The 64,182-nt window shown below is 57.1% G+C and overlaps 2 protein-coding genes across 2 annotated transcripts in view; both read right to left on the reverse strand.

Moving 5' to 3' along the window:
* The window catches only part of EIF4G3 (eukaryotic translation initiation factor 4 gamma 3), a gene marked incomplete in the record, with an annotated part of 86,864 nt that extends 65,914 nt beyond the window's left edge, over positions 1-20,950 (reverse strand). The window contains 1 exon segment of the mRNA XM_073601479.1: positions 20,666-20,950. Within this exon segment, the coding sequence (XP_073457580.1) occupies positions 20,666-20,808 (143 nt within the window).
* Positions 20,951-27,121: 6,171 nt separating this feature from the next.
* ECE1 (endothelin converting enzyme 1) lies at positions 27,122-58,635 on the reverse strand (the record flags this gene model as incomplete). The annotated part of the gene is given in 17 exon segments (XM_073601480.1): positions 27,122-28,136; positions 31,193-31,288; positions 35,487-35,677; positions 36,195-36,262; positions 36,415-36,525; positions 38,957-39,060; positions 40,673-40,750; positions 40,860-40,958; positions 42,846-42,956; positions 45,355-45,469; positions 45,729-45,871; positions 46,012-46,200; positions 46,298-46,363; positions 46,480-46,626; positions 48,015-48,139; positions 49,767-49,976; positions 58,494-58,635. Coding segments are annotated over 17 exon segments (2,172 nt in total), but the record flags the coding sequence as incomplete, so codon positions are not given.
* Between the last annotated feature and the right edge of the window lie 5,547 nt (positions 58,636-64,182).

Consider the following 64,182-nt stretch of genomic DNA (forward strand, 5'->3'; position numbering starts at 1 on the left):
CATCAAGCCCTCCATCATCTCCGCCCCCCCCCAACTGCCGTCACCTCCGCCCCCCACCCAATTTTACCACATCAAGCCCTCCATCATCTCCGCCCCCCCAACAGCTGTCACCTCTATCATTTCCACCCCCTCAATCGCTGTCACCCCCCCCCCCCAATTTACCACATCAAGCCCTCTCCATCATCTGCGGCCCCCCCAACCGCCGTCACCTCCGCCCCCCCAATTTACCACATCAAGCCCTCCATCATCTCCGCCCCCCCCAACCGCCGTCACCTCCGCCCCCCCCCCAATTTACCACATCAAGCTCTCCATGATCTCCGCCCCCCCATCCGCCGTCACCTCGTCCCCCAACCACCTTCACCATCTCAGCCCCCCAACCGCCTTCACCTCCATCATCTCCGGCCCCAACCGCCTTCACCATCTCCGGCCCCCCAACCGCCTTCACCATCTCCGGCCCCCAACCGCCTTCACCATCTCCCGGCCCCCAACCGCCTTCACCATCTCCGGCCCCCAACCGCCTTCACCATCTCCGGCCCCCAACCGCCTTCACCATCTCCGGCCCCCAACCGCCTTCACCATCTCCGGCCCCCAACCGCCTTCACCATCTCCGGCCCCGGCCCCCAACCGCCTTCACCTCCATCATCTCCGGCCCCCAACCGCCTTCACCTCCATCATCTCTGCCCCCCAACTGCCTTCACCATCTCCGCCCCCCAACCGCCTTCACCTCCATCATCTCCGGCCCCCAACCGCCGTCACCTCGGCCCCCAACCACCTTCACCATCTCCGCCCCCCAACCGCCTTCACCTCCATCATCTCGGCCCCCAACCGCATTCACCATCTCTGCCCCCCAACCGCCTTCACCTCCATCATCTCCGGCCCCCAACCGCATTCACCATCTCCGCCCCCCAACCGCCTTCACCTCCATCATCTCTGCCCCCCAACTGCCTTCACCATCTCCGCCCCCCCAACCGCCTTCACCTCCATCATCTCCGGCCCCCAACCGCCGTCACCTCGGCCCCCAACCACCTTCACCATCTCTGCCCCCCAACCGCCTTCACCTCCATCATCTCCGGCCCCCAACCGCATTCACCATCTCTGCCCCCCAACCGCCTTCACCTCCATCATCTCCGGCCCCCAACCGCCGTCACCTCCATCATCTCCGCCCCCCCCCCAACCGCCGTCACCTCCATCATCTCCGCCCCCCCCCCAACCGCCGTCACCTCCATCATCTCCGCCCCCCCAACCGCCGTCACCTCCATCATCTCCGCCGCCCCCCCCAACCGCCGTCACCTCCATCATCTCCGCCCCTCCAACCGCCGTCACCTCCATCATCTCCGCCCCCCTCCAACCGCCGTCACCTCCATCATCTCCGCCCCCCCAACCGCCGTCACCTCCATCATCTCCGCCCCCCCAACCGCCGTCACCTCCATCATCTCCGCCCCCCCAACCGCCGTCACCTCCATCATCTCCGCCCCCCCAACCGCCGTCACCTCCATCATCTCCGCCCCCCCAACCGCCGTCACCTCCATCATCTCCGCCCCCCCAACCGCCGTCACCTCCATCATCTCCGCCCCCCCAACCGCCGTCACCTCCATCATCTCCGCCCCCCCAACTGCCGTCACCTCCATCATCTCCGCCCCCCCAACTGCCGTCACCTCCATCATCAACGCACCACCCTACTGCCGTCACCTCCATCATCTCCGCACCACCCTACCGCCGTCACCTCCATCATCTCCGCCCCTCCAACCGCCGTCACCTCCATCATCTCCGCCCCTCCAACCGCCGTCACCTCCATCATCTCCGCCCCTCCAACCGCCGTCACCTCCATCTTCTCCGCCCCCCCCCCCCAACCGCCGTCACCTCCATTATCTCCGCCCCCAACCGCCGTCACCTCCATCATCTCCGCCCCCCCCCAACCGCCGTCACCTCCATCATCTCCGGCCCCCCAACCGCTGTCACCTCCATCATCTCTGCCCCCAACCGCAGTCACCTCCATCATCTCCGCCCCCAACCGCCTTCACCTCCATCATCTCGCCCCCTCAAACGCCGTCACCCCCCCCCTCCCAATTTACCACATCAACCTCTCCATCATCTCCGCCCCCAACCGCTGTCACCTCCATCATCTCGTCCCCTCAATCGCCGTCACACCCCCCCCCCCCCCAATTTACCACATCAAGCTCTCCATCATCTTCGCCCCAAACCGCCGTCACCTCCATCATCTCTGCCCCCCCAACCGCCTTCACCTCCATCATCTCCGCCCCCCCAACCGCCTTCACCTCCATCATCTCGTCCCCTTAATCGCCGTCACCCCCCCCCCCCAATTTACCACATCAAGCTCTCCATCATCTTCGCCGTCACCTCTGCACCAAACCGCTGTCACCTCCATCATCTCCGCCCCCCAACCGCCTTCACCTCCATCAGCTCTGCCCCAAACCGCCTTCACCTCCATCATCTCCGCCTCCCAAACCGCCTTCACCTCCATCATCTCCGCCCCCCCCAACCGCCTTCACCTCCATCAGCTCCGCCCCCCCAACCGCCTTCACCTCCACCACCTCCGCCCCCAAACCGCTGTCACCTCCGCCCCCAAACCGCCGTCACCTCCGCCCCCAAACCGCCGTCACCTCCACCACCTCCGCCCCCAAACCGCCGTCACCTCCACCACCCCCGCCCCCAAACCGCCGTCACCTCCACCACCTCTGCCCCCAAACTGCCGTCACCTCCACCACCTCCACCCCCAAACTGCCGTCACCTCCAACATTTCCGCCCCTCGACCGCCGCCACCTCCATCATCTCCACCCCATACCGCCGCCACCTCCATCTTCGGCCCCCCAACCGCCGTCACCTCCATCATCTCCGCCCCCCAAACCGCCGTCACCTCCATCATCTCTGCCCCCCCAACCGCCTTCACCTCCATCATCTCCGCCCCCCCAACCGCCTTCACCTCCATCATCTCGTCCCCTTAATCGCCGTCACCCCCCCCCCCCCAATTTACCACATCAAGCTCTCCATCATCTTCGCCGTCACCTCTGCACCAAACCGCTGTCACCTCCATCATCTCCGCCCCCCAACCGCCTTCACCTCCATCAGCTCTGCCCCAAACCGCCTTCACCTCCATCATCTCCGCCTCCCAAACCGCCTTCACCTCCATCATCTCCGCCCCCCCAACCGCCTTCACCTCCATCAGCTCCGCCCCCCCAACCGCCTTCACCTCCACCACCTCCGCCCCCAAACCGCTGTCACCTCCGCCCCCAAACCGCCGTCACCTCCGCCCCCAAACCGCCGTCACCTCCGCCCCCAAACCGCCGTCACCTCCGCCCCCAAACCGCCGTCACCTCCGCCCCCAAACCGCCGTCACCTCCGCCCCCAAACCGCCGTCACCTCCACCACCCCCGCCCCCAAACCGCCGTCACCTCCACCACCTCTGCCCCCAAACTGCCGTCACCTCCACCACCTCCACCCCCAAACTGCCGTCACCTCCAACATTTCCGCCCCTCGACCGCCGCCACCTCCATCATCTCCACCCCATACCGCCGCCACCTCCATCTTCGGCCCCCCAACCGCCGTCACCTCCATCATCTCCGCCCCCCAACCGCCCGCACCGCCATCATCTCCACCCCATACCGCCGCCACCTCCATCTCCAGCCCCCAACTGCCGTCATCTCCGCCCCCCCAACCGCCGTCACCTCCATCATCTCCGCCCCCCCAACCGCCGTCACCTCCATCATCTCCGCCCCCCCAACCGCCGTCACCTCCATCATCTCCGCCCCCCCAACCGCCGTCACCTCCATCATCTCCGCCCCCCCAACCGCCGTCACCTCCATCATCTCCGCCCCCCCAACCGCCGTCACCTCCATCATCTCCGCCCCCCCAACTGCCGTCACCTCCATCATCTCCGCCCCCCCAACTGCCGTCACCTCCATCATCAACGCACCACCCTACTGCCGTCACCTCCATCATCTCCGCACCACCCTACCGCCGTCACCTCCATCATCTCCGCCCCTCCAACCGCCGTCACCTCCATCATCTCCGCCCCTCCAACCGCCGTCACCTCCATCATCTCCGCCCCTCCAACCGCCGTCACCTCCATCTTCTCCGCCCCCCCCCCCAACCGCCGTCACCTCCATTATCTCCGCCCCCAACCGCCGTCACCTCCATCATCTCCGCCCCCCCCAACCGCCGTCACCTCCATCATCTCCGGCCCCCCAACCGCTGTCACCTCCATCATCTCTGCCCCCAACCGCAGTCACCTCCATCATCTCCGCCCCCAACCGCCTTCACCTCCATCATCTCGCCCCCTCAAACGCCGTCACCCCCCCCCCTCCCAATTTACCACATCAACCTCTCCATCATCTCCGCCCCCAACCGCTGTCACCTCCATCATCTCGTCCCCTCAATCGCCGTCACACCCCCCCCCCCCCCCCAATTTACCACATCAAGCTCTCCATCATCTTCGCCCCAAACCGCCGTCACCTCCATCATCTCTGCCCCCCCAACCGCCTTCACCTCCATCATCTCCGCCCCCCCAACCGCCTTCACCTCCATCATCTCGTCCCCTTAATCGCCGTCACCCCCCCCCCCCAATTTACCACATCAAGCTCTCCATCATCTTCGCCGTCACCTCTGCACCAAACCGCTGTCACCTCCATCATCTCCGCCCCCCAACCGCCTTCACCTCCATCAGCTCTGCCCCAAACCGCCTTCACCTCCATCATCTCCGCCTCCCAAACCGCCTTCACCTCCATCATCTCCGCCCCCCCAACCGCCTTCACCTCCATCAGCTCCGCCCCCCCAACCGCCTTCACCTCCACCACCTCCGCCCCCAAACCGCTGTCACCTCCGCCCCCAAACCGCCGTCACCTCCGCCCCCAAACCGCCGTCACCTCCACCACCTCCGCCCCCAAACCGCCGTCACCTCCACCACCCCCGCCCCCAAACCGCCGTCACCTCCACCACCTCTGCCCCCAAACTGCCGTCACCTCCACCACCTCCACCCCCAAACTGCCGTCACCTCCAACATTTCCGCCCCTCGACCGCCGCCACCTCCATCATCTCCACCCCATACCGCCGCCACCTCCATCTTCGGCCCCCCAACCGCCGTCACCTCCATCATCTCCGCCCCCCAAACCGCCGTCACCTCCATCATCTCTGCCCCCCCAACCGCCTTCACCTCCATCATCTCCGCCCCCCCAACCGCCTTCACCTCCATCATCTCGTCCCCTTAATCGCCGTCACCCCCCCCCCCCCAATTTACCACATCAAGCTCTCCATCATCTTCGCCGTCACCTCTGCACCAAACCGCTGTCACCTCCATCATCTCCGCCCCCCAACCGCCTTCACCTCCATCAGCTCTGCCCCAAACCGCCTTCACCTCCATCATCTCCGCCTCCCAAACCGCCTTCACCTCCATCATCTCCGCCCCCCCAACCGCCTTCACCTCCATCAGCTCCGCCCCCCCAACCGCCTTCACCTCCACCACCTCCGCCCCCAAACCGCTGTCACCTCCGCCCCCAAACCGCCGTCACCTCCGCCCCCAAACCGCCGTCACCTCCGCCCCCAAACCGCCGTCACCTCCACCACCCCCGCCCCCAAACCGCCGTCACCTCCACCACCTCTGCCCCCAAACTGCCGTCACCTCCACCACCTCCACCCCCAAACTGCCGTCACCTCCAACATTTCCGCCCCTCGACCGCCGCCACCTCCATCATCTCCACCCCATACCGCCGCCACCTCCATCTTCGGCCCCCCAACCGCCGTCACCTCCATCATCTCCGCCCCCCAACCGCCCGCACCGCCATCATCTCCACCCCATACCGCCGCCACCTCCATCTCCAGCCCCCAACTGCCGTCACCTCCGTCCCCCAACTGCCGTCACCTCCAACTCCGTCCCCCAACCGCCCTCACCTCCATCATCTCCACCCCAAACCGCCCTCACCTCCATCATCTCCACCCCAAACCGCCGTCACCTCCATCATCTCAACCCCAAATGCCATCATTTCCGCCCCCCAACCGCCGTCACCGCCGTCACCTCCACCATCTCCGCCCCCCAACCGCCATCGCCTCCACCCCTCAATCCCCTCCATCATCTCCGCCCCCCAAACACTGTCACCTCCACCCCTCAATCGCTGTCACCTCCATCATCTCCGCACCCAATCGCCGTCACCTCCATCATCTGCGCCCCCCCCCCAGCCACCTCCCCTCCGCCCCAAACCGCCGTCACCTCCAACATTTCCGCCCCCCAACCGCCATCATCTCCGCCCCTCAACCGCCGTCACCTCCATCATCTCCACCCCAAACCACCGTCACCTCCATCATCTCCACCGTCACCTCCATCATCTCCACCCCAAACCGCCCTCACCTCCGTCATCTCCACCCCAAACCGCCGTCACCTCCATCATCTCAACCCCAAATGCCATCATTTCCGCCCCCCAACCGCCGTCACCGCAGTCACCTCCACCATCTCCGCCCCCCAACCGCCATCGCCTCCACCCCTCAATCCCCTCCATCATCTCCGCCCCCCAAACGCTGTCACCTCCACCCCTCAATCGCCGTCACCTCCATCATCTCCGCACCCAATCGCCGTCACCTCCATCATCTGCGCCCCCCCCCCAGCCACCTCCCCTCCGCCCCAAACCGCCGTCACCTCCAACATTTCCGCCCCCCAAACGCCATCATCTCCGCCCCTCAACCGCCGTCACCTCCATCATCTCCACCCCAAACCACCGTCACCTCCATCATCTCCACCGTCACCTCCATCATCTCCGCCCCTCAACCGCCTTCACCTCCATCATCTCGTCCCCTTAATCGCCGTCACCCCCCCCCTCCCCCAATTTACCACATCAAGCTCTCCATCATCTTCGCCGTCACCTCTGCACCAAACCGCTGTCACCTCCATCATCTCCGCCCCCCAACCGCCTTCACCTCCATCATCTCCGCCTCCCAAACCGCCTTCACCTCCATCATCTCCGCCCCCCCAACCGCCTTCACCTCCATCAGCTCCGCCCCCCCAACCGCCTTCACCTCCATCAGCTCCGCCCCCCCAACCGCCTTCACCTCCACCACCTCCGCCCCCAAACCGCTGTCACCTCCGCCCCCAAACCGCCGTCACCTCCACCACCTCCGCCCCCAAACCGCCGTCACCTCCACCACCCCCAAACCGCCGTCACCTCCACCACCTCTGCCCCCAAACTGCCGTCACCTCCACCACCTCCACCCCCAAACTGCCGTCACCTCCAACATTTCCGCCCCTCGACCGCCGCCACCTCCATCATCTCCACCCCATACCGCCGCCACCTCCATCTTCGGCCCCCCAACCGCCGTCACCTCCATCATCTCCGCCCCCCAACCGCCCGCACCGCCATCATCTCCACCCCATACCGCCGCCACCTCCATCTCCAGCCCCCAACTGCCGTCACCTCCATCTCCGTCCCCCAACTGCCGTCACCTCCATCTCCGTCCCCCAACTGCCGTCACCTCCATCTCCGTCCCCCAACCGCCCTCACCTCCATCATCTCCACCCCAAACCGCCCTCACCTCCGTCATCTCCACCCCAAACCGCCGTCACCTCCGTCATCTCAACCCCAAATGCCATCATTTCCGCCCCCCAACCGCCGTCACCGCAGTCACCTCCACCATCTCCGCCCCCCAACCGCCATCGCCTCCACCCCTCAATCCCCTCCATCATCTCCGCCCCCCAAACGCTGTCACCTCCACCCCTCAATCGCCGTCACCTCCATCATCTCCGCACCCAATCGCCGTCACCTCCATCATCTGCGCCCCCCCCCCAGCCACCTCCCCTCTGCCCCAAACCGCCGTCACCTCCAACATTTCCGCCCCCCAACCGCCATCATCTCCGCCCCTCAACCGCCGTCACCTCCATCATCTCCACCCCAAACCACCGTCACCTCCATCATCTCCACCGTCACCTCCATCATCTCCGCCCCTCAACCGCCGTCACCTCCATCATCTCCACCCCAAACCACCGTCACCTCCATCATCTCCACCGTCACCTCCATTATCTCCGCCCCCCAACCACCGCCACCTCCATCATCTCCGCCCCCCCAACCGCCGTCACCTCTACCCCTCAGCCGCCATCACCTCCTTTATCTCCGCCCCCACTCGCCATCACCTCCACCATCTCCGCTCCTCAACCGTCGTCACCTTCATTTTATTTTATTTATTTTATTTATTTATTTCAGGTACTTATATAGCGCCGTCAATTTACGCAGCGCTTTACATATATTTACACATATATTATACATTCACATCAGTCCCTATACCCTCAAGGAGCTTACAATCTAAGGTCCCTAACTCACATTCATACGTACTAGGGACAATTTAGACAGGATCCAATTAACCTTCCAGCATGTCTTTGTAGTGTGGGAGGAAACCGGAGAACCCGGAGGAAACCCAACACAGGGAGAACATGCAAACTCCATGCAGATAGTGTCATGGTTGGGATTCGAACCAGCGACCCTTCTTACTGCTAGGCGAGAGTGCTACCCACTACACCACTGTGCCCCCCACTACACCACTGTGCTACCCACTGCACCACTGTGCCGCCCTTCATCATCTCCATCATTTCCGCCCCTCAACCACCGTCACCTCCATCATCTCCACCCCAAACCGCCGTCACCTCCATCATCTCAGCCCCCCCAAACCCTTGTCACCTCCATCATCTCCACCCCAAACGCCATCATCTCTGCCCTTCAACCACCATTACCTCCATCATCTCCGCCCCCCAACCGCCATTTCCACCCCTCAACCGCCGTCACCTCCACATTGTGTACACTGAACACTCAGGGAAATTCCAATGACGATACAAAGATTAAAGGGAATGCAGAAATACATTGTAACAAAACATTGCCCCGCCCCCAACACATTCCATGACTCGGGATCCGCCTCTTCCTGTTCCTGCACAGCACAGCTCAGACTGGGAGAGGGAGAAGCAGCACAAGGAGCCAATTAGCTGTGCTAGAGTGAAAAAAGCATGCTGAAAGGAGGAAAGTGATAGAGAGAGGAGTTCATTGCTCCGTTGCTTCTCCTTTCACTATCCAATCACAGGCTGGGGGAGGGACAAGATCTGTCCGCCGTGTTACTGAACTGCAGCAGAGGAAAATGCAGTCTCCTGCCTCAGGGTGCATCTCAGGACAGATCATGTGACAGCAGACATCCCCCAAAGATGGATCTCATTGGCGGTTCTCCTGGAGATCAGGAGCGATGGTGATTGGCTGACACGATGCCGCAACATCTATAACAGCCGAATCCCTGAAAACAAATCACCATTACAGCTCCAATCAATGACTCCGCCTAGGCTGTGATGTCATCAGTCTGCTGCAGGCAGGAGGAGTCATTTCCTCAGTCTCCCCTCCCCCAGTGATCAGACTGTACCAATCATTACCGAAACTTTCATTCCTTGGATTCACTTCTTCCAATCACAGAGCTCAGCATCACATGTGGGCGTTACCTATGCAAATACAGCCTGCCTAGGAACGCCCACTCCTCCAGACTGACACCTCCCATCAAGGCATTTTGATATATTCATAACTCCTCCCACTGCTTACATCAGAGTACTGAGGCTGGGGATGTTCTCAGGAAGCCCCTCCCACCAGCCATGATCTGCCTGCTATAGAGAAGCACAGAGAACCGGTGATGACAAGGGGAGGGGGAGGGGATCAGTCTGTGTTCCGAGTGCCCCTCCCCCCTCTGTAGATCCTCATACTGGACTTCATGACATCATCGATCACCTTACCCTCAGATAAGCTCCACCCACAATCACTTCTTAAAGGGGAACTCTGACTTGTTCAGGGAGCTCCCGGTCAGATCTCACCACAATAGGGACACTTACCTGCTTCTGCGCTGGAGATCTTTACTTTGTCCGGATCTCGAAGGATCAGCGACCCGCCGCCCTCCGGCATCAGACGGGACCCCCCCGGGGTCACAGATCCGGGGGGCAATTCCAGGGTACTGTTGCCAAGGTTGCCAGAGGACTCCCACACACCTTACTGGAGGTGTCCTCTGATGACAGAACACGGCACAGGAGCTGACAATCGAATCCTGTGTGCTGGGAAGGCGGGACCCGCTCCAACATTCAGCCAATCACAGAGCTACAATGCATTAAAGGGGAGGGGTCATCATGAAAACCAACTTCTTCCTCCTACTGTAGCCTATAGAATGAAAAGGGAGGAGAAAGATGGTTGCTACGAGCAACAAAAACACGATGTACATGGGGCCCCGAGTGAGGTAGGTACATGGGGTGTGTACACAGAGCGTGGTAGGTACATGGGGTGTGTACACAGAGCGTGGTAGGTACATGGGGTGTGTACACAGAGCGAGGCAGGTACATGGGGTGTGTACACAGAGCGAGGCAGGTACATGGGGTGTGTACACAGAGCGAGGCAGGTACATGGGGTGTGTACACAGAGCGAGGCAGGTACATGGGGTGTGTATACAGAGTGTGGTAGGTACATGGGGTGTGTACACAGAGCGAGGCAGGTACATGGGGTGTGTACACAGAGCGAGGCAGGTACATGGGGTGTGTATACAGAGTGTGGTAGGTACATGGGGTGTGTACACAGAGCGAGGCAGGTACATGGGGTGTGTACACAGAGCGAGGCAGGTACATGGGGTGTGTACACAGAGCGAGGTAGGTACATGGGGTGTGTACACAGAGCGAGGTAGGTACATGGGGTGTGTGTATACAGAGCGAGGTAGGTACATGGGGTGTGTGTATACAGAGTGAGGTAGGTACATGGGGTGTGTGTATACAGAGCGAGGTAGGTACATGGGGTGTGTGTATACAGAGCGAGGTAGGTACATGGGGTGTGTGTATACAGAGCGAGGTAGGTACATGGGGTGTGTGTATACAGAGCGAGGCAGGTACATGGGGTGTGTATACAGAGTGTGGTAGGTACATGGGGTGTGTATACAGAGTGTGGTAGGTACATGGGGTGTGTGTATACAGAGCGAGGCAGGTACATGGGGTGTGTGTATACAGAGCGAGGCAGGTACATGGGGTGTGTGTATACAGAGCGAGGCAGGTACATGGGGTGTGTATACAGAGTGTGGTAGGTACATGGGGTGTGTGTATACAGAGCGAGGCAGGTACATGGGGTGTGTATACAGAGTGTGGTAGGTACATGGGGTGTGTGTATACAGAGTGAGGCAGGTACATGGGGTGTGTATACAGAGTGTGGTAGGTACATGGGGTGTGTATACAGAGTGAGGTAGGTACATGGGGGGTGTATACAGAGTGAGGTACATGGGGCGTGTACACAGGAGTGTGGTAGGTACATGGGGTGTGTATACAGAGTGAGGTAGGTACATGGGGCGTGTACACAGGAGCGAGGTAGGTAGGCACAGGAGGTGTACACATACTATAGGGGGGGAGGGGACAGTAGATAAATGTATAATGTGTAAGGGGTGGGTAAGTAGGTGCATAATAAATATACCCATACATAGGAGGTAGGTACCCCTAGGGAGGTAGGCATGTGCTGTGTGTATATAGTGGGATGAATGTATATGTGCACAGGAGAGGTAGGTACCCATTGGGTGAGCAGTTAGATATGTACTGGGGGGGAGGGGGAGAGATATATATAGGGGGTAGGTATATATAAGGTGGGTGTAAATAGGAAGGTAGGTGTCCACAGGCTGAAGAAGGTGTATCTAGGTAGGTGTGTCTATAGCAGGTAAGTATAATTGGAGTGGGTAGGTATATATAGAGTTATATATGAGGTAGGTACACATTAGAGCTGCACGATCGTTAAGAATCGGTATGACGATTTTTTTCCCCCTTGTGATATTAAAGTATTTCCCGATTCTTTCTATGCAGAGAGTTCTCTCTACTCTGACAGCCGTCTGCCAAGAATCACAACATTCTTTATCACAGGAAGTGAAGTGGAAACATTGTAACAATTTGTCCTTTTAGATGAATGGAAAAGACTTCAGAGTGTAAATCGGGAAGTTTAACCTCTGAACCTTTTTCTGACATTTGTTGTTTTCAAGTTTTAAAAGTTTTTTTTTTTTCCCCTCGCTAAAAAATTACTTCAAACCCCCAAACATTATATATACATATATTTTAGTAGAGACCCTAGAGAATAAAATGGTGGTTGTCACACGGTATTTGTGCAGCGATCGCTCAAATCGCAATTTTTTGGGAGGAAAATTACTTTAATAAAAAAAAACAACTAACATTCACCTAATTCTTTTTTTTTTTATGTAGAATGTGAAAGATTTTACACCGAGAGAATCGTGATCTTTATTCTAAGAAAAAAAACAAAAAACCCAGATTCTCGTTCTGGCCGGAATCATGCAGCTCTAATATATATATATATGAGGTAGGTACACATAATGTATACATATATATTTCTAACTAGGTATATATATACCCCCCCTCCGTATATGTAGGTAGGTGGATGTACAAGGTATGTAGAGGAAGATCCCCCCATAGAAGGACCCCTGGTGGTCGATGTACAGAGAGGTTGGTAGGTATATGAAGGTAAGTTGTGGTTATGTTCCCCCCCCCCATGTCTATAGGTAGGTACCCCCCCCCCCCCTCCCCCCATGTCTATAGGTAGGTACCCCCCCCCCCTCCCCCCATGTCTATAGGTAGGTACCCCCCCTCCCCCCATGTCTATAGGTAGGTACCCCCCCCCTCCCCCCATGTCTATAGGTAGGTACCCCCCCCTCCCCCCATGTCTATAGGTAGGTACCCCCCCCTCCCCCCATGTCTATAGGTAGGTACCCCCCCCTCCCCCCATGTCTATAGGTAGGTACCCCCCCCTCCCCCCCTGTCTATAGGTAGGTACCCCCCCCTCCCCCCCTGTCTATAGGTAGATACCGCCCTCCCGGGAGATAATAGAAGGAAGAGCCCCGATATGTAGGTAGGTGTATATCCACTCACAGGCCGTACATAGAAGGACCCCCGGTGGGTGGTAGGTCGGCCTCCTTCATCTCCATAGGTAGGGGTCTGTAGAGGTAGGTGGCTCCCGGTAGATAAGAGGAAGGGTCTGGATAGGTAGGTGTCCGGCGTACATACAAGGTGTTGGAAAAGTTCCTCAGAGATTCTCCTCCATAGAGATCTGATAACATCACACAGTTCCTGCAGATTTATCGGCTTCACATCCATGATGCCAAATCTCCCGTCCCACCACATCCCAAAAGTGCTCTATTGGATGAGATGTGGTGAGTGTGGAGACCATTGGAGTACAGAGACCTCATTGTCCAGTGATACCCCATCCCCCACCACCAGCCTGAACCGGAGACATCCCATCCCCCACACCATTACACCCCCACCACCAGCCTGAACCGGAGACATCCCATCCCCCACACCATTACACCCCCACCACCAGCCTGAACCGGTGATATCCCATCCCCCACACCATTACACCCCCACCACCAGCCTGAACCGGTGATATCCCATCCCCCACACCATTACACCTCCACCACCAGCCTGAACCGGTGATATCCCATCCCCCACACCATTACACCCCCACCACCAGCCTGAACCGGTGATATCCCATCCCCCACACCATAACACCCCCACCACCAGCCTGAACCGGTGATATCCCATCCCCCACACCATTACACCCCCACCACCAGCCTGAACCGGTGATACCCCATCCCCCACACCATTACACCCCCACCACCAGCCTGAACCAGTGATATCCCATCCCCCACACCATTACACCCCCACCACCAGCCTGAACCGGTGATACCCCATCCCCCACACCATTACACCCCCACCACCAGCCTGAACCGGTGATATCCCATCCCCCACACCATTACACCCCCACCACCAGCCTGAACCGGAGACATCCCATCCCCCACACCATTACACCCCCACCACCAGCCTGAACCGGAGACATCCCATCCCCCACACCATTACACCCCCACCACCAGCCTGAACCGGAGACATCCCATCCCCCACACCATTACACCCCCACCACCAGCCTGAACCGGAGACATCCCATCCCCCACACCATTACACCCCCACCACCAGCCTGAACCGGTGATATCCCATCCCCCACACCATTACACCCCCACCACCAGCCTGAACCGGTGATATCCCATCCCCCACACCATTACACCCCCACCACCAGCCTGAACCGGTGATATCCCATCCCCCACACCATTACACCTCCACCACCAGCCTGAACCGGTGATACCCCATCCCCCACACCATTACACCCCCACCACCAGCCTGAACCGGTGATATCCCATCCCCCACACCATTACACCCCCACCACCAGCCTGAACCGGTGATATCCCATCCCCCACACCATTACACCCCCACCACCAGCCTGAACCGGTGATATCCCATCCCCCACACCATTACACCCCCACCACCAGCCTGAACCGGTGATATCCCATCCCCCACATCATTACACCCCCCACCACCAGCCTGAACCGGTGATACCCCATCCCCCACACCATCACCACCAGCCTGAACCGGTGATACCCCATCCCCCACACCATTACACCCCCACCACCAGCCTGAACCGGAGACATCCCATCCCCCACACCATTACACCCCCACCACCAGCCTGAACCGGTGATATCCCATCCCCCACACCATTACACCCCCACCACCAGCCTGAACCGGTGATATCCCATCCCCCACACCATTACACCCCCACCACCAGCCTGAACCGGTGATATCCCATCCCCCACACCATTACACCCCCACCACCAGCCTGAACCGGTGATATCCCATCCCCCACATTATTACACCCCCACCACCAGCCTGAACCGGTGATATCCCATCCCCCACACCATTACACCCCCACCACCAGCCTGAACCGGTGATATCCCATCCCCCACACCATTACACCCCCACCACCAGCCTGAACCGGTGATACCCCATCCCCCACACCATTACACCCCCACCACCAGTCTGAACCGGTGATACCCCATCCCCCACACCATTACACCCCCACCACCAGCCTGAACCGGTGATATCCCATCCCCCACACCATTACGCCCCCACCACCAGCCTGAACCGGTGATACCCCATCCCCCACACCATTACATCCCCCACCACCAGCCTGAACCGGTGATATCCCATCCCCCACACCATTACACCTCCACCACCAGCCTGAACCGGTGATATCCCATCCCCCACACCATTACACCCCCACCACCAGCCTGAACCGGTGATATCCCATCCCCCACACCATTACACCCCCACCACCAGTCTGAACCGGTGATATCCCATCCCCCACACCATTACACCCCCACCACCAGCCTGAACCGGTGATATCCCATCCCCCACACCATTACACCCCCACCACCAGCCTGAACCGGTGATATCCCATCCCCCACACCATTACACCCCCACCACCAGTCTGAACCGGTGATATCCCATCCCCCACACCATTACACCCCCACCACCAGCCTGAACCGGTGATATCCCATCCCCCACACCATTACACCCCCACCACCAGCCTGAACCAGTGATATCCCATCCCCCACACCATTACACCCCCACCACCAGCCTGAACCAGTGATATCCCATCCCCCACACCATTACACCCCCACCACCAGCCTGAACCGGTGATATCCCATCCCCCACACCATTACACCCCCACCACCAGCCTGAACCGGTGATATCCCATCCCCCACACCATTACACCCCCACCACCATCCTGAACCGGTGATACCCCATCCCCCACACCATTACACCCCCCACCACCAGCCTGAACCGGTGATATCCCATCCCCCACACCATTACACCCCCACCACCAGCCTGAACCAGTGATACCCCATCCCCCACACCATCACCACCAGCCTGAACCGGTGATACCCCATCCCCCACACCATTACACCCCCACCACCAGCCTGAACCGGTGATATCCCATCCCCCACACCATTACACCCCCCACCACCAGCCTGAACCGGTGATATCCCATCCCCCACACCATTACACCCCCACCACCAGCCTGAACCGGTGATATCCCATCCCCCACACCATTACACCCCCACCACCAGCCTGAACCACTGATATCCCATCCCCCACACCATTACACCCCCACCACCAGCCTGAACCGGTGATATCCCATCCCCCACACCATTACACCCCCACCACCAGCCTGAACCGGTGATATCCCATCCCCCACACCATTACACCCCCACCACCAGTCTGAACCAGTGATATCCCATCCCCCACACCATTACACCCTCACCACCAGCCTGAACCGGTGATATCCCATCCCCCACACCATTACACCCCCACCACCAGCCTGAACCGGTGATATCCCATCCCCCACACCATTACACCCCCACCACCAGCCTGAACCAGTGATATCCCATCCCCCACACCATTACACCCCCACCACCAGCCTGAACCTGTGATACCCCATCCCCCACACCATTACACCCCACCACCAGCCTGAACCGGTGATATCCCATCCCCCATACCATTACACCCCCACCACCAGCCTGAACCGGTGATACCCCATCCCCCACACCATTACACCCCCACCACCAGCCTGAACCGGTGATATCCCATCCCCCACACCATTACACCCCCACCACCAGTCTGAACCGGTGATACCCCATCCCCCACACCATTACACCCCCACCACCAGCCTGAACCGGTGATATCCCATCCCCCACACCATTACACCCCCACCACCAGTCTGAACCGGTGATACCCCATCCCCCACACCATTACACCCCCACCACCAGCCTGAACCGGTGATATCCCATCCCCCATACCATTACACCCCCACCACCAGCCTGAACCGGTGATATCCCATCCCCCACACCATTACACCCCCACCACCAGCCTGAACCGGTGATATCCCATCCCCCACACCATTACACCCCCACCACCAGTCTGAACCGGTGATACCCCATCCCCCACACCATTACACCCCCACCACCAGCCTGAACCGGTGATATCCCATCCCCCACACCATTACACCCCCACCACCAGCCTGAACCGGTGATATCCCATCCCCCACACCATTACACCTCCACCACCAGCCTGAACCGGTGATATCCCATCCCCCCACACCATTACACCCCCACCACCAGCCTGAACCGGTGATACCCCATCCCCCACACCATTACACCCCCACCACCAGCCTGAACCGGTGATATCCCATCCCCCACACCATTACACCCCCTCCACCAGCCTGAACCAGTGATATCCCATCCCCCACACCATTACACCTCCACCACCAGCCTGAACCGGTGATACCCCATCCCCCACACCATTACACCCCCACCACCAGCCTGAACCGGTGATATCCCATCCCCCACACCATTACACCCCCACCACCAGCCTGAACCGGTGATATCCCATCCCCCACACCATTACACCCCCACCACCAGCCTGAACCGGTGATACCCCATCCCCCACACCATTACACCCCCACCACCAGCCTGAACCGGTGATATCCCATCCCCCACACCATTACACCTCCACCATCAGCCTGAACCGGTGATATCCCATCCCCCACACCATTACACCCCCACCACCAGCCTGAACCGGTGATATAAGGCAGGATGGATTGATGCACCAAATTCTGCCCCCACCATCAGAATGTCGGAGGTGAAATCCAGACTCATCAGACCAGACAACGGTTTTCCATTCTTCTATTGTCCAGTTTTGGTGATCCTGTGCCAATTGTAGCCTCAGTTTCCTGTTCTTAGCTGACAGGAGTGGCACCCGGTGTGGTCTTCTGCTGCTGTAGTCCATCTGCTTCAAGATTGGATGTGTTGTGTGTTCAGAGATGGTATTCTGCATACCTTGGATGTAACGAGAGGTTATTGGAGTTACTGTTGTCTTTCTATCATCTGGAACCAGTCTGCCCATTCTCCTCTGACCTCAACAAGGCATTTTCCTCCACACAACTGCCGCTCACTAGATATTTTCTCTTTTTCCCACCATTCTCTGTAATCCCGAGAGATGGTTGTGTGTGAAAATCCCAGAAATCCTCAGACCGGCCCGTCTGCCACCAACAATCATGCCACGTTCAAAGTCACCCAGATCCCCTTTCTTCCCCATTCTGATGCAGCAAGTCGTCTTCTCCGCGTCTAGAGGCCTAAATGCAGGGAGTCGCTGCCGTGTGATTAGTAATTTGTGTTACCGAGCAACTGAACAAACAGGTGTACCTAATAAAGTGTCCAGGGAGTGTGTGAAGGTAGGTAGGCGAGTCCCCAATCATCTATATAGGTAGGTCCCCTTCCCCCAATCATAGAAGGACCTCCTAGGCCCAGGTAGGTGTCCCAGTTCTCCCCTCACAGAAGGATACGTGTTGGAAGGGGGCAGGGCCGGGGTAGGTAGGTGTGTAGGTAAGTCGGTGTCCCCAGTAAGTCACAGAAGGATATGCAGCATTGGGTGGGAGCAGAACCTGGATAGGTAGGTGTCTATGTATGGAGGTAGGTGTCCCCGGTAAGTCACAGAAGGACATGGGGGGGGGTCAGGGCCCTGAAAAGGTAGGTGTGTACGTAGGTGTCCGATGTATATATGGTGGAAGATGTATGTAGGTAGGTGTCCCCGGTAAATCACAGAATACGCGGCGTTGGGTGGGGGCAGAGCCCAGGTAGGTGTCTATGGAGGTAGGTGTCCCTGGTAAGTCACAGGAGGATATGTGTTGGGTGGGGGCAGGGCCCGGATTGGTAGGTGTGTGTACAGAGGTAGATTCCTTAAGAGGTAAGTGTCCAGTGTGTGTATAGAGGTAGGTGGGTGTCTATGGAGGGGTGTATAGAGGTAGGTGGGTGTCTATGGAGGGGTGTATAGAGGTAGGTAGGTGTCTATGGAGGGGTGTATAGAGGTAGGTGGGTGTCTATGGAGGGGTGTATAGAGGTAGGTAGGTGTCCGGTGTCTATGGAGGGGTGTATAGAGGTAGGTGGGTGTCTATGGAGGGGTGTATAGAGGTAGGTAGGTGTCCGGTGTCTATGGAGGGGTGTACAGAGGTAGGTGGGTGTCTATGGAGGGGTGTATAGAGGTAGGTGGGTGTCTATGGAGGGGGTGTATAGAGGTAGGTAGGTGTCCGGTGTCTATGGAGGGGTGTACAGAGGTAGGTGGGTGTCTATGGAGGGGTGTATAGAGGTAGGTGGGTGTCTATGGAGGGGTGTATAGAGGTAGGTAGGTGTCCGGTGTCTATGGAGGGGTGTACAGAGGTAGGTGGGTGTCTATGGAGGGGTGTATAGAGGTAGGTGGGTGTCTATGGAGGGGTGTATAGAGGTAGGTGGGTGTCTATGGAGGGGTGTATAGAGGTAGGTAGGTGGGTGTCTATGGAGGGGTGTATAGAGGTAGGTGGGTGTCTATGGAGGGGTGTATAGAGGTAGGTGGGTGTCTATGGAGGGGTGTATAGAGGTAGGTGGGTGTCTATGGAGGGGTGTATAGAGGTAGGTGGGTGTCTATGGAGGGGTGTATAGAGGTAGGTGGGTGTCCGGTGTCTATGGAGGGGTGTACAGAGGTAGGTGGGTGTCCGGTGTCTATGGAGGGGTGTATAGAGGTAGGTAGGTGTCCGGTGTCTATGGAGGGGTGTATAGAGGTAGGTAGGTGTCCGGTGTCTATGGAGGGGTGTATAGAGGTAGGTGGGTGTCTATGGAGGGGGTGTATAGAGGTAGGTAGGTGTCCGGTGTCTATGGAGGGGTGTACAGAGGTAGGTGGGTGTCCGGTGTCTATGGAGGGGTGTATAGAGGTAGGTAGGTGTCCGGTGTCTATGGAGGGGTGTATAGAGGTAGGTAGGTGGGTGTCTATGGAGGGGTGTATAGAGGTAGGTGGGTGTCCGGTGTCTATGGAGGGGTGTATAGAGGTAGGTAGGTGTCCGGTGTCTATGGAGGGGTGTATAGAGGTAGGTGGGTGTCCGGTGTCTATGGAGGGGTGTATAGAGGTAGGTAGGTGTCTATGGAGGGGTGTATAGAGGTAGGTAGGTGTCCGGTGTCTATGGAGGGGTGTATAGAGGTAGGTAGGTGGGTGTCTATGGAGGGGTGTATAGAGGTATGTAGGTGTCCGGTGTCTATGGAGGGGTGTATAGAGGTAGGTAGGTGTCTATGGAGGGGTGTACAGAGGTAGGTAGGTGTCCGGTGTCTATGGAGGGGTGTATAGAGGTAGGTAGGTGTCCGGTGTAGGTGTGTGTACACAGGTAGGTATTAGGTAAGTGTCCCCAGTGTAGGTAGGTGTGTGTATAGAAGTGTCCTCGGTTCCCCTCTCACAGAAGGATACGTGGCGTGGGGGGGGGGGCAAGGCCCAGGTAGGTAGGTGTGTAGGTAAGTGGGTGCCCCGGTGTTTATGGAGGGTTGTGTACAGAGGTAGGCGTCCACGGTGTATATATGGAGGTAGGTGTCCGGAGTATAGAGGTAAGTGTACACAGACAGGTAGGTAGGGGTGTACAGAGGTAAGTGTCCCCGGTGTACAGACAGGTAGGTAGGTGTCCCCGGTTTAGGGGAGTGTACACAGACAGGTATCCCCGGTGTAGGTAAGTATCCCCGGTGTAGGTAGGTATTAGGTAGGTATCCCCGGTGTACAGAGGTAAGTATCCCCGGTGTAGGTAGGTATTAGGTAGGTATCCCCGGTGTACAGAGGTAGGTGTCCCCGGTGTAGGTAGGTATTAGGTAGGTATCCCCGGTGTACAGAGGTAGGTATCCCCGGTGTAGGTAAGTATCCCCGGTGTAGGTAGGTATCCCCGGTTCCCCCCTCACAGAAGGATACGCGGCGGCGTTGGGTGGGGGGGGCAGGGCCCGGATCCCGGTGGTGGGCGGAGCCGGCGGGCCGGTTGGGGGAGGGGGAGGCCCGGTTGGGGTTCCGGTGGGGGGGTTGGCGGATTTGAGGACCGCTTTGTGCGGGAGACTCATGGCCGCGGCGGCGGGCTCAGGTTCTGCTCTTCATGGGCGCCGCTCGGTTGGGGGAGGGGGGAGGGGGGTTGCCGGTAGGTTCTCCTCACTCACAGACCGGAGCATCCAACATGGCGCTGCGTCCGCCTCCAGCAGTCCGGCAGGACGGACACTCGGCGATCTCCGGACGGCTTCGGCTCAGCTCGGAGCGACGGCAAGAGCGTTCGGCGATCTCCGGAAACCCTCGGCTGCGTCGGCACACGACTTCGGCTTCTTCCGTACGGACTCGGAAACCTTCGGCCCGGCCTCCGATTCAGCCCGACGGAGCTTCGGCCGGCATTCCTGTGAAAGAACTCCGCCAGCCGGGGGGCGGAGCCAGTGCCGGCATCATCAGCGCCGGAGCTCGGCAATGTTCGGAAAGAGGCGTGGCCATGTCAGGCTGATCTGACAGCTGGGCGGTCCAACCGGCAGAGCGCTGATTGGGCGGGGGCGTGGCCGAGTGACAGGCTCGGTAGGTTTCGGGAGAGATCGGGTGATGAAATGAGGAAAAGCTTTGTCTCCCCCTGCAGGGCGCCTCCGGACACTGCGGCGGAAGTGATCCCCAGTCACTGGAAGCAGATCTGCCACCCCGCAGCACCGCCCCTTGTAGGAGGAGCCAGACCTCCTGTACTGAACCTTCTACTATGCAAGGTCTCCCTCCATCAGGAGAGCCTGGTGCCGCATACTTTTTATATAAGTAATTTATAAATCATTATTTTTTTTAGAATATCATGTATTAAAAACTTTTTTTTTTTAGTTTCATTTATGAAAGCATTAAAATGAAAAAATATATAAAAATATAATATTTTATGGTAATACTTTAACAATGAACACAAAAAATAAAAGATATTTATAAATAAACTTTTATTTGTTTTAATTTGTTTCATTTTATTTTAAGAGTTTTTAAAAATAATTATTTAAAAAAGTCTTTAAAAAAAAGTCTTACAATAGAATATAATTCTTTTTATTATAACTTTTATTTATTTTATACATTTATTAAAGTATTAAAATAAAATATTTAAAAAATGTAATAATGTTATTTATTATTTTTAGTTTGTTTCTTTTATTATTAATTTATACAAATATAATAATTCTTTTAACTTTTATTTTTTTCAATTATTATTAAAGTCTTCAAATATAATTTTATTTTAATACTTTATTACATTAAAAAAAAAATTAAAATAAAAAAAATACATATTTAAAGACTTTTAATTTTAAATTATTTTTAAAAAGTCTTAAAAATAAATTATATTCTAACTTTTTAAAGTAAATGTTTTATATTTTATTTTTTTTTAACTTGTTTATTGTAATCTCTCATTCCTTATTAAATAATATGTTTGTAATATTTTAATTATTTTTTTCTTACTTTTATTTAATTTTTTTTTTTTAATTCATTATTTATTTTTATAATAATTAAAATAAAAAACAAAAATGACTGCAAATTGCCTCGCACCATTTCCTGCTGTAAGATGGCGGGGGGAGGGGGTTTACAATCATTCAGTGTGCTACTTATTATGTATCTGCAATAAGAAAAGGTGATCATCTGTGTTTCACCCGGTACCCAATCAGCGCAGGTGTTAGTGTTTAGTAATATCACCAATCACAAATTCTCTTTAATGGACACCACCTATCTTTAGCACCGCCCAGGAGGAACATCCAACCATCACATGACTGCAGCCCGCCCGCCCGCCCTCCCTCCTGAATGTCGCCCTCCAGTGGGGTGAGGAGGAATGGCAGTTGGTAGGCCGGTGATGTCAGCCCCGCTCATGGCATTCCCCCTTCCAGGTCCGGGGCGGGGGGGGGGGTATTATTAGTCCAATGGAAGCTGTGTGTCATCTCCTGCCAACAGCACTGCAATGGTTACCTGCCGAGGCATCAGAGTGTCACATGACCTCCTCCAGGAGCTAGGTGGGGGGAGGGGTCATCGAGGGATGGAGGAGAGTGGGGGCTGGGAGAACATCAGCCAATAGGAGAGCTGGAGGCAGACACATGAGCCAATGTGAGGCGGAGCAATGGTCACGAGCCAGAAAGGAAGCAGGCATGTGGAGCCAATAGGAGGCAGGCAGACTAAGCAGGGGCGTGGTGCTTGTGCAAGCAGGAGCAGCTCATGGCAGGCGGGGGGGGGGGGGGGCGTAGTGGCCCCTTCTTTACACAGCATCTCACAGGGATTTAGTTTGTGGCTATAAAATGGATAAGCCCTCCGATATTTATACAGGCCGTCTGATGTGTCAGAGTCCCCCTTCCAGGTATTTATTACCTCTCACAGGACCGCCCCCCCCAATGCCTTTGTCTGCTTTTCGGCGCCATCTAGATCACCATGTATTTCATGTACTGAGATGGTAAGTCCTGGTGTCTTGGTGTTCACAGATGTCTGATGCAAATCAGCCCCTGCTGCAGCCTCTCACCTTGTGACTTGCTACACAGTTACACTGTACGGTCTGATCACTGGGGGAGGGGAGACTGAGGAAATGCTTCATCCTGCCTGCAGCAGACTGATGACATCATCTCAGCCTAGGCAAAGTCATTGAGTGGAGCGAAGGGACGGCTATTTAATGATAAAAGGTGATAAGGAATGAAAAATGATCTGGTTGTGTATATTGTGACAGATCGGAAGGTCGTCATACACAGGTCAGAGAACAGCATATGAGGAGCGCCCGGGCCCCCTGTTGGGCGTAGGAGGAGCGCCCGGGCCCCCTGTTGGGCGTAGGAGGAGCGCCCGGGCCCCCCTGTTGGGCGTAGGAGGAGCGCCCGGGCCCCCCTGTTGGGCGTAGGAGGAGCGCCCGGGCCCCCCTGTTGGGCGTAGGAGGAGCGCCCGGGGCCCCCTGTTGGGCGTAGGAGGAGCGCCCGGGGCCCCCTGTTGGGCGTAGGAGGAGCGCCCGGGCCCCCTGTTGGGCGTAGGAGGAGCGCCCGGGCCCCCTGTTGGGCGTAGGAGGAGCGCCCGGGCCCCCCTGTTGGGCGTAGGAGGAGCGCCCGGGCCCCCCTGTTGGGCGTAGGAGGAGCGCCCGGGCCCCCCTGTTGGGCGTAGGAGGAGCGCCCGGGCCCCCCTGTTGGGCGTAGGAGGAGCGCCCGGGCCCCCCTGTTGGGCGTAGGAGGAGCGCCCGGGCCCCCCTGTTGGGCGTAGGAGGAGCGCCCGGGCCCCCTGTTGGGCGTAGGAGGAGCGCCCGGGCCCCCTGTTGGGCGTAGGAGGAGCGCCCGGGCCCCCTGTTGGGCGTAGGAGGAGCGCCCGGGCCCCCTGTTGGGCGTAGGAGGAGCGCCCGGGCCCGCTATTGGGGCATAGGAGGAGCGCCCCGGCCCGCTATTGGGGCATAGGAGAAGCGCCCCGGTCGGTATTCTAGGAATGGTTGGGAAAGCTATGGATAGGTAGGACTCTGTGTGATTCTCCATGGCAGCCATTCTCAGCAGGGTTCCTGTTGGGGGCACCTCTACACTGGTCACCAATACAGGTGGGGGGGGGCACCTCTAGACTGGTCACCAATACAGGTGTGGGGGGGGCACCTCTAGACTGGCCACCAATAATGAAGGGGGGAGCCTCTCCACTGACCAATACTGGGGGATGGTGGAACTTCTACCCTTTAAGCTGGGGTTCCCGGAGACCCAGGGAATATTGAAGGGTTCCCCCAGGGTAGAAAGTGGCTGGATGGGGTGGGGTTGCAGTGACAATGGTTGTTCAGTGACATTGTAGAAGGGTTCCCACCCACACCAACCACAATGTGATTGGCAGGAGATGGGCATCAGATGAGGAAACACATTGGAGGATGTTTGTACTTCGGTCTCTCTTGTAGTCTCTGCCAAAGAAGCCACAGATTTGCAGCGCCTTTCCGAAAAATAAAACACGGCTCAACCTAATGAAGTCCGCCCCCCCAATCTGGCCCCCTATCCCATGTGTGTTCAATAAGAATGACCCCCCCACCCCCCACCCCCATACATTCCTTCCTCAGATCAGAAACAGATGGAAGTGAATGCTAATCCCAGGCTCTAACAGCCTTCATAGAGTGGCCGGTGAGTGCTGGGGCCCCATCTGAAATCAGCCCCCTTATAGGGCCCAGTTTGACACGACACATACTATCCAAAGAGACCCCGGGGAAAGCTGGGCAGAAAGAAACTACCCCCATGGAGCCGGCCCTGTAAGGGGATCTTCATACTGGAGGAACTTTCTTTGAACCATAAAATATATTTCTGCACTGCTTGAAGAAGAATCAACCTGCCGGTCTATGGAGGGCTCCCGCTCCTCATTCTTTTTGGCGTCAAAAGGAAAATCTGATTTTGAAGGAACACAACTAAACCTGGAGGTCCTGAATGCCACCTCCTTACCAAACCCCCAACCAAATACCTGCCCTGCAACTGACCACCTCCCTACCCTTCCACCAACTCAGCCTCCAACCACCTCCCCACCCTACTGCCACACAGCCTCCAACCACCTCCCTACCCTACCACCACTCAGCCTCCAACCACCTCCCTACCCTATTACCACCTCACCCCACTCAGCCTCCAACCACCTCCCTACCCTATTACCACCACCTCACCAACTCAGCCTCCAACCACCTCCCTACCCTACCGCCACTCAGCCTCCAACCACCTCCCCACCCTACTGCCACTCAGCCTCCAACCACCACCCCACCCTACCGCCACCCAGCCTCCAACCACCTCCCTACCCTACCGCCACTCAGCCTCCAACCACCTCCCCACCCTACTGCCACTCAGCCTCCAACCACATCCCCACCCTACTGCCACCCAGCCTCCAACCACCTCCCTACCCTACCGCCACTCTGCCTCCAACCACCTCCCCACCCTACTGCCACTCAGCCTCCAACCACCTCCCCACCCTACTGCCACTCAGCCTCCAACCACCTCCCTACCGTATTACCACCCACCTCAAAAAAAAAAAACAAATCAGCCTCCAACCACCTCCCTACCCTACCACCACCTCACCCACTCAGCCTCCAACCTCCTCCCTTCCCTATTACCACCCACCTCACCAACTCAGCCTCCAACCACCTCCCGACCCTACTGCTACCCAGCCTCCAACCACCTCCCTTCCCTATTACCACCAACTCAGCCTCCAATCACCTCCCTACCCTACTCCTACCCACCTCACCAACTCCGCCTCCAACCACCTCTCCACCCAGCCTCCAACCACCTCCCCACCCTACCGCCACTCAGCCTTCAACCACCTCCCCACCCTACCGCCACTCAGCCTCCAACCACCTCCCCACCCTACTGCCACTCAGCCTCCAACCACCTCCCCACCCTACTGCCACTCAGCCTCCAACCAACTCCCCACTCTACTGCCACCCAGCCTCCAACCACCTCCCCACCCTACTGCCACTCAGCCTCCAACCAACTCCCCACCCTACTGCCACCCAGCCTCCAACAACCTCACCAAATTACCTGCCCTACAACCAACCTCCTCCTCCTCACCCTACCCCCAACCACCTCACCACTCAGCCTCCAACCTCCCTACCATACCGCCACCCAGATTCCAACCTCCTCACCAACTACCTGCCCGGCAACCAACCTCCTCCCCTTCCTACCCCCAACTATCTCACCACCCAGCATCCAACCACTTCCCTACCTTAAAACCAGTCTCCTTCCCACCATATTGCCAACCACCACCACCTACCTGCCCTGGAACCAACCTCCTCCCCACCAAACCACCTCCCCTGCCTTGCAACTAATCTCTTCCCCACCCTATAGCCAACCTTCTCCCCAAGCTGCCTCTAACAACCTTACAACCTACCGGACCTGCAATCAACCTCCGCCCCACCTTACTGCCAACCTCCTACCCATCCTACCACCAGTCTACTCCCCAACCTCCAGCAAAACAATCTCCCTGTCCTTTTACCAAACCACCTCTCCAGCCCGATACCAACCACCTTCACCACCCTACAACCCAGCCACCTTCCCAACACCAACCACCGCTCCACCCTGCCACCTTTTCACTGTCAGCCACCTCCCTAGTCAACCACCCAACCACTTCCCTGCTTGGCCTCCAACCACCACCATCTCTCTGCCTTGGCACTCGCCCTACAGCCAATCACCTTCACACTCTACAGCCACCTCCCCTCCCTGCCACCAACCACCCATCTCTTGATCAAAACTGCCAGCCACCACCAACCACCTTCCCCTGGATTGGGTCCATCCAAGTGACACCAAATGGGTTCAATGAGATTTCCATTGTGAGAGTGGTGGCAGTGAACACGAGCAACATCAGCAGATTCCAGGAATTACCCGATGACTTGTCCAAGGGCCACCCTCAGTCTACCTAATCCCACCCAAAGTACAGCCTCAGACATAATAAAGCAGAATTGCGTTTATTAGGCACCAGGTTAAGTACAGGATGATTTCAGATTTGGGTTTTTTTATATAAAAAAAAAGGTCAGTGGGGTAGAAAAAACACGTCATTCCCGGTGGGACGCCGCTGCTCTCCGGTTGTGGTTTAGGCTTGGTTCTGCCGGAAGGTGCAGCGCAGGTCCCACAGGGAAGGTCTACATCATGTGTGTCTGGGTTTTGAGCTTATAAATCCTCTGAGCAGTGTGAAGAATTAGGCACATCGTGTTTCTGTTCCGACAGCTAAAAAACGGAAAATAGAACGCCAATCCGGTGATTGTGAAAAGAATAAAAATAAAGAGCCTCTAATCTGGGACACACAGACATCGTATAAATATGTACAAAAGTCACAATTATATATACACACACACCTATAGAATATGTACATTCATACACAGGGCAGTCTCCATGCTATGGTAAAAAGGTCTGCGCAGAGTGGGCGGAGCTACACCGCTCTACCAGAAGGGCAGCAGCGTCACTCCCAGTGTTGTGTCCCTTTAAATTACAAAACAGGCGTACACGACCCATTCCTACTAAGTCAGTGCTAGACAATAAGACCACTCTGGGTGCAGAACCACAGGGGGGAGAGAGGGGGCGATAGACACTTGGTGAGACTAGTGCAACCAGCCACCAACGGCTGAAAACGGGAGAAAAAAATTGCCACAGGTGTAGGGGATAACTTCAGACTTGAGTCGTAAACTGTGTCCTCTATAGCGGAGGGATGACCGCGCTCACGGCCCCCCGTCCTGTCAGTGGTTTCACAAATACGTGTTCCTGCGTTGTCACGCAACACCCCAGCGTCTTCATCACCAGACTTCACATTTCTTCACCGGGTTCATCGGAGAGCCCTCCGGACACTGGAAATGTCTGGCAAATTCTCCGGAGTTGGAAACGGAGCCGATGACCCGATAGCGGGACGGGCTGTGGGGGTCAGTGATGATACCTTCATGTGAGCTCTCTGGAGTGCGCACCGAGCACCACACCTACAAGCCGGCAAAGAAATATGGCAGAGGTTAGAGCCACTCCTGGGAGAGGAGACAAAGCCAACACACCCGCCGTGCCCCAGCTACTAACACGCTCCCACCACAGCTGCCAAAAACAAATTCTACCCCACCCTACCACCAGACACCTCCCTTCCAAACCCCCTCCCCACCCTGACCTGCCACCAACCATCTCTACCCACCCTGCCAACAACCAATTCCTTTCCCAACCGCCACCCCCTTCCCCACCAACCACCTCCTCGCCCTATCACCACCACCTTCCCCACCACCAATTGCTATCACCAACACCTTCCCCACCAACCACCTTCCCACCCTGCCAGCCACCAATTCCTATCACCACCACCTTCCCCACCAACCACCTCCTCGGCCTATCACCACCACCTTCCCCACCAACCACCTCCCCACCACCACAACCACCTCCTCACCCTATCACCACCACCTTCCCCACCAACCACCTCCCCACCCTGCCAACCACCAATTCCTATCACCACCACCTCCCCACCCTGCCAACAACCAATTCCTTTCCCAACCGCCACCACCTCCCCACCAACCACCTCCTCACCCTATCACCACCACCTTCCCCACCAACAACCTTCCCCACCACAATCACCTCCTCACCCCACCACCACCACCTTCCATACCAACCACCTCCCCACCCTGCCAACCACCAATTGCTATCACCACCACCTTCCCAACCAACCACCTCCTCGCCCTATCACAACCACCTCCCCACCACAACCACCTCCTCGCCCTATCACCACCACCTTCCCCACCAACCACCTCCCCACCCTGCCAACCACCAATTTCTATCACCACCACCTTCCCCACCAATCGCCTCCTCGCCCTATCACCACCACCTTCCCCACCAACCACCTCCCCACCACAACCACCTCCTCGCCATATCACCACCACCTTCCCCACCAACCACCAATTTCTATCACCACCACCTCCCCACCCTGCCAACAACCAATTCCTTTCCCAATGGCCACCACCTCCCCACCACAACCACCTCCTCGCCCTATCACCACCAGCTTCCCCACCAACCACCTCCCCACCACAACCACCTCCTCGCCATATCACCACCAGCTTCCCCACCAACCACCTCCCCACCCTGCCAACCACCAATTCTTTTCTCAACGGCCACCACAATTACCTCCTCGTCCTATCACCACCACCTCCCCACCCTGCCAACAACCAATTCTTTTCCAAACGGCCACCACCTCCCCACCACAACCACCTCCTCACCCCACCACCAGGTACTTCCCTGCCACCAACCACTTCCTTTCCCAACTGCCACTACCTCCCCACCACAACTACCTCCTCACCCTATCAGCACCACCTTCCCCACCAACAACCTTGCCCATCACAATCTCCTCGCACTACCGCCAAACACCTCCCTGCCAACAACCAATTCCTTTTCCAACTGCCGCCACCTCTCCACCAGATACCTCCCCACCCAACCGCCACTACCTCACCATAACCACTTTCTCGCCCTACCGCAAACCACCTACCCAGCCACCACTACCTCTCCCCTCTCCCCTCTCCTCAACCACCAGACACCTCCTGGCCAAACCACCTCCCAACCCTGCCCTACCACCAACCACCTACCCACCCAACTGCCACTACCTCTCCATCACAACAAACTTCTTGCCCTACCGCAAACCACCTACCCCCCCTGCCCCCAACCTCCACTACCTCTCCCCCTCCTCAACCACCAGTCACGTCACTGACAAACTACCTCCCCACCCTGCCCTGCCATGACCACCTTCTCATCTTACTGCAAACAAACTCATCACTCAATTGCCACTGCCCCCCCCAACCTATTCCTCATCTTACCGCCAACCACTCACCTCTCTGCCCTACTGCCAGCCACCTCTTCACCCAACCACCACTGCCTCCCCACCTATTCTTCAGCGATTACCCCCCTCCACCCTACCACCAACTATCTAATTCAACGCCCTACTGCCAGCCACCTTCCAACCTGACAAGACACCAAGGCCAATACATACAGCCTTTCCTAGCTGCCCACATGTGCCCACTCCAGCTGTCAAAACACTTCCACCCCACCCTGCCAAAACATTTCCTACAGACAAACTGTCTCCACACCCCGCTTTGCCACCAACCACCTTCTCACCCAACCACCACTGGCTCCCCTCGCATCTCACCATACCACCTCCTCACCCTACTGTCAACCACCCAACTCCACACCCTGCTGCCAGCCACCTCCCCACTAAAAAGACACTGATGCCAACACACAGGTGCCTAGCCCAGCTGTCAAAACACATTAACCCCCACCCTACCACCCACCCTGTCCTGCCACCAAACACCTCCTCATCCAACCGCCTCTCCATCCCCACCCAGCCTCTAGCCACCTCCCCACCCTGTTGCCAACCACCTTCACCATCCTTCTGCCAACTACCCACCTCCTCACGCAACAAGACTCCAAAGCCAACACACCCACCTAAGCTACCAATCCCATGTCTGCATTAGCTACCAAAGCACATCTGTGTCTGCACCAGCCACTCACCCCAGCCATCAACACGTGCCCACCCCAACAGTCAAAAAAACACACGCACACTCGCCCCAGCTGCCATAAATGCATCTATGACCACCCCAGATGTCAACAGCCTCTCGCCTGCTCCAGTCAGCAAAATACATCCGCCCCAGCTGACCAATACGCCAGCATTTGCCCACACACACACCCCTGCCCCAGCCAGGACCTCTATCACTTTAAGCACACTGCAATATTACCACTCCGCCAGTAGGTGAATCTCGTCAACTGCAAGCAACAATCCACACACAGATCTTTTTGCATAGTGGGATATACCAGATCCAGCCCAGACCCAACTTATTCAGCATGGGGGGCCCTCACCCCGACATGTCAGCCGTTATGTAGTTATCAGATTCAGGGCTATAAGGAGGAAGCTATACTGGGATGGCGGTCTATGCAGAATTCACACAGAAACACACACAGGAGGGTTTGTAGTCAAGACTTCAGCCGTGAAAACAAATTCAAGCCACGAGAGCGACGTCCTCACCTGGGCAAACCCCACAAAGAAGAGCTGATTGTTGGAGAGCCCCAGTGATGGCAGCTCCTTCTCCTCTCCGTTCTCCTTCACCCAATTCTGGTATGCCTGCAAGACAGAAAACCCACCGTGTCACCATTACCTAAGGCCACCGCATGGGATCACAGACACCTCATCACCCAAAGTCACCCCATGGGAACCCTGTCAGCACACCCCCCCAAGTTCACCCCATGGGATCACTGTCACCCCATCACCCAAGGCCACCCCATGGGATCCCCATCACCACACACCCCCAAGGTCACCCCATGTGATCACCATCACCCAAGGTCACCCCATGGGATCCCTGTCACCAGATCACCCAAGGTCACCCCATGGGATCACAGTCACCACACCCCCCAAGGTCACCCCATGGGATCACAGTCACCGCACCCCCCAAGGTCACCCCATGGGATCACAGTCACCGCACCCCCCAAGGTCACCCCATGGGATCACAGTCACCTCACCCCCCAAGGTCACCCCATGGGATCACAGTCACCGCACCCCCCAAGGTCACCCCATGGGATCACAGTCACCGCACCCCACCCCATGGGATCACAGTCACCACACCCCACACCATGGGATCACAGTCACCACACCCCCCAAGGTCACCCCATGGGATCAGTCACCGCACCCCCAAGGTCACCCCATGGGATCACAGTCACCACACCCCCCAAGGTCACCCCATGGGATCACAGTCACCTCAACCCCCAAGGTCACCCCATGGGAACCCTGTCAGTACACCCCCCAAGTTCACCCCATGGGATCACCGTCACCCCATCACCCAAGGCCACCCCATGGGATCCCCGTCACCACACACCCCCAAGGTCACCCCATGGGATCACCATCACTCAAGGTCACCCCATGGGATCCCTGTCACCAGATCACCCAAGGTCACCCCATGGGATCACAGTCACCACACCCCCCAAGGTCACCCCATGGGATCACAGTCACCGCACCCCCCCAAGGTCACCCCATGGGATCACAGTCACCTCACCCCCCAAGGTCACCCCATGGGATCACAGTCACCTCACCCCCCAAGGTCACCCCATGGGATCACAGTCACCTCACCCCCCAAGGTCACCCCATGGGATCACAGTCACCGCACCCCACACCATGGGATCACAGTCACCTCAACCCCCAAGGTCACCCCATGGGATCACAGTCACCGCACCCCCAAGGTCACCCCATGGGATCACAGTCACCACACCCCCCCAAGGTCACCCCATGGGATCACAGTCACCACACCCCCCAAGGTCACCCCATGGGATCACAGTCACCACACCCCCCAAGGTCACCCCATGGGATCACAGTCACCCCATCACCCAAGGCCACCCCATGGGATCCCCATCACCCAAGGTCACCCCATGGGATCACAGTCACCACACCCCCCAAGGTCACCCCATGGGATCACCATCACCCAAGGTCACCCCATGGGATCCCTGTCACCAGATCACCCAAGGTCACCCCATGGGATCACAGTCACCACACCCCCCAAGGTCACCCCATGGGATCACCGTCACCCCATCACCCAAGGCCACCCCATGGGATCCCCATCACCCAAGGTCACCCCATGGGATCAAAGTCACCACACCCCCCAAGGTCACCCCATGGGATCACCATCACCCAAGGTCACCCCATGGGATCCCTGTCACCAGATCACCCAAGGTCACCCCATGGGATCACAGTCACCACACCCCCCAAGGTCACCCCATGGGATCACAGTCACCACACCCCCCCAAGGTAACCCCATGGGATCACAGTCACCACACCCCCCCAAGGTCACCCCATGGGATCACCGTCACCCCATCACCCAAGGCCACCCCATGGGATCCCCATCACCCAAGGTCACCCCATGGGATCACAGTCACCACACCCCCCAAGGTCACCCCATGGGATCACCATCACCCAAGGTCACCCCATGGGATCCCTGTCACCAGATCACCCAAGGTCACCCCATGGGATCCCTGTCACCACACCCCCCAAGGTCACCCCATGGGATCACAGTCACCACACCCCCCAAGGTCACCCCATGGGATCACAGTCATCCCATTGGATCACCATCACCCAAGGTCACCCCATGGGATCACAGTCACCACACCCCCCCAAGGTCACCCCATGGGATCACAGTCATCCCATTGGATCACCATCACCCAAGGTCATCCCATGGGATCACCGTCCCCACAGCCCCCAGGCCAGAGACTGGAGTCACCCAGCAGACTGAGGCTGGTTTCACACATATGCAGGTCCAGTTTCGGAGTACAGTCCGGTGCGGTTTCCATTCAGTGGTTCAGGTGCGAATTTGACACTGAAATTGCTCCTGAACCAGACTGAAAAACGCACAGGACTCTTTAATTCGCATTGCAACCGGCTCCACATGTTATGCAAATCTGATGGGGTTCAAATCACTTTGGATTCACATATATGTGAACCAAGCCTAAGAATAATATTGTTTTATCTGTTCATGTTTAAAGAGCAACTCCACTTTTGTTGAGAAAAAACAAACAAAAAAAACACTTTTCCGTCTGGGTGATCTCTGTACATTGCAGGGAATAAACCCCTCCCCCTCTGGGTGATCTCTGTACATTGCAGGGAATAAACCCCTCCCCCTCTGGGTGATCTCTGTACATTGCAGGGAATAAACCCCTCCCCCTCTGGGTGATCTCTGTACAATGCAGGGAATAAACCCCTCCCCCTCTGGGTGATCTCTGTACATTGCAGGGAATAAACCCCTCCCCCTCTGGGTGATCTCTGTACAATGCAGGGAATAAACCCCTCCCCCCTCTGGGTGATCTCTGTACATTGCAGGGAATAAACCCCTCCCCCTCTGGGTGATCTCTGTACATTGCGGGGAATAAACCCCTCCCCCCTCTGGGTGATCTCTGTACATTGTGGGGAATAAACCCCTCCCCCTCTGGGTGATCTCTGTACATTGCGGGGAATAAACCCCTCCCCCCTCTGGGTGATCTCTGTACATTGCGGATATAAACCCCTCCCCCCTCTGGGTGATCTCTGTACATTGCGGGGAATAAACCCCTCCCCCTCTGGGTGATCTCTGTACATTGCAGGGAATAAACCCCTCCCCCTCTGGGTGATCTCTGTACATTGCAGGGAATAAACCCCTCCCCCCTCTGGGTGATCTCTGTACATTGCAGGGAATAAACCCCTCCCCCCTCTGGGTGATCTCTGTACATTGCAGGGAATAAACCCCTCCCCCTCTGGGTGATCTCTGTACATTGCAGGGAATAAACCCCTCCCCCTCTGGGTGATCTCTGTACAATGCAGGGAATAAACCCCTCCCCCTCTGGGTGATCTCTGTACAATGCAGGGAATAAACCCCTCCCCCTCTGGGTGATCTCTGTACAATGCAGGGAATAAACCCCTCCCCCCTCTGGGTGATCTCTGTACATTGCAGGGAATAAACCCCTCCCCCTCTGGGTGATCTCTGTACATTGAAGGGAATAAACCCCTCCCCCTCTGGGTGATCTCTGTACATTGCAGGGAATAAACCCCTCCCCCCTCTGGGTGATCTCTGTACATTGCGGGGAATAAACCCCTCCCCCCTCTGGGTGATCTCTGTACATTGTGGGGAATAAACCCCTCCCCCCTCTGGGTGATCTCTGTACATTGCAGGGAATAAACCCCTCCCCCTCTGGGTGATCTCTGTACATTGCAGGGAATAAACCCCTCCCCCCTCTGGGTGATCTCTGTACATTGCAGGGAATAAACCCCTCCCCCCTCTGGGTGATCTCTGTACATTGTGGGGATTATAACAAACTTTGTTGCAGATTTCTACATTTTGTTATTCTGAAGAAATAGTTTGTTTCTCTGTGTCCATGTTCAAAGTGAATGTGAATGGGAGTGACTTATCAATCAGCTGCTGCACCTGCAGGGCTCTAATGAGGAAAGTGGCAGGGTTTGCATCCCTTTAGACTTGATTTTCTACTGGGAGTATCTCCCCAAAAATGACATTTGTGTTGCAGGGGATGCCCAAAATTTGACTTGTATCTTAGTGCAGACTTCTGGGAAAAATCAGGGAGCCAATCACACAAGGAGGAAATTTCATTTCTGGTGGGGGAGGGGCGTGGTCTGTATACAATCTGTGTAGATATATGTATTGAGCGCCCCCAGGTGGCCAGATTGCATTTCAATATATCTATAATCTCTCAGTTTTGTTTCCCTATAAGTGGAGTTGCCCTTTAATTCTCTTATCAGGCAGTACAGATCACACTCCAGGTAAACATCGGCCGCCTGACAATGACCGGCTCACCCGATAAGCAGCTTTGAGTCCGCCGTTATCCGCGATGTTCTCGCCCAGCGTGTGCTTCCCGTTGATGGCCTCTCCGTTCACTTTGTAGCTGCTGTATTGGTCAGTAATGCACTCCGTCTGCTTCTTGAAGGCCTCCACCGAGGAGTTCTTCCACCAGGGACGCAGGTTCCCATCCTTGTCATACTCTCTGCCTACACAGGAAGAGTCAGGGGGCCCCATTATAGAGTGCTAGAGTCAGGGGGGGGCCCCATTATAGAGTGCTAGAGTCAGGGGGGGGCCCCATTATAGAGTGCTAGAGTCAGGGGGGGGCCCCCATTATAGAGTGCTAGAGTCAGGGGGGGGGGCCCATTATAGAGTGCTAGAGTCAGGGGGGGGGGGGGGGGGCCCATTATAGAGTAGTAGAGTTGGGGGGGGCCCATTATAGAGTGGTAAAGTCAGGGGGGGCCCCATTATAGAGTGGTAGAGTCGGGGGGGGGGGCCCATTATAGAGTAGTAGAGTCGGGGGGCCCATTATAGAGTGGTAGAGTCGGGGGGGCCCATTATAGAGTGGTAGAGTCGGGGGGAGGCCCCATTATAGAGTAGTAGAGTCGGGGGGAGGCCCCATTATAGAGTAGTAGAGTCGGGGGGAGGAGGAGAAGCTATGGGCATTACAGGGTGGCAGAGTGGGGGGGGGGATTTAGGTATTACACAGATGGAGATGGGCAGTACCTTGGTCATCGAACGCATGTGTCAGCTCGTGTCCCATCACCACGCCTATCCCACCGAAATTCAGAGCCCTGCAGAGGAAAGATCCAGATCAATACCGTGAGGGGGGGGGGGGGGGGGGGCCGAGACCATCAACAGAGCTGATCAGACTCTAGGCGAAAGGACGAGGGGGGGGGGGGGGCAGATTAAACACCAGAAGGGGGAACCCCCGCTCATTGCTTACGTGGGAGATGAGCTGGTGTAGAACGGAGCCTGCAGGATCCCGGCTGGGAAGACGATCTCATTCTTGGTGGGGGAATAATAAGCGTTGACTGTTGGCGGGGTCATACTCCACCTGAGGAGGGAGAGCGCAGTGAGTGAAACAAACATCCCCCGATCTCAGACCCCCCCACAATCATCCCCCAATCTCCGACCCCCCACAATCATCCCCCGATCTCCGACCCCCCCCCACAATCATCCCCCGATCTCAGACCCCCCCACAATCATCCCCAGATCTCAGACCCCCCCACAATCATCCCCCGATCTCAGACCCCCCCACAATCATCCCCCGATCTCAGACCCCCCCACAATCATCCCCCGATCTCAGACCCCCCCACAATCATCCCCCGATCTCAGACCCCCCCACAATCATCCCCCGATCTCAGACCCCCCCACAATCATCCCCCGATCTCAGACCCCCCCCACAATCATCCCCCGATCTCAGACCCCCCCCCCCACAATCATCCCCCGATCTCAGACCCCCTCACATCAATCCCCCGATCTCAGACCCCCCACAATCATCCCCCGATCTCAGACCCCCCCACAATCATCCCCCGATCTCAGACCCCCTCACAATCATCCCCCGATCTCAGACCCCCCCCAATCATCCCCCGATCTCAGAAACCCTCCCACCCCAATCATACCCGGATCTCAGACCCCCCCTAATCATCCCCAGATCTCAGAAACCCCCCCCCAATCATCCCCCGATCTCAGAACCCCCCCCAATCATCCCCCCTATGTCAGAAACACCCCCCCCTCATCCCCCGATCTCAGACCCCCCCCAATCATCCCCCCCATGTCAGAACCCCCCAATCATCCCCCGATCTCAGACCCCCCCCAAAATCATCCCCCGATCTCAGAACCCCCCAATCATCCCCTGATCTCAGACCCCCTTCACAATCATCCCCCGATCTCAGACCCCCCCCAAAATCATCCCCCGATCTCAGACCCCCCCAAATCATCCCCCGATCTCAGACCCCCCCAAATCATCCCCCGATCTCAGACCCCCCCCCAATCATCCCCCGATCTCAGAACCCCCCCCCAATCATCCCCCCTATGTCAGAAACACCCCCCCTCATCCCCCGATCTCAGAACCCCCCCCAATCATCCCCCGATCTCAGAACCCCCCCCCAATCATCCCCCCCATGTCAGAACCCCCCCAATCATCCCCAGATCTCAGACCCCCCCCAATCATCCCCCGATCTCAGAACCCCCCCCAATCATCCCCCGATCTCAGAACCCCCCCCCAATCATCCCCCCCATGTCAGAACCCCCCAATCATCCCCAGATCTCAGACCCCCCCCCCCAATCATCCCCAGATCTCAGACCCCCCCACAATCATCCCCCGATCTCAGACCCCCGCCAATCATCCCCCGATCTCAGACCCCCCGATCTCAGACCCCCCCCAATCATCCCCCGATCTCAGAACAACCCCCAATCATCCCCCCCCCCCCCCCCCAAGTCAGAACCCCCCAATCATCCCCAGATCTCAGACCCCCCCCCAATCATCCCCAGATCTCAGACCCCCCGCCAATCATCCCCAGATCTCAGACCCCCCCCCCAATCATCCCCAGATCTCAGACCCCCCTCCAATCATCCCCCGATCTCAGACCCCCCCCCAATCATCCCCAGATCTCAGACCCCCCTCCAATCATCCCCAGATCTCAGACCCCCCTCCAATCATCCCCAGATCTCAGAACCCCCCCCAATCATCCCAGATCTCAGACCCCCCTCCAATCATCCCCCGATCTCAGACCCCCCCCAATCATCCCCCGATCTCAGACCCCCCCCCAATCATCCCCCGATCTCAGAACCCCCCCCAATCATCCCCAGATCTCAGACCCCCCCCCAATCATCCCCCGATCTCAGAACCCCCCCCCAATCATCCCCCGATCTCAGACCCCCCCCAATCATCCCCAGATCTCAGACCCCCCCCCCCAATCATCCCCAGATCTCAGACCCCCCCCCAATCATCCCCCGATCTCAGACCCCCTCCCAATCATCCCCCGATCTCAGAACCCCCCCCAATCATCCCCCGATCTCAGACCCCCCGCCAATCATCCCCAGATCTCAGACCCCCCCCACAATCATCCCCAGATCTCAGACCCCCCCCCCCAATCATCCCCAGATCTCAGACCCCCCCCCCCCCAATCATCCCCCGATCTCAGAACCCCCCAATCATCCCCCCCATGTCAGAAACACCCCCCTCTCATCCCCCGATCTCAGACCCCCCCCAATCATCCCCCGATCTCAGACCCCCCCCAATCATCCCCCGATCTCAGACCCCCCCAATCATCCCCCGATCTCAGAACCCCCCCCAATCATCCCCCCTATGTCAGAAACACCCCCCCCCTCATCCCCCGATCTCAGACCCCCCCAATCATCCCCAGATCTCAGACCCCCCCCCAATCATCCCCCGATCTCAGACCCCCCCCAATCATCCCCCGATCTCAGAACCCCCCCCAATCATCCCCCGATCTCAGACCCCCTCCCCCCCCTGCACTTACTGGTCCTTGTTGGGAGGTTTGCGGAGCTGATCGGAGGTCACTCTGGCTGAGAAGTTATAGAACATCATGACGTTCTGGAAGTAGAGATCCGGAGTCACTTCATACTGCGGGAGAGAGCAGAGTGCGGTCACTGTGACATCATCATAGAACACAACCTATAGGAGGAGATTCCACCATACAATGCAAGATGGCTGCCTGGCTCCTCCCACCAACCGATATACCCACCAATCAGAGCTGCAGCACAGACCAAATGTTTAGTCCCCCCAGGAAGTGATCAATGTCCCTGTTCTCATGTACCGTCTCCCCAGACAGTGATCAATGTCCCTGTTCTCATGTACCATCTCCCCAGTGATCAATGTCCTGTTCTCATGTACCGTCTCCCCAGTGATCAATGTCCCTGTTCTCATGTACCGTCTCCCCAGTGATCAACGTCCCTGTTCTCATGTACCGTCTCCCCAGTGATCAATGTCCCTGTTCTCATGTACCATCTCCCCAGACAGTGATCAATGTCCCTTTTCTCATTTACAGTCTCCCCAGGAAGTGATCAATGTCCCTGTTCTCATTTACAGTCTCCCCAGGAAGTGATCAATGTCCCTTTTCTCATGTACCGTCTCCCCAGACAGTGATCAATGTCCCTTTTCTCATGTACCGTCTCCCCAGACAGTGATCAATGTCCCTTTTCTCATGTACCGTCTCCCCAGACAGTGATCAATGTCCCTGTTCTCATGTACCGTCTCCCCAGACAGTGATCAATGTCCCTGTTCTCATGTACCGTCTCCCCAGGAAGTGATCAATGTCCCTGTTCTCATGTACCGTCTCCCCAGGAAGTGATCAATGTCCCTGTTCTCATGTACCGTCTCCCCAGACAGTGATCAATGTCCCTTTTCTCATGTACCGTCTCCCCAGACATGGATCAATGTCCCTGTTCTCATGTACCGTCTCCCCAGACAGTGATCAATGTCCCTGTTCTCATGTACCGTCTCCCCAGGAAGTGATCAATGTCCCTTTTCTCATTTACAGTCTCCCCAGGAAGTGATCAATGTCCCTGTTCTCATGTACCGTCTCCCCAGGAAGTGATCAATGTCCCTGTTCTCATTTACAGTCTCCCCAGGAAGTGATCAATGTCCCTGTTCTCATGTACCGTCTCCCCAGGAAGTGATCAATGTCCCTGTTCTCATGTACCGTCTCCCCAGGAAGTGATCAATGTCCCTTTTCTCATGTACCGTCTCCCCAGGAAGTGATCAATGTCCCTGGTCTCATTTACAGTCTCCCCAGGAAATGATCAATGTCCCTGTTCTCATGTACCGTCTCCCCAGACAGTGATCAATGTCCCTTTTCTCATGTACCATCTTCCCAGGAAGTGATCAATGTCCCTTTTCTCATGTACCGTCTCCCCAGGAAGTGATCAATGTCCCTGTTCTCATGTACCGTCTCCCCAGGAAGTGATCAATGTCCCTGTTCTCATGTACCGTCTCCCCAGGAAGTGATCAATGTCCCTGTTCTCATGTACCGTCTCCCCAGGAAGTGATCAATGTCCCTGTTCTCATGTACCGTCTCCCCAGGAAGTGATCAATGTCCCTGTTCTCATGTACCGTCTCCCCAGGAAGTGATCAATGTCCCTGTTCTCATGTACCGTCTCCCCAGGAAGTGGCTCGGCTCATATCTGCTCATTACCAGCAATGCCAATGTCCCCCTTCCCAGCCCCCGCTCACTCACATCATTGAACACTTTATCCAGCTCCTTGGGGTCCATGATGAAGTTTGGATAACCAATCATATCGTAGATTGCTTCAGCCTAAAAAAGGAAGGGAAAAACAAAAAACAAAGAGAAGGTTAACTGATTATGAAAACCCACCAATCAGGTTGATCTGCGGTTTGATGAATGAGTTCTGCGGAGGTCTCACCTTCTCTCTGGCGGCCTTCCTCGTATCTTCATCCATCCAGCTCAACGTCTGAAGACTCTCTTCAAAGGCCTTCTTTATGCCTTTAATCATCTGCATAGCCTGTGCCAAACACATTAAATAAACAATCACAGCAAATCCTCACCATAGGGGATGGAGCCACTCCGAGAACCAAAACCTCACCGGGGGATGGAGCCACTCCGAGAACCAAAACCTCACCGGGGGGGATGGAGCCACTCCGAGAACCAAAACCTCACCGGGGGGGATGGAGCCACTCCGAGAACCAAAACCTCACCGGGGGATGGAGCCACTCCGAGAACCAAAACCTCACCGGGGGATGGAGCCACTCCGAGAACCAAAACCTCACCGGGGGGATGGAGCCACTCCGAGAACCAAAACCTCACCGGGGGATGGAGCCACTCCGAGAACCAAAACCTCACCGGGGGATGGAGCCACTCCGAGAACCAAAACCTCACCGGGGGATGGAGCCACTCCGAGAACCAAAACCTCACCGGGGGATGGAGCCACTCCGAGAACCAAAACCTCACCGGGGGATGGAGCCACTCCGAGAACCAAACCCTCACCAGGGGGGATAGAGCCACTCCGAGAACCAAACCCTCACCAGGGGGGATAGAGCCACTCCGAGAACTACAGAGAGGACCAAATCCTCACCAGGGGGGAATAGAGACACTCTGAGAACTACAGAGAGGACCAAATCCTCACCAGGGGGGATAGAGCCACTCCAAGAACCAAAACCTCACCGGGGGATGGAGCCACTCCGAGAACCAAAACCTCACCAGGGGGGATAGAGCCACTCCGAGAACCAAATCCTCACCAGGGGGGATAGAGCCACTCCGAGAACCAAATCCTCACCAGGGGGGATAGAGCCACTCCGAGAACTACAGAGAGGACCAAATCCTCACCAGGGGAGATAGAGCCACTCCAAGAACCAAAACCTCACCGGGGGATGGAGCCACTCCGAGAACCAAATACGCACAGGGGGATGGAGCCACTCCGAGAATCAAATCCTCACCAGGGGGGATAGAGCCACTCCGAGAACCAAATCCTCACCAGGGGGGATAGAGCCACTCCGAGAACCAAAACCTCACCAGGGGGGATAGAGCCACTCCGAGAACCAAAACCTCACCAGGGTGGATAGAGCCACTCCGAGAACTACAGAGAGGACCAAATCCTCACCATGGGGGATAGAGCCACTCCAAGAACCAAATCCTCACTGGGGGGATAGAGCCACTCCGAGAACCAAAACCTCACCAGGAGGATAGAGCCACTCCGAGAACTACAGAGGACCAAATCCTCACCAGGGGGGATAGAGCCACTCCGAGAACCAAATCCTCACCAGGGGGGATAGAGCCACTCCGAGAACTACAGAGAGGACCAAATCCTCATGGGGGGGTGGGGTAGAGTCACTCCAAGAACCACAGAGAAGGCTGAATCTTCACTGGGAGGACAAAGCCACTGCTGGAACCACAGTGAGGCCCAAATCCTCACCAGGGGATGTAGCCACTCTGAGGACCACAGAGGACCGCATCCTCACCCGGGGGGTGATGGAGTCGCTCTAAGATGTAGCCCCCCCCCCCAAATAACAGATGTCAGAAAATAGGACTCCACTCTTAGTGTTCCAACCTAGCCTGACCCAACTCCCCAGATCTCCTACCCTCATCCCCAATTCCACAGGTCATCCCCCGATCTCCCACTACCTAGATTATCCTCCCTCGTCCTCCAGTTCCCAACTCTCACCCTGGTCCCCACCGACCTGATCATCTCCCTTGCCTCCAGTCCTCACCTCTACCACCCTTATCCTCCCAACTCTGCAGCCCCCCCAAACCTTTGTCCCCCACCCCCACTCTCCACACTCTTATCCACCACTTTCCAAGCTCACTCCCCCTTCACCCAGTCCCCCTTGCTCCCAGCTCTCCCGCCCTTGTCCCCACTCCTTAGCCTACCCCTCCCTCCTTCCCTCATGCTTACCCGGGGTTTACTGGTTTCCGCAAACACACTCTTCACAAACATGGCGCCCAAAGCGAAGCCCAGATTGATATCCGTGTCACCAATACAGAACTTCCAGCGCGGGGTGCAAGTCTATAAGAGAAGCAGAGAAGGGTTCTGATGGAGATCCGAGAGAAAAAAGGACAGACTTCATTACTGGAACACTAACCTCAGATCTGTTTTGTAGAGCCGCCACATACATCTCAAGGCACCCGTCACATACACCACCTCACGGCACTCGCCACATGCACCTCACGGCACCCACCACATGCACCACCTCACGGCACCCGCCACATGCACCACCTCACGGCACCCGCCACATGCACCACCTCACGGCACCCGCCACATGCACCACCTCACGGCACTCGCCACATGCACCTCACGGCACCCGCCACATGCGCCACCTCACGGCACTCGCCACATGCGCCACCTCACGGCACTCGCCACATGCGCCACCTCACGGCACTCGCCACATGCGCCACCTCACGGCACTCGCCACTTGCGCCACCTCACGGCACTCGCCACATGCGCCACCTCACGGCACTCGCCACATGCACCACCTCACGGCAACCGCCACAATTATCCTCTACACCACTGGTGGTCAACTGAGCTAAAGGGGGACTCAAATGGGGCCCCTGACACCAAAGTGCTGCACGATGTTCAATTTATGTAATGCTGGAGGGGACTGCAGAAGAGAATACCAAACTGGGAAGATGTTACATGAGGCTGGTAGAGATTAATGCTCTTCCCCTAATCAATGTTTCCACTACAGACTGCTGAGGGCCACACATCACATACCAAAGGGCCACAGGTTGGGCACAAGGGTTGTACACTAATCTCATGTCGTCCATCACACTGGATGTAATCAGAAGGGACAGCAGAGGGCGCTACCCACAGACTAAAGGAGGAATGTTGTGTAACCAGCCATGTGCGGAGCAGTTCATGGGAAGACATTAAACCAAACATTTGTTTTTTTTTTTTTTTTAATATATAAGTGAGATCTTATTACTGTAAATTTTATCAAAATACAACATTTGAAGGATTTGGACAGTTGCCCTCGGGGGGGGGGGGGGGGGCTACACTGGATCACTCTTCTTCCTGCATTAGCAGTGATTGCACTTTACTGCTACAAATCTACAAAGTCTGATCCAAAAATAGAGGATCTCAAAGAGAGTCACCAAGTAGGAAGTCCAGTTTCTCAGATATAAGACTCCTACAGGGTTTGGGGGGACCTTTACAAGGACATAAAATGCAAAAACCAAATTATGAAAAATGAAATACAAAGCACTGCTGAAAAAAAAAAAAAAAGGGACCCCTTTTCCTTCCTCTATTGGAACATTATTTTTTAATGTGCTGCAACATAGGGGTTAAATTACAAGGCAGGAGTAGCGGCAGGCCCCCTGAAAAAAAAGTTGGGGTCCCCTGGGGAAAGTTGTGCTCGCCGAGGTTACACCGTTGCAGTTCAGGCGACGCACACTTCCTGCCAGATGTTGGTTTCCATTTCTATGAAGTGAAAGCCGGGTGACTTCCTGGACACACCGGCTTGTGTAACTCAATGTGTGACCACGGAGCAAGACCGAAACCGGCCACTTCTTGCCATGGCAGAGATCTGAGCCCAGAGCAAGAGGCTGGCAGCACAGCCAATCCCGACACCGGAGCCAGGTCAGCACAGCCAATCCCTACACCGGAGCCAGGTCAGCGCAGCCAATCCCGACACCGGAGCCAGGTCAGCGCAGCCAATCCCGACACCGGAGCCAGGTCAGCGCAGCCAATCCCGACACCGGAGCCAGGTCAGCGCAGCCAATCCCGACACCGGAGCCAGGTCAGCGCAGCCAATCCCGACACCGGAGCCAGGTCAGCGCAGCCAATCCCGACACCGGAGCCAGGTCAGCGCAGCCAATCCCGACACCGGAGCCAGGTCAGCGCAGCCAATCCCGACACCGGAGCCAGGTCAGCGCAGCCAATCCCGACACCGGAGCCAGGTCAGCGCAGCCAATCCCGACACCGGAGCCAGGTCAGCGCAGCCAATCCCGACACCGGAGCCAGGTCACCACAGCCAATCCCTACACCGGAGCCAGGTCACCACAGCCAATCCCTACACCGGAGCCAGGTCAGAACAGCCAATCACTACACCGGAGCCAGGTCAGAACAGCCAATCACTACACCGGAGCCAGGTCAGCGCAGCCAATCCCGACACCGGAGCCAGGTCAGCGCAGCCAATCCCGACGACGGAGCCAGGTCAGCACAGCCAATCCCGACGACGGAGCCAGGTCAGCACAGCCAATCCCGATGACGGAGCCAGGTCAGCACAGCCAATCCCGATGACGGAGCCAGGTCAGCACAGCCAATCCCTACACCGGAATCTATTCACTCCCCAATATCTGCAGGACATGCCAGAATTCCTGAATGTCCCAGAGATAACTGGACGACATGCCACCGCATGCCAGGATTCCTGGATCCCCCGGAGACGTGACCAGCCAGCATCTCTCACCTTCTTGGTTCCATACATGACTTCCAGGAACTTCTCTTCAACGTCCTGGAACCTCTGATCCAACAGGGCGCTCGTCTTCCGCACCACATTCCAGATCATGTAGTTATTCAAGATTCTGGAGGAGAGAAGATCAGTCATTGGTTACTTGGTACTCCTTGACCAATTGGAGTGTGGTTTACTTTACTGGGGGAGGGCAGAGGGAAGTAGAGGAGAGCCGCAATACTTTAGGAATTTATATTATATACAAATGCCAACACTGCACCCTTCCTGCCCCCACCCATTACACCTAGACTCATCTCCATCCACCCACATAGAAAAATCAGTGTACACCCGGGCAGAGGAGCCGCGATGGAAGCTGGCAGACTTGTTCCTACCTCTCGTCAGTGGCATATATGAGACCGGACACCTGCATCAAGTATTCTTTAGCATAGACCACCACAGGCTCCGTCTCATTGATCTCCACGGGGCGAAAGGCAGTTTGGAGGAGGGGCATCCAATCCACACTGGGTATCAGATCCTGGATGTGAAGGGAACACAAATCAGATTACATCTAGGCTGGCACCCTGTCCTAGGGAGACTTGGGGTGCACGGCCGTGTCCTGCACTTCTAAGGGTTTCCATACAATGAATGGTGACAGGAAGGAAAAATCGGGATCACCTTCAGCTCCCCAGCGGTGATCTTGTGGTAGATGAGCTCCTCATCTCGCCTCTTCTCTTGCGGGATGGTGATATTGGCCAGGGCCGTCTCGAAGTCCAGGATCTCCTGCATCTGCTGGCGTGTGTTGTTCTCCTCCCCACCCAGGAGGACCCCCAGCTGCACCATGAAGTTGAGGTATCCGGTCAGAACCTACAGGATGAAGAGCACCGGGAGTCATAAGAGGGACCAGGGGAAGGGGTTGGGTTATTTGGGGGAAGAGAGACAACAGCCATGGCCTGGTACTCACCTTCTCATTGGCCGTTTTGTTCAGGTAGTATTCTCGAGACGGTAAACCCAATCCAGACTGGTCTATCTAAGGGGAGAGGAGACGGGTCAGAACTGTACATGGAGAAGCGGCGAACCACCCAACAAGAACCTTGAAGGGCAACCTAGATCCCCCCAGACACTATGGAGTCCCCCGCGCCTCACCTGTATGATGTTGCTGTTGGAGTTCTTCGAGTCTGCGCTGACAAACACAGAGAAGAAGGGAGAGACTCTGTAGTACGCAGTGATGGTCCGCAGGATCTCCTGGAAGTTGTTCTTGTCCCATGGACCAGTGATATTCCACCCACCGAGCTGGAAGACACCCCAAAACTAGAGTTACATCGCAAAATTACAAAAAACGGACCAGCCGGGAATTTTACAAGTTGGCGTGAATCTCTGACAAGTCACATTATATAGCAACAGGATCATTGTTCACACAAGCTCCACCCTTTATCATTAAATAGCCATAGACTTTGCCTAGGCTGAGACATTGTCATCAGTCTGCTGCAGGGAGGAGGAAACATTTCCTCAGTCTCCCCTCCCCCCAGTGATCAGACTGTACATTGTAACTTTGTAGAAGAAGGTGGAAGCCACCACTGATCTCCAGAGATGTATGTGTAGCACCCTCTAGTGTCAAAGTAAAAGCATATTCTGACTCATGTTTAAAAGACTGCGAGTGTTTGAATCTGGGTCAGGCTTACTAGAGTTCAGGGCAGCATAACTCACGCAGGCAGCTCTCTGGTTCTGGAATGTTAAGAGAATGTTCTGGAAGCTAGAGTGCAAAGGCTAGGAGAGTTGTCCTGCATATTTAGGGGCCCTTTAACCAATCCCCAGGAGGTTGTTGACCCTTGAGGCAAATCCTCTAGTCTGGGGGGAGGGGGTAGGTGCTCTGCCTCGGGCCGGGGCTCAGGTGTTGGCCTGGAAGGATCCTGACAACAGGAGAAGCTTGGAGGAAGTACTTCCTGAGAGGCAGCGGGAGCAAGGAGGACAGTGTGAGTACTACAGCACGGTGCCGGGATTTACAGGGGGAGAGACTGCCACATGTAGCAGGTTGAAGACAGCAGTGTTCTTATGTCCTCTACAGCCTTGCCCTGGGAGATCTTCAGAGAGGGGGCCGGGTGGGCCGGTGGAGAGAGGGGGCAGGGTGGGCCGGTGGAGAGAGGGGGCCGGGTGGGCCGGTGGAGAGAGGGGGCCGGGTGGCTAGAATTCCTGAAGTGGTAGAGCTGGGACCAGTGTCTACAGGGAGTTGGAGGAACTCCAGGGTGCTGTTCACACCACATTGTGCTACATTCTAAGCGAGGGACTGAGAGTTCCTGCCTGTAAGGGGCTGTTTCTGATCTAGCAGACCGTTAGCCGGTACAGAGGAATCAGAGCTGTACATAGGGAGGAAGTTGTCACTGGTTTTGTCACCTTCAAGTTGGGCATCCCATAACTCCTATTCCCCAAGTTATTAACACCCCCCCCCCCCCCCCAATAAAACATAAAAACAAAGCTCAAGGACTGTTCACTGAAAATGTTGTGTGCCTGGCTGTGCAATAGTGGGGAACCGCATAATTTAAAACCCCTACGGGGGGGGGGGGGGGGGTAGTGCTACATTAGGAACATCATGTACCCATCGAGCATCCACACATCCCAGTCCTGGGTGGAGTGACCCTTTAAGTACTTGTTATTCTTGGACCGGACGAGTTGCGTCCTCTCACCTTCTCTATGAGCTCTTGCAGCGGTTTGGCGCCGAGATCCGCGATTTTGGACTCGTTCATACAGGCCTGGTAGTAACTCTGAGCTTTGTGCTCGGCAGCACTGCTAAAATTCATAGTCTTGTTTTCTGTGGAGAAGGAAGAGACCAATCATGCCAGCCGTGCGGGACACATCAATGATTAAGTGTAATCTGCTTATATTTCAGCTTCCCTGCCCCCTCTCCTCATTAACATTTAATTATATTTTTTTGAGAAAAAACAAACAAAAAAAAAAAGAACTTTATTACATACATTTTAGACCCAGCGTTTTTACCAGGTCTCTGAGCTTCTCTATGCAATGCAGATCATGGCTGGTGGGAGGGGCCAGCAGGGGGGCTTCCTGAAAACATCACAGCCCCCCAGCCTCCATACTCCTCTCAGCACTCCATTGTCAGAAGCTCACAGTGTGCGGTGAAATCAGAGGAAGCCGTTTCAGCGAAGGCTGTAGAAGGTGGGAGGGATGCTCGGGATGTAACAGATGATGGGATGATGAGATTTGTAGTCTGAGGGTGACCCCGCCTCTCCTGTCAGAGAGCTGGGCGTGTATGTGTGATGGAAACATAGTCTGGAGAGGAGTTCAATGTTATGTCTGGGAGGTGAGGAATGTTATCTGTGGTCAGTGATCGTGTCGTCTCATCATTCTCTCATCGGAGCAGAGCTGCTGGTGGCAAGATGGACACATGACAAGGGCCCCCCCCAATCTGCAGGCCACAGAGGCACCTAATGAGGGGGCCCCCGGCTGCAGGTCTCAAAAAGGCACCCAACGAGGGGGGCCCCCGGCTGCGGGTCCCAAAAAGGCACCCAACGAGGGGGGGCCCCCGGCTGCGGGTCTCAACAAGGCACCCAATAAGGGGGGCCCCCGGCTGCGGGTCTCAACAAGGCACCCAATAAGGGGGGCCCCCGGCTGCGGGTCTCAAAAAAGGCACCCAATAAGGGGGGCCCCCGGCTGCGGGTCTCAAAAAAGGCACCCAATAAGGGGGGCCCCCGGCTGCGGGTCTCAAAAAAGGCACCCAATAAGGGGGGCCCCCGGCTGCGGGTCTCAAAAAAGGCACCCAATAAGGGGGGCCCCCGGCTGCGGGTCTCAAAAAGGCACCCAACGAGGGGGGCCCCCCGGCTGCGGGTCACAAAAAGGCACCCGACTAGGGCCCTGGCTGTGGGCCCCAAAAGAGCACCCAACAAGGGGTTCCTGGCTGCCGATCTCAAAAAGGCACCCAACGAGGGGGGCCCCTGGCTGCAGGTCCCAAAAAGGCACCCAACGAGGGGGGCCCCCCGGCTGCGGGTCACAAAAAGGCACCCGACTAGGGCCCTGGCTGTGGGCCCCAAAAGAGCACCCAACAAGGGGTTCCTGGCTGCCGATCTCAAAAAGGCACCCAACGAGGGGGGCCCCTGGCTGCAGGTCCCAAAAAGGCACCCAACGAGGGGGGCCCCCCGGCTGCGGGTCCCAAAAAGGCACCCAACGAGGGGGGCCCCCCGGCTGCGGGTCTCAAAAAAGGCACCCAACGAGGGGGGCCCCCGGCTGCGGGTCTCAAAAAGGCACCCAACGAGGGGGGCCCCCCGGCTGCGGGTCCCAAAAAGGCACCCAACGAGGGTGTGGAGGGAAGAACCATAGTGGGTCCCCTAGCAGGAATAAAAGCAGCAGCTCAGCAACTCCCATCCAATACAAATGACCTTCTCTGCGTCACGCTCAATAAATACGTATTCCAATCTCACACTCACCCAGCAGGTGCTTCATGACGGCCTGGTTGTGCTCCCACAGCTCATTGAAGGTCCCCCAGCGGGAATGGCCATCAGGGACCGGGTTGGCTTTGATCCATCCGCCACAGGCATAGCTGTAGAAGTCCTGACACGGATCGACGCTGGGATCCAGAGAGCGCAAGATGGAGCTGGTGACCGAGATGCAAGATTCCGACAGGCAGGTGCGATTTTCTGGAAGCAAAACGTCAGAGGGTTAATTTTTCAGTTACGGGCAATCTGCAACACCTCAGTCAACATGGGGGGTTGGGGGGGGGGCGACCATCTCCATCCTCAGCTTCCCAAACTAGCTGTATACCGGGGACACCAACTGTGAGGGGTTCTGGATCAAAACATGGAGGATGGATAGTCTGATAGGACACGGAGTTCTGATGATTGGGGACACGGCAAAGATAACCGAGCCACCAAAATCAGATAATCATCATGCAAATATATCTAAAGCCGAGTTCAGAGTAGGGAAGAGTTAGGAAATCGGGTTTTTGTTGTCCCCATTTGGAGATTTCACTTTCTGTTCCAGAGACCAAAGGAATTTCCCTTTTAATCACCAGAACAAGAGTCCCCACTAGAAGATTTCCCCTCCATTCCTGTTCTGGTGACAACTTAAAAATTTCAGAGGTTTCCGCTTTCAGGACCATGAATCAAAGTGGGGGGGGGGGGGGGGGGACACAATGGGGAGACAGACAGCAATGGTCAGATGTCAACCCTTTATTATACCATCCAGAACTAAAGAAATCGGCATTGGATACACTGTAAGCAGATGATGCAAGTAGTTCAGAAAATATACACCATGGAAAAAAAAAAAAAATCAGGAGGAATGAAGAACACGCCAATTCCCCTTCCACAAGTCCAATCCATGAACCGAATTCCCACAGAACTCTATTGAAGATCACACGTTTCTTCCTTGACAGAAAAGGAGCTGTCCGAAAACGGATCCCAAGAATATTAAGCAGCCATCAAGGTCTACAGAGCCCCAACGACAGCTCTCCCAGACCCACCACCAGGGTACAGAGCCCCAACCACCGCTCTCCCAGACCCACCACCAGGGTACAGAGCCCCAACCACCGCTCTCCCAGACCCACCACCAGGGTACAGAGCCCCAACCACCGCTCTCCCAGTCCCACCACCAGGGTACAGAGCCCCAGTGACCGCTCTCCCAGACCCACCACCAGGGTACAGAGCCCCAACCACCGCTCTCCCAGTCCCACCACCAGGGTACAGAGCCCCAGTGACCGCTCTCCCAGTCCCACCACCAGGTTACAGAGCCCCAACCACCGCTCTCCCAGACCCACCACCAGGGTACAGAGCCCCAACCACCACTCTCCCAGTCCCATCACCAGGGTACAGAGCCCCAACCACCGCTCTCCCAGTCCCACCACCAGGGCACAGAGCCCCAGTGACCGCTCTCCCAGACCCACCACCAGGGTACAGAGCCCCAACCACCGCTCTCCCAGTCCAATCACCAGGGTACAGAGCCCCAACCACCGCTCTCCCAGACCCACCACCAGGGTACAGAGCCCCAACCACCGCTCTCCCAGACCCACCACCAGGGTACAGAGCCCCAACCACCGCTCTCCCAGTCCCACCACCAGGGTACAGGAGCCCCAACCACCGCTCTCCCAGACACACATCCAGGGTACAGAGTACCAACCACCGCTCTCCCAGACCCACCACCAGAGTACAGAGCCCCAACCACCACTCTCCCAGACCCACCACCAGGGTACAGGAGCCCCAACCACCATTCTCCCAGTCCAACCACCAGGGTACAGGAGCCCCAACCACCGCTGTCCCAGACCCACCACCAGGGTACAGAGCCACAACCACAGTTCTCCCAGTGCCACCACCAGGGTACAGAGCCCCAACCACCGCTCTCCCAGTCCCACCACCAGGGTATGTAGCCCCAACCACCGCTCTCCCTGTCCAACCACCAGGGTACAGAGCCCCAACGACCGCTCTCCCAGACCCACCACCAGGGTACAGGAGCCCCAACCACCGCTCTCCCAGACCCACCACCAAGGTACAGAGCCCCAACCACCGCTCTCCCAGACCCACCACCAGGGTACAAAGCCCCAACCACCGCTCTCCCAGTCCCACCACCAGGGTACAGAGTCCCAGTGACCGCTCTCCCAGACCCACCACCAGGGTACAGAGCCACAACCACCGCTCTCCCAGTCCCACCACCAGGGTACAGAGCCCCAGTGACCGCTCTCCCAGTCCCACCACCAGGTTACAGAGCCCCAACCACCGCTCTCCCAGACCCACCACCAGGGTACAGAGCCCCAACCACCGCTCTCCCAGACCCACCACCAGGGTACAGAGCCCCAACCACCGCTCTCCCAGTCCCACCACCAGGTTACAGAGCCCCAACCACCGCTCTCCCAGACCCACCACCAGGGTACAGAGCCCCAACCACCACTCTCCCAGTCCCATCACCAGGGTACAGAGCCCCAACCACCGCTCTCCCAGTCCCACCACCAGGGCACAGAGCCCCAGTGACCGCTCTCCCAGACCCACCACCAGGGTACAGAGCCCCAACCACCGCTCTCCCAGACCCACCACCAGGGTACAGAGCCCCAACCACCGCTCTCCCAGACCCACCACCAGGGTACAGAGCCCCAACCACCGCTCTCCCAGTCCCACCACCAGGGTACAGGAGCCCCAACCACCGCTCTCCCAGACACACCACCAGGGTACAGAGTACCAACCACCGCTCTCCCAGACCCACCACCAGAGTACAGAGCCCCAACCACCACTCTCCCAGACCCACCACCAGGGTACAGGAGCCCCAACCACCATTCTCCCAGTCCAACCACCAGGGTACAGGAGCCCCAACCACCGCTCTCCCAGACCCACCACCAGGGTACAGAGCCACAACCACAGTTCTCCCAGTGCCACCACCAGGGTACAGAGCCCCAGTGACCGCTCTCCCAGACCCACCACCAGGGTACAGAGCCCCAACCACCGCTCTCCCAGTCCCACCACCAGGGTACAGAGCCCCAGTGACCGCTCTCCCAGTCCCACCACCAGGTTACAGAGCCCCAACCACCGCTCTCCCAGACCCACCACCAGGGTACAGAGCCCCAACCACCGCTCTCCCACTCCCACCACCAGGTTACAGAGCCCCAGTGACCGCTCTCCCAGACCCACCACCAGGGTACAGAGCCCCAACCACCGCTCTCCCAGACCCACCACCAGGGTACAGAGCCCCAACCACCGCTCTCCCAGTCCCATCACCAGGGTACAGAGCCCCAACCACCGCTCTCCCAGTCCCACCACCAGGGCACAGAGCCCCAGTGACCGCTCTCCCAGACCCACCACCAGGGTACAGAGCCCCAACCACCGCTCTCCCAGTCCCATCACCAGGGTACAGAGCCCCAACCACCGCTCTCCCAGACCCACCACCAGGGTACAGAGCCCCAACCACCGCTCTCCCAGACCCACCACCAGGGTACAGAGCCCCAACCACCGCTCTCCCAGTCCCACCACCAGGGTACAGGAGCCCCAACCACCGCTCTCCCAGACACACCACCAGGGTACAGAGTACCAACCACCGCTCTCCCAGACCCACCACCAGAGTACAGAGCCCCAACCACCACTCTCCCAGACCCACCACCAGGGTACAGGAGCCCCAACCACCGCTCTCCCAGACCCACCACCAGGGTACAGAGCCACAACCACAGTTCTCCCAGTGCCACCACCAGGGTACAGAGCCCCAACCACCGCTCTCCCAGTCCCACCACCAGGGTATGTAGCCCCAACCACCGCTCTCCCTGTCCAACCACCAGGATACAGAGCCCCAACGACCGCTCTCCCAGACCCACCACCAGGGTACAGAGCCCCAACCACCGCTCTCCCAGTCCAACCACCAGGGTTCAGAGCCCCAACCACCGCTCTCCCAGTCCCGCCACCAGGGTACAGAGCCCCAACCACCGCTCTCCCAGTCCAACCACCAGGGTACAGAGCCCCAACCACCTCTCTCCCAGTCCCACCACCAGGGTACAGAGCCCCAACCACCGCTCTCCCAGTCCAACCACCAGGGTACAGAGCCCCAACCACCGCTCTCCCAGTCCCACCACCAGGGTATGTAGCCCCAACCACAGCTCTCCCAGTCCCACCACCAGGGTACAGAGCCACAACCACAGTTCTCCCAGTCCCACCACCAGGGTACAGAGCTCCAACCACCACTCTCCCAGTCCAACCACCAGATTACAGAGTCCCACCGCCAGGGTACAGAGTCCCACACCGCTCTCCCAGTCCAACCACCAGATTACAGAGTCCCACCGCTAGGGTACAGAGTCCCAGACCGCTCTCCTAGTCTAACCGGCAGGATACCGAGTCCCACAATGCTATCCCAGTCCTATCCCACAATGCTATCCCAGTCCTACTGCCAGGATACAGAGTCCCAAAACCATTTTCCCAGTCCCACCACCAGGGTACAGGAGCCCCAACCACCGCTCTCCCAGACACACCACCAGGGTACAGAGTACCAACCACCGCTCTCCCAGACCCACCACCAGAGTACAGAGCCCCAACCACCACTCTCCCAGACCCACCACCAGGGTACAGGAGCCCCAACCACCATTCTCCCAGTCCAACCACCAGGGTACAGGAGCCCCAACCACCGCTCTCCCAGACCCACCACCAGGGTACAGAGCCACAACCACAGTTCTCCCAGTGCCACCACCAGGGTACAGAGCCCCAACCACCGCTCTCCCAGTCCCACCACCAGGGTATGTAGCCCCAACCACTGCTCTCCCTGTCCAACCACCAGGGTACAGAGCCCCAACGACCGCTCTCCCAGACCCACCACCAGGGTACAGGAGCCCCAACCACCGCTCTCCCAGACCCACCACCAGGGTACAGAGCCCCAACCACCGCTCTCCCAGACCCACCACCAGGGTACAGAGCCCCAACCACCGCTCTCCCAGTCCCACCACCAGGGTACAGAGCCCCAGTGACCGCTCTCCCAGTCCCACCACCAGGGTATGTAGCCCCAACCACAGCTCTCCCAGTCCCACCACCAGGGTACAGAGCCACAACCACAGTTCTCCCAGTCCCACCACCAGGGTACAGAGCTCCAACCACCACTCTCCCAGTCCAACCACCAGATTACAGAGTCCCACCGCCAGGGTACAGAGTCCCAGACCGCTCTCCTAGTCTAACCGGCAGGATACCGAGTCCCACAATGCTATCCCAGTCCTATCCCAGTCCTACTGCCAGGATACAGAGTCCCAAAACCATTTTCCCAGTCCCACCACCAGGGTACAGGAGCCCCAACCACCGCTCTCCCAGACCCACCACCAGGGTACAGAGCCCCAACCACCACTCTCCCAGACCCACCACCAGGGTACAGGAGCCCCAACCACCATTCTCCCAGTCCAACCACCAGGGTACAGGAGCCCCAACCACCGCTCTCCCAGACCCACCACCAGGGTACAGAGCCACAACCACAGTTCTCCCAGTGCCACCACCAGGGTACAGAGCCCCAACCACCGCTCTCCCTGTCCAACCACCAGGGTACAGAGCCCCAACGACCGCTCTCCCAGACCCACCACCAGGGTACAGGAGCCCCAACCACCGCTCTCCCAGACCCACCACCAGGGTACAGAGCCCCAACCACCGCTCTCCCAGACCCACCACCAGGGTACAGAGCCCCAACCACCGCTCTCCCAGTCCCACCACCAGGGTACAGAGCCCCAGTGACCGCTCTCCCAGACCCACCACCAGGGTACAGAGCCCCAACCACCGCTCTCCCAGTCCCACCACCAGGGTACAGAGCCCCAGTGACCGCTCTCCCAGTCCCACCACCAGGTTACAGAGCCCCAACCACCGCTCTCCCAGACCCACCACCAGGGTACAGAGCCCCAACCACCGCTCTCCCAGACCCACCACCAGGGTACAGAGCCCCAACCACCGCTCTCCCAGTCCCACCACCAGGTTACAGAGCCCCAACCACCGCTCTCCCAGACCCACCACCAGGGTACAGAGCCCGAACCACCGCTCTCCCAGTCCCATCACCAGGGTACAGAGCCCCAACCACCGCTCTCCCAGTCCCACCACCAGGGCACAGAGCCCCAGTGACCGCTCTCCCAGACCCACCACCAGGGTACAGAGCCCCAACCACCGCTCTCCCAGTCCCATCACCAGGGTACAGAGCCCCAACCACCGCTCTCCCAGACCCACCACCAGGGTACAGAGCCCCAACCACCGCTCTCCCAGACCCACCACCAGGGTACAGAGCCCCAACCACCGCTCTCCCAGACCCACCACCAGGGTACAGGAGCCCCAACCACCGCTCTCCCAGACACACCACCAGGGTACAGAGTACCAACCACCGCTCTCCCAGACCCACCACCAGAGTACAGAGCCCCAACCACCACTCTCCCAGACCCACCACCAGGGTACAGGAGCCCCAACCACCATTCTCCCAGTCCAACCACCAGGGTACAGGAGCCCCAACCACCGCTCTCCCAGACCCACCACCAGGGTACAGAGCCACAACCACAGTTCTCCCAGTGCCACCACCAGGGTACAGAGCCCCAACCACCGCTCTCCCAGTCCCACCACCAGGGTATGTAGCCCCAACCACCGCTCTCCCTGTCCAACCACCAGGGTACAGAGCCCCAACGACCGCTCTCCCAGACCCACCACCAGGGTACAGAGCCCCAACCACCGCTCTCCCAGTCCAACCACCAGGGTTCAGAGCCCCAACCACCGCTCTCCCAGTCCCGCCACCAGGGTACAGAGCCCCAACCACCGCTCTCCCAGTCCAACCACCAGGGTACAGAGCCCCAACCACCTCTCTCCCAGTCCCACCACCAGGGTACAGAGCCCCAACCACCGCTCTCCCAGTCCAACCACCAGGGTACAGAGCCCCAACCACCGCTCTCCCAGTCCCACCACCAGGGTATGTAGCCCCAACCACAGCTCTCCCAGTCCCACCACCAGGGTACAGAGCCACAACCACAGTTCTCCCAGTCCCACCACCAGGGTACAGAGCTCCAACCACCACTCTCCCAGTCCAACCACCAGATTACAGAGTCCCACCGCCAGGGTACAGAGTCCCACACCGCTCTCCCAGTCCAACCACCAGATTACAGAGTCCCACCGCTAGGGTACAGAGTCCCAGACCGCTCTCCTAGTCTAACCGGCAGGATACCGAGTCCCACAATGCTATCCCAGTCCTATCCCACAATGCTATCCCAGTCCTACTGCCAGGATACAGAGTCCCAAAACCATTTTCCCAGTCCCACCATCAGGGTACAGAGCCCCAGACTGCTCTCCCAGTCCCACCATCAGGTTATAGAGTTCCAGACCACTCTCTCAGTCCCATCTTCAGTGTACAGAGTCCAAAACTGCTCTCCCAGTCCCACCATCAAGGTACAGAGTTAAACACCTCTCTCCGAGTTCCACCACCAGGGTATGGCGAGTCTAACAGCACTCTCCCAGTCCCATCATCAGAAAACCAGAAACACTGCTTTCCAAGTACCTCTATCAGGGTAGAAAGAGTCCAACACCACTCAGTCCCACAGTCAAGGTACTGAGTCCAATACCACTCTACTACCCCCCCCCCCCCCCATCAGGGTACAGAGAGCAACACCGCTCTCCCAGTCCCACTGTCAAGGTACAGAGTCCAGCAAAGCTTTCCCAGTCCCACTGTCAAGGTTCAGAGAGTCCAACACCCAAACACCGCTCTCAGCGTCTCATTGTCCAGGTACAGAGATCAACAATGTTCTTTCTGTCCTGCCACCAAGGTACAGAGTCCAACACCGTGCCCCTTCCTTCCTTCTCTAGGAATGTCAGAGAACATCATGGATCTCCATAACGGGTCTAAAGCTCGATTCAGCAATCACCGTTCTTGCAGTAGCAACATTTCAGAGGACCCCTTCATCAGGCTAGTGGTCACGTCTGATGAAGGGGTCCTGTGAGGTTCCGAAACGTTGCTTCTGCTATAACAATGTGATCGCTGAATAAAGCTTTGGGCCCATTCTGGAGATCCATGATGTGCTGGTGACATTCTCTCGCTTGACCATCTTCGGGTTCAAGCCGGTGATCACTTCAGCACCGACTTACTCACACAGCCATCTCTTCAGGAATAAGTGCATTGGACCTTCCTCATCAGGGTTCATCTCATACCATGCCAACGTCCTGCTGTCTGTTGTCCTGCTGTCTGGGTAAAATTTATTACAGCCCTCTGCCAGTCCTACAGTGTCTTCCAGACCCACCCACCCCCCCCCCTTCCCAGTCCTGTCATCGGGGTACAGTGTCTTACAGGTGCTTTCCCCCCCCTCAGTCCTGCCATCAGGGTACAGAGTCTTCGAGACCCCTCCCCCCCTCCTCAGTCCTGCCATCGGGGTACAGAGTCTTCGAGACCCCTCCCCCCCTCCTCAGTCCTGCCATCGGGGTACAGAGTCTTCCAGACCCCCCCCTCCTCAGTCCTGCCATCGGGGTACAGAGTCTTCCAGACCCCCCCCCCTCCCCAGTCCTACCATCAGGGTACAGGATCTGACACCCCCACCCCCCTCAGTTCTGCCATTAGAGTACAGTGTCTCACAGCGCTCCACCAGCCCCATGGTCACACCCCACCCCCCTCTACCATTATGGTGCAGTCTTACAGCCCCCCTCAGTATTGCCATTAGAGCACAGTGTCAGTCACCCCCCCCCCCCAAACCCCCAGAACCCCAAGGCACCTACTGCTTCTATACTGCAGAGCCAGAGACAGCAGACACGCCAGGAGCCCGATGCACAGGATAGCGACCAGGACCAGAAGCCTCTTCTCCACATGCGTCCTTTGCGTCCAGCAGCTGTTCCGGTTGCGGGTTCCTCGCAGGTTGACCTGTGAATGAGCATTTCCCACCAGTTAGTGCCATCAGTGGGGTACCACCAGGATACGCTGCATGTCTGTATGGTGACATCACATCAAGAACGCTTCCTGGAGCACAATGTGAGGAAATGACAGAGAACCCGAACACCTGACCATACATTACATCGCACATTCCGCGCATTCCGCGCATTCCACACCGCCAGCAGTCCATCACTCACCTTATATTAACCCCATCACCACCAGCCCACAGACAGACCTATACCTATTCATATTTCAGCAGCTTATGGGGACCTAAACTCATTTAGGAAAATTGCAATGTGTAAGTTTTGGCACTGTTATAATAAGCGCCCTCTAGTGGTCGCCTGTATGTCAGGCAGTGCAATCACCATCTTGCTGGAAAATAAAAAAATGCTCAATTTCACCAAAATTGTGAAGTTTCATCAACCTTTACAAATTTTTTCCAACATTTCTGGGAAATAAAATGTTCTCTCCTCCGTAACAGCTCCCCTTTTCTTCCCTCCTCCAGACGCAGTTGGTGTCAGTAGCACTCCGCTGAGCGCCAACTTGTGTAAGCGGAGATGGCAGAATTGTTTATATCTTGTTTGGATAAAGGATTAGAAGAGGCTGGAGAAGGGCCAGACAAAATCTACTTAGGGGCCTTGTTAAGAAAATTCTCCGGAAAGGAAAATCTCAGAGAATCAAAAACGGATTCTGCGAGTCTCTGGCGCCACTTATTCCGAGAGCCGTCCATGTCTGCATCATTTACAGTCATTGGTGGATGAACCTTCAAACAACCCATCCACTAATTCACCTACAATGCCCCCAGCTATTGCCCCCACCTACAATACCCCCAGCTATTGCCCCCACCTACAATACCCCCAGCTATTGCCCCCACCCACAATATCCCCAGCTATTGCCCCCACCCACAATACCCCCAGATATTGCCCCCACCTACAATACCCCCAGATATTGCCCCCACCTACAATACCCCCAGATATTGCCCCCACCTAGTCCTAGGAAGTGAAGGGAAATTTTCCCAACGCTACAATTTCCTACTCCACCCAATAAGAGATTGATCTTTAGATATACTTGAACTACTCCTCCCCCAAAACATACCCCAATTACCACCTCTACTCCCCCTCTGACAACCACTGCTTCCATCTCCACAAAAGGTCCCCAGCTACTACAACCACATTTCTGACAACCCACCAGCTACCTTCATCCCTTCCCAACAACTGAACTACTGCACCCACATTCCCTCCGACAACCTAGCCACTGCACCCACATTCCTCTCCGACAACCTAGCCACTGCAGCCACCTCCCCAAAGATCCAGCTACTGACCCACCTCCCTGCTAAAAACACAAGCGCTGCACCCACCTCCCCCGGCAAAGAGCCCCGCCGCTGCACCCACCTCCCCCCGCAAAGAGCCCCGCCGCTGCACCCACCTCCCCCGGCAAAGAGCCCCGCCGCTGCACCCACCTCCCCCGGCAAAGAGCCCCGCCGCTGCACCCACCTCCCCGGCAAAGAGCCCCGCCGCTGCACCCACCTCCCCCGGCAAAGAGCCCCGCCACTGCACCCACCTCCCCGGCAAAGAGCCCCCACCACTGCACCCACCTCCCCAACAGAGCTCGCTGCTGCACCCACCTCCCCAATAAAGAACCCCGTCACTGCACTCACCTCCCCAATAAAGAGCCCACCACTGCACCCACCTCCCCAGAGCCCGCTGCTGCACCCGCCTCCCCCAACAAAGAGCCGTCGCTGCACTCCCCCTCCCAGCAAAGAGCTTGCCGCTGCAACCACCCCCTCCCAACAAAGAGCCCCGCCACTGCACCCACCTACCAAACAAAGCTTGCCGATGCAACCACCACCTCCCCAACAAAGTGCCCCGCCGCTGCCATTACCTCCCCAACAAAGAGCCCCGCCACTGCACCCACCGCCCCCAACAAAGAGCTTGCCGCTGCAACCACCACCTCCCAACAAAGAGCCCCACTGCTGCACCCGCCTCCCCAACAAAGAGCCCACTGCTGCACCCCGCCTCCCCAACAAAGAGCCCCGCCACTACACCCGCCTCCCCCACAAAGAGCCCCGCCACTACACCTGCCTCCCCAGAGCTTGCTGCTGCACCCACCTTTCCAACAAAGAACTTGCCACTGCAACTCCCCAACAAAGACTGCTTTACTGCAACCAACTCCCCAACAGAAACCTTGTCACTGCACCCACCTCCACGCCAACATCCCAGCTACTGCTTCCCACTTCCTCCACAAACCCCCCTCCAACTACCACTTCTACATCCTCTATCAAAAACCCCAGTTACTGCATCCACCAACCCTTCAACAACCCAACTGATGTATCCATCTCTCCCAACAAAAACTTCCCAACTTCTGCCTTCCCTTCCATCTGACACCTATGTCATTGTACCCGCCTCCCCAACAGAAACTTCCAGCCCCCCCCCCAAAAAAAACAAAAAAAAAAAACAAACACACACTGATTGTGGATGAATTATTTTCAGTATGAATGGCATCTCATCCAAACCTCAAATCAGAATTCACCCTTCTGTTCTAAGCCATAGAGCAGGTGGTAACTGGAGACCTGTAAGTGACCCTGTCACCCAACAGCAGCTGCATGTGAAGGGTTAACGTAAGCGGAGAGGATTATGTGGCTGCTTTACCTGTACGTTGCCCGGGTGAGCCGGCTCCGGTTACCCATGATATGGTGAGTGCCATTTCTGGAATGGAAATAATTCCCACCACACTCGTCATAACAGTCTCCAATGTTTGTCTGAGGCGAATAACCCCCCCCCCCCCAACCAATGTGTGTCTGAGGCCACCGCCGCCAACCCCCCCCACCACCAACCAATGTGTGTCTGAGGCCATCGCCGCCAACCCCCCCCCCAACCAATGTGTGTCTGAGGCCACCGCCGCCAACCCCCCCCCCCAACCAATGTGTGTCTGAGGCCACCGCCGCCAACCCCCCCCCCACCACCAACCAATGTGTGTCTGAGGCCACCGCCGCCACCCCCCCCCCAACAATGTGTGTCTGAGGCCACCGCCGCCAACCCCCCCCCACCACCAACCAATGTGTGTCTGAGGCCACTGCCGCCAACCCCCCCCCAACCAATGTGTGTCTGAGGCCAATGCCTCCAACCCCCCCCCCCCCAACCAATGTGTGTCTGAGGCCACCGCCGCCACCCCCCCCCCCCCCCAACCAATGTGTGTCTGAGGCCACCGCCGCCAATCCCCCCCCCCAACCAATGTGTGTCTGAGGCCACCGCCGCACAATCCCCCCCCCCCCCCCCAATGTGTGTCTGAGGCCAATACCCCCCAACCAATGTGTGTCTGAGGCCAATACCCCCCCAAATAATGTGTCTGAGGCTACCACCCCCCAACCAATGTGTGTCTGATGCCACCGCGGCTAACACCGCCACCACCAATGTGTGTTTGAGGTTGGGCCCCCCACCAATATATCTATGTTGTAGGTCCCAAGAGCTCACAATCAGGGCAGCACTTCAGCTTTACTCTCATGAGCAGCTGGATGTGACTCACTGAGCAAGACGAAGGCGCCACTCCCCATCACGTAAATAGGATTTGGAAGAGATCAAATGTGTTTAGAGATTGTATAACATGCCGAGTGACGGGGGGCTGGACTGCTCCATTCCCACACCACCCAGAAAAACAGTATTAGTTACTGTGCAACACCCGACCCGCATGCACCTTCACCTCTACCAAGACTAATGCCGCGTACACACGGTCGGACTTTTCGTCTACAAAAGTCCAACGGACGCTGACGGACTAAAGCTGGCTGGTAATCCGATCGTGTGTGGGCTTCTCCGGACTTTCAACGGACTTTTTTAGCCTCAAATCCGACGGACTTTAGATTTGAAACATGCTTCAAATCTTTACGTCGTAAGTACGACGGACCCCCGAAATCCGCTCGTCTGTGTGCTAGTCCGACGGACAAAACACCCATGCTAGGGCAGCTATTGGCTACTGGCTATGAACTTCCTTATTTTAGTCCGGTGTACGTCATCACGTACGAATCCGTCGGACTTTTGTGTGGTCGTGTGTAGGCAAGTCCGTTCGTAAGAAAGTCTGCCGCAAGTCCGCCGAAGGTACGTCGGAAGTCTGTTGGACAGGCTGTCGGACTTTTGTAGACGAAAAGTCCGACCGTGTGTACGCGGCATAACTCATACTCCTTCCCACAACAATCCCAAGGACTACCACGTACTCCACCCCCCCCCCCCAACACCCCCCCCATATACTCCTTCCCCCCAACACCATCAAGACTAACTCATACTCCTTCCCACAACAATCCCAAGACTACCACGTACTCCACCCCCCCCCCCCCCAACAACCCCCCCCCATATACTCCTTCCCCCAACACCACCAAGACTAACTCATACTCCCTTCCCCCAACAATCCCAAGACTACCACGTACTCCACCCCCCCGCCCCAACAACCCCCCCCCCCATATACTCCTTCCCCCAACACCACCAAGACTAACTCATACTCCTTCCCCCAACAATCCCAAGACTACCACGTACTCCCCCCTTCCCCCCCAACAACCCCCCCATATACTCCTTCCCCAACATCACCAAGACTAACTCATACTCCTTCCCTCAACAACCCAATTCCTCCCCCCCCCCCATATACTCCTTCCCCCAACACCACCAAGACTAACTCATACTCCTTCCCACAACAATCCCAAGACTACCACATACCCCCCCCCCCCAACAACCCCCCCCCCATATACTCCTTCCCCCAACACCACCAAGGACTAATCTCATACTCCTTCCCCCAACAATCCCAAGACTACCACGTACTCCCCCCTTCCCCCCAACAACCCCCCCATATACTCCTTCCCCAACATCACCAAGACTAACTCATACTCCTTCCTCAACAAACCCAATTCCTCCCCCCCCCCCATATACTCCTTCCCCCAACACCACCAAGACTAACTCATACTCCTTCCCACAACAATCCCAAGACTACCACATACCCCCCCCCCCCCCCAACAACCCCCCCCCATATACTCCTTCCCCAACACCACCAAGACTAACTCATACTCCTTCCCCCAACAATCCCAAGATACCACGTACTCCCCCCCAACAACCCCCCATATACTCCTTCCCCCAACACCACCAAGACTAACTCATACTCCTTCCCCCAACAATCCCAAGACTACCACGAACTCCCCCTCCCCCCCATATACTCCTTCCCCCAACACCACCAAGACTACCATGTACTCCCCCCCCCCCCCCCAACACCCCCCCATATACTCCTTCCCCCAACACGCAAGACTTCATACTCCGCCCCCCCCCACATACTCCTTCCCCCAACACGCTAGACTACCTCATACTCCTTCCCCCAACAATCCAAGACTACCACGAACTCCCCCTCCCCCCATATACTCCTTCCCCCAACACCACCAAGACTACCATGTACTCCCCCCCCCAACACCCCCCATATACTCCTTCCCCAACACGCAAGACTACCTCATACTCATTCCCCCCCCAACAATCCCAAGACTACCACGTACCTCCTCTCCCCCCCCATATACTC

The sequence above is a fragment of the Aquarana catesbeiana genome, linkage group LG10, assembly GCF_042186555.1.
Source record: "Aquarana catesbeiana isolate 2022-GZ linkage group LG10, ASM4218655v1, whole genome shotgun sequence".
NCBI classification, from domain to species: Eukaryota; Metazoa; Chordata; class Amphibia; order Anura; family Ranidae; genus Aquarana; species Aquarana catesbeiana.